This window comes from Protomyctophum bolini (assembly GCF_963924005.1).
Source record: "Protomyctophum bolini genome assembly, chromosome: 15".
Lineage (NCBI taxonomy): Eukaryota > Metazoa > Chordata > Actinopteri > Myctophiformes > Myctophidae > Protomyctophum > Protomyctophum bolini.
This window is the reverse complement of record NC_137876.1, coordinates 34921440-34989676: the sequence shown is the minus strand read 5'-3', so window position 1 is coordinate 34989676 and position 68237 is coordinate 34921440. Positions and strand designations below refer to the sequence as shown.

Here is a 68237-nt window from a genome sequence, read left to right as displayed (position 1 = left end):
ACACACACACACACACACACACACACACACACACACACACACACACACACACACACACACACACACACACACACACACACACACACACACACTCCCAAAGTGTGGCAGGATTTTAGCCTAGCTCCAGCCCTGAATCGCTATACCATTAAAGGAAAATGTAGCAATATTTAGCAAAAATACATTATGTTTGATATTATATGATATTATGCCAGAATTGTACCTCGCCCCTTCATCCTCATCCCCCCTTTCCTCCCCCCTCATCCTCACCACATCATCATAATCATCCCTTCATCCTCACCCTCCTCATCCCCATTCTCTCTTAACTCTCCCTCTTCCTCATCGTTTCTCTTCGCCCTCCTCTCCATCCATCCATTATTATTTCTGACAGGTTCATCTCCTTCTTTTCTAAATAAAAAAACGGTTTAAAGGAGTGGTCTGTACTGAATTGTTAATATGCAAGGTAGGCTCTCTGTGGCTGACAGCACAGCATGGTCTGAAGGGAGCGATCTTGTGGAAGTCAATCAATAGGCTTTGTTCTGAACAAAGTTATTATCAGGTTAAATCAACATTATGTCATGTCAGTTACACAGGTAAAGGTGAGAGCAAAATAAACCCAGCAAAGAAATAACATAACTGACAGCAACTGCAGATGGAGTCAATATAAAATTGGCAAAAATGCTCTACATCAGCTGGACAACACCCAAAGGAGGAAGGACGTGTTTTTGTGCATGTGGTGCATGAGGGGCTCGGGAGGGGGGTAATACGAGTCCTGGTTAGTGCAAAGGGTTGAGGCAATGTATGGGGTTGGGTCAGTGTTACCCTGAGCAATGTATCCTATACAATAAAGTAACATTGTGTTGTTTCTCCAGGGTGCTGCCATGGTCTGACAGCTGCAGATATACAGAATGCTGCAGCAAAGAACACAAGACAGGTGCTGAGCAGCTCCCAGTGTGTGTGTGTGTGTCTCATATGTTAACCCCCCCCTATTTGTGAGGCACGTATAATCGCTCCCAAATAATCGTCCCACACTGCAAATATCTCAATCCTGTTGATCTCCCATCTCATCAAACTGTGGCAATAACTTCTGGCCTATATGAACAGAGCATTACATTATTATTACTCACCAATTTCATCATTGTGTTCTAAATACAGGATCACTAGACACAACATTTCATAAAATGAATGAGCAAATACCATGTCTTGCGCCACAGAATAGACATTTCCCCCATATTGCTGTAACACTTCCTGGTTCTATTGGCAGCAGGTGTCAAACGTAACATAATATAACGTAACATAAGCAAACTTCACTCACTGTCACACAACTGATAACAGACACTAAAAGGGATGTCTTCTATATGTGATTCTCAGTCCATGGCCCATGAGGGCGTTCCAGGTGGTCTCCAGCTAAAAGATGTAGAGTTGCTAACCAAATGGAACCTTATAGATCTTTAACTCTTGAGAGCATATCAATTATTGTAAAACATCTGCATCAGATAATTTACAAGAAATCTACACATTTAGAGTCACAATGTTATACCCACCAGAACCACAAGATTGTTTATGGTGGCTTTGCATATAAGCAACAGAATTGGTGTTTTCCCCCTAATGGATAGAGAATTTTAGAGACATTTGGCAGCCTGCAGTGTATTGTGTTGTGTGTGTGTGTGTGTGTGTGTGTGTGTGTGTGTGTGTGTGTGTGTGTGTGTGTGTGTGTGTGTGTGTGTGTGTGTGTGTGTGTGTGTGTGTGTGTGTGTGTGTGTGTGTGTGTGTGTGTGTGTGTGTGTGTGTGTGTGTGTGGGGGGGGTACAAACATACAATTCTGTCTGTTTGTTTGTTTGTTCCGTGCTCAAACAGACATACACACAAAGCTGTGCCTTGGAGTGGCTAGCACCACCAATTGTGGCATTCAATGTCTTAATTCATAAGATAACAGTTTTATTTCTTTAATTTCATTAGTCTTTAATTTATCGCAGCAGCAGTCTCGGACAAACGTGTGTTTATGTCATTGTGTTTTGTGAAATGTTGCTGTGTTTTCAGATTTTCTAAAAAAAAATTGTTTGCACTTGTAATTTCCCTTTTGTGAGAATCTCATCATGAGAAGATGTTTGATACTGTGGTCAGAGTCAGTCTGTTTTCAGTGAGCAAACTATCTTATGTTCACTCAATGGCGCCATCTCCTGGTTGGAAATAACATACCTGTAATACTACTATGGAAAATACTGTATAGCTCCGTGGTGAAACCAACCAACTGCTTAATTCACTAAGGCCTAAGCTATTTTCACTTAAAACGACATGCCCAAATCAGTTCCTCAACTGTAAGGGCTTGTATGCATTATCTTATTTGTGGATACTAGATAACACCTGCATGGGAGAATGTAGATCAAGTGGACCTTTTGGCTTATAGCTATGACCAGGCCAATGTAACAACAGATAAACCGCAGCAGAAATAAAAGATGTTGCTCTGCCTAACACAATTTTTAATTTAGTAACTAGAAAGAATTTAGTCAACTAGAACTGCACTCTGTCGAGTGCATACTTGCTTGTTGCCATAAATGGCCTACTAGTGCGCAAGCAGAGCGAGCAAGTACTTTCGACCGCTACAAACTGTCAAATCTCAGTTTCTCTGTGAAGGAACATTTGAAATGTTGAATTATTAGGTTTAACTATTTGCTATATACCTATTTTATGCATGTTACGTAATGACTACTTGTGCCTGATATGGCAGTTGCGCCAGATGAGATTTCATACATAAGAGCATTACCTTTAATCCTCCCAACACTAAAACATATCGTCATTACGTCACCATCGAAAACCAATTACACTCTGGCATTGGGTCCTTTAATCCACATCTTTATTACGTCATCATTGAGAGCTAGTTATACATACTACTACTACTACATACTACTACTATGTATATGTAATTTGTAAGATGATTAGCGGTATATTTTATACACACACATACACACACAGACACACACACACACACACACACACACACACACACACACAGAGAAACAAAGGTGACACTCACTATATGCGCTGTTTGATGTTTGTGAAATAAAACATGGGACACAGAAGAGCTATAGGGGGAGGAGTGAGAGAACGGAGGGACTGAGAGACAAGGGGAGACCATGACGGACATGCTTGGCCTGGCCTTAATGTGCTATACTATGGAACGATGACTTTGTTATGCTGGTAACCTGATGTAACTATTGAAGATGCCTTGTTCTGATGTATAAGTTTGCTGATGACTAATCTTTAGTAGGTCTTATTACCAACGAGGTTGAATCCGACTACCGCAGAGCAGTAGAGGAGCTGGTGAGATGGTGTGAGAGTTACGACTTGATTCTAAACATCTCTAAAACCAAAGAGATGTTCATCGACTTTAGGAAAAAGAAATCGTGTCCCCTCCCCCCCTCTTCATCAAGGGGGAAGAGGTAGAAAGAGTTTCCTCCTTCCGGTTCCTTGGGACCACCATCCATGAATCCTTATCATGGGATCTTAACACCAGTCTCATAATAGGTAAATCACACCAGCGTCTCTATTTCCTGCAGCAGCTTAAGAGGTTTAAAGTCAGCCAAGCAGCCATGACTCACTTCTATAGGGCCACTATTGAAAGTGTTCTTACCTTCTCCATGCTTGTCTGGTTTGGTCACACAACCTCTCAAGACAAATCAAAGCTGGAAAGAGTAGTACGTTGCGCATCAAAAAACATTGGATGTCGCCTCCCTACACTTTCCTCACTCTATTCCACCAGAATAATTAGGAAGGCAAAAAAAATCATTGCAGACAACTCCCATCCTGCACATCACCTCTTCAATCTCCTCCCATCAGGCAGGAGATATAGAAGTATCAAGAGCTCCACATCTCGCTTCAGAGATAGCACTTACCCCGTAGCCATTAGACATCTGAACTTGTATCAATATGCATATAGCACTTTAAAAAACTGAATGTAATTGCCTATCCTGCTGGTTTTTGTATTGTCCTTCTTGTTTGTGTATCTACGTATGGTTGGACTTTGCCTGGAATCTCAACTCATTTCAACCAAGCTGCTACATTAGGAAAATAAGGAAATAATCCACGGACCCCTGTAAGAAAAGAGACATCACACGCTCCATATATGGCCAGTACAGAATTCATTCCATATGTTGCTCTGACCCCACATGCCCCAAGGCACCAGCACTCACCCAGCAGTCTGCCGTCACCCAGGCGGATGCGTGCACGTAAAAAGTGAGGTCGCTTCTCGCCCTCAGGGCGTCTTACTGGTAATAATAATAGTAATAATAATACAGTTATAACTTGTTCAATAAATATTACTGAATTAGACATTTTGCTTAATTGACTGTTTACCAAATCAGCTGACTGTCCCAAGCTAAAATGGAGGATTGGAGGCCACCTTGTGCCCATAGGGCCTATGTCAATAATAATTGATCAAAACAAACTAGAATATGCCAGTAAATAATTTTCTCAGACTAGTTAAATAGTATCGCATTAACTTGCAGCACTTGTCTATAATGTACAGATAGCTAACTGGGTTAGCTTGCAGTGGAGCAACTCTGAAACATTACTGTGGGTGTTAAAGCAAAAATATTGACATACTGTAGGTGTTTGGCAGGGAGATCTTGCAGGATGTGGTAAAGTACACATTTGCTGTATCCTTGACTAGTTTGCTCTTTAAGCAAAGCGTCGGCCTGTCACGGTCGCTGCCTGTGCCACTGCATGCCACTCCCATTTCCCCTCTGCACTTTCTTCTCCCATGGCGCCTTCGTGCTGAGTTGATTCACCTGTTAAACTCACTTGTGCCTGATCTGGTTTAAACATCCCCAGAGAATAGACTATATAAGTACCATGCTTACTAGCTGCATGACAGAATCATTTTCTGTTTGTTCAAGAGTTGTTTGCTGCAAAAGTCTACTTTAGTTTAATTGTTCCTGCATTTGGGTCTGACCAGCGACTGGGTTTGAGTCCTGACAGGCCAGTATCAGGCATTCAAAGCTTTACATAACCATTAATGTCAGAGCGGCTGGCCTGTATTCATAAGTCCAGTGTTCCAAGTATTTTGGGATGATATTGGCTACTTTAACCACAAGAACCCTATAGTGTCTCATTCTGGGGCAAACATGAGACATCTGGCAAAAATGGCAGCTCTACAAGCTCATAAGACGTTGCATTGCGAATCTTGCGATATGTTGCCGTGACGTTGCGATATGTTGCAGTGTTGTGTTAACATCCCTGTGAATTCCAGCACTATAGCTTATCTGTGCAGTGCCTCAGCCTCAGAGTGCTGGGTCAGTTGGGCTCAGCTTCCTTCCTAATGTTCTTATTCCTAATTAGCCCTGTTTGGAACCTCACCTCACATGTATTCATGTTTCACTTGAATGAGTGGGAACTGGTTGCTGATTTTAAAATTGACAGTAAAACTAGTTCAGCTGGTTATAGCCCCACCTTTGACCTAGACCAGATTTGACTGAGAGCCTGCCATCACTCAACCTTCAGCTTTTTTCCCTAAATGAGTTCACATACTAGAGCATGTCTGAAATAAGTGTCAGAGCTGAAATCGACATGTAAATATGAAATAAATGCTTAAACATGTAGCTAGGTGTAATGTTAGAGACCACATAAGTGAACCTTTCAAGCCTGTTTTCTATAAGCCATATCTCCGATTCAATTTGAAGCTATGATTCCCTGCTTTCATATGACATGAAAAAACTAAGAAAAATTATATATATATACACGTCTTGCTATCAAGGACTGGGGGGGGGGAATTAAAAGATTTCAGTGCACTGTGCCTACACATGTTGCGACCGCAGGTCGCAACATGTGTAGGCACAATGCAAGGAATAAATGCATTCGCCATGTATCCGAAGGAAGTCTGATCCAATCACTTTTAGATTTCTCCAGTTTAATCCTGAGTTTAAGTTTTTTAGTGTTCAAGATCAAATTTTAGGCATGTTTAAGCCTCGAGGAAAATCCGTGTTGAGGTTCTTAATCCACTGTTTTTCATTAAAACGTCTTTGTCCTACTGTCCAGTTAGGATTGTGTTGAAGTCCAGCGCATTTTAGAGCTCCAATGCCGTGCGCCATGAAATGTTGCACCAATCTTGTGGTTGTCTTTTTGGCATTGTTAATATTGTATCTGTGTCGTCCCAGCCTAGTACCTATTGTTTTACCTGTCTCTCCGACATATTGTAAACCACATTTTTCACATGTGATTAAATAAATGCAGTTGCTGGTTCTGGCTGTTATTTGTTGTTTAATCTCCAAGACGCGTTTTGTGGTTCTATTTTTTACTAATTGTTTGGGTTTGAAGTATTCTGGTCCCTGGCGTGCTGGTGTGTTGATTTCTTTTAGCTTGCTGTGTACTAGATAATCTTTAAGGTTTATATTTTTTCTGTAGGCCGATATAAATTTATAATCTTTTAGAAGATCGTCTGTTCGGTTCTCAAAATTCCTTTTTATTCTGTTGTTGGCTAGTGTGCTCTGTGTTGAATAACTGGTTATCAGGGCCAATTTGGGGCCTGTATCTCGCACTTTTATTTCTAAGAAGGTATTTTGGGCTTTCCGGAGGAAGGTCCTAGTGTATCCTCTTAGTCTGAGAGCATTAAATAGAGTTTTACAAGCTATTTTGAAATCACTTCTTTGCGTGCAAATCCTATGGAACCTTAGTAGTTGTGATTTGACTATTCCTGTGTAGGAGTGTGTCGGGTGGAATGACGTTTTGTGTAATAGGGCGTGAGTGTCTGTTTCTTTAAAGAATACTTTTAAGTCTAATTTCCCATTTGTGTTAAAGTTTGGGCCCTTGAAGATTGTTACATCAAGAAAGTCAATCCTTTCTGTGTGTGTCACATATTTTATCGTTATGGATCTATGATGGCTATTTAAAACATCAATAAATTCCTGGAATTCTTCTTGGCTATGTTCCCATATTCCAAATATATCATCTAGAAATCTATAGTAATGTGTCGGTTTAAGTCTGCATTTTTCTAGTGCGGTCTGTTCCCATATGCTCATGTAAATGTTTGCATAAGATGGTGCAAATCTCTTTCCCATGGCCGTGCCTTTGATTTGTAAATAGAATTTGTTGTTAAAGGAAAAATCATTCTGGGTTAGATTTAAGTCTAGTAATTGGAGTAATTCCTCCTCTGGTCGACTTGTGTCTGGGTATTTACTAAAGACTTCCCTGACTGTTTGTAGCCCTGATTCTGTTTCAATGTTTGTGTAGAGGCTGTCTATATCTATTGAAAACAGAAGGGCCTCCTTTCCTACTTTAATAGCTTTAATTTTGTCCACAAAATCGTAAGTGTCTTTTATAAAACTGGGGTGTTTTATCGACAGTGGGTTCAGGAAATATTCAATAAACTCTGCTGTCTGATACGTCTCGCTGCCACAGTCCGACACAATTGGTCTCCCGGGTGGAATTTCATATGGTATTACTATTGTCCATGAATCCGGGCTTTTGTGTATTTTTGGTAAAAGATAAAATATCCTAGCCCGTGGGCTATCCTGTCCTATTAAGTATTGATGTTGTTTGGCGTGGGGGGGGGGGGGAGGTTCCTCTTTCCCAACGTTTTATAGTCTCACGTAGCAACTATTCCACAATCTCCGAATGCTATATAGTCTGGAACTATAGCAAAAAGCTCAAAACCACTGATTTTAAAACGCTTCACATACACATGTATATATGCCTACAATACAGCTGTGGCAGCACTGCAGGGAGTAAAGATGGTGATGTTTCTGTACCTCAGAATAACAAATGTGAAGAAGAAAGAAATGCTGTTCATATTGGACAAAATATATTCCTGCACTTGAACTCCTGTTTTCCTCACTTAAATGGTCTCCCACATGAAAAGCCAAAATCTTAACCACTAGCGTAAGGCTACTGGTTAAGAGAGAACAGTGAAGTGCCTAAAGAAACTAGGATATCAGGTAACCAATGAATATTGTTGACGGGCAATGAATAAGTACTTTATTGTTACGTGTACATAAGAGTAAAACTTATTTTAGTTTGGCTTTCCTTTCCTATGCAGCAGCATAACATCAAACAACAAACAAAGGGATAGAATAAAGAGTGCAAAAAAGAGCAAACAAAGAGTAAAAGAATCACACCCGTGTGAACCGAGTGGTGCAACTCCCCTCTCCCCCCCCCCCCCCCCGCCCCCCCCCCTCCTCTCTCTCTCTCTCTCTCTCTCTCTCTCTCTCTCATATTAGCAGGCAACACTGTCTCTCTCTCTCTCTCTGTTACTGGCAAACAGCGCCCCTACTGGTACTCATTATGGTGCTCATTAACACATACATAGGTGTGTGTGTGTGTGTGTGTGTGTGTGTGTGTGTGTGTTTGCATGTTTGTGTTGGGGGAGGGGGGTTGGGTAGCGTTTTCCTTTGCCCTGTTTCGCTCTGGTTCTTATCAGTTCGTTCATGTACCTGATTGTTTGGGGAAAGAAGCTTTTTTGCTGTCTATTTCCAGTGGCTTTGAGACGGCAAAACTGTTTTCCATGCGACAGCATCACCAAACAGTCGGGGGTCTCTTCAATCCTTCCGTGAGCTTTGCTGACACAGAGTTCATCGTACAGGGCTTGGATGGGGGGCGAGCACATCTGCTGATGCGTTCGGCTGTCCGGCAGAGCAGACCTCTCATTCTGTGTACCTTAATGACCAAGTGAATAGATAAAACACAAATAAAAAGTGTGTCAGGTTAATCTCTATTCCTTGAGCTTTTGGGTCTGTGGCTCCCCGGCTATGGTCTTAAGATGCTATTGTGTGGTTCATCTTTCCCTCATCTCTATAACAGAAAAGCAAGTTGGGATGTTGTCCGACCAAGGAATGATAAGCATCCCTGCAGCAGGGGCAGAATGTCAATATTATATTGACTTGTTTATATTATAGTTTTTTATAGCCTCATGGCCTTGTAGGTGTTGATGAGGGATTGTACTTTTTTCAGTGCATTTCCAAACTGTTTTTATACCCAGCACCTAATCAAGTGAACTTGATTCAGCCGGAGGGACACTTCCTGACGAGGGAACTTAGTCCCGAGAGCACTTCAAGTCAAGAGACTAGTTTAAAAAAGGGGGCTTGAGTATATGTATGCACCCTTGAGCACAGAATGAAACCCCTCGAGTGAATCTGACTGAACTAACTCCGCAAGCTACGTATCATTTGTGAAAAAAGCACCTGCTGCAACGGTGATATTCATGTAATTGTAAAGTAAAAGTTATCCTATATGCATTAATACATGCACTAAATTAAATTTATTGAATTTCATAATACATTTGCTTAGAATCTGTATGTAAACATGGTATTAAATCTTTAAGTTATTTACAGTGGAAACCTTTGCTTAAAGGCCAGTCCACTCCAGGGAGGCAGGACCTTTAGGGGCAGCGGTGGCCGAACGGTTTGCGGAGCGGTCTTGATATCGGAAGGTCGCTAGTTCGTATCCCCGGACCGGCACGTTAAAATTACCACCGCTGAAGTGCCCTTGAGCAAGGCATTGAACCCCTACCATGAGCAGGGCCTGGCTGTAAACAAGTTATTGAGCTTAGTCCAGTTACCCTGGGTAAATATAATAACTTTGCTTTGCTTTGCTTACATGGGAAGTGAGGAAGAGAGAATTTCAGCAAAGGAAAAGGAAAAAACTACTTAACGGCGCTTAATGTCGCTTCGCACACGTTGCGGCGGTCTCCTAAAGCTGTTGTATGCATCTTTGAAACATCTCACAAACACTCAAGCGATCGAACAGGTCTCCGTGAACAGACAGTGGGTAAATCTGCGTCCTATGAAGGGTGGAATAAGCTACGAGAGACCCTAGGGTACCGCCGTCCAAATTTCAGAAAAGGTAACCTAGGGTTCCGAAAGGGGCTAGCATTTTCCAAGGAGAGAGGGTCAATAATAATAGAATGCATCATTTGGTTCTATCTATAATTTTGAAAAGTGTGTTTTAATATGGGGTTATGAGTGGAGTGATAACACACAGAAAGCTACCAGCGCTACAATGCTATCACATCTTTTCTAGCACTAGTAGGGGGTGTATACTATTAGGGTGTACAGGTATACCTTCCCAAAAATCACCATGACAATTAGTAGGCCTACCACAGACGAAAAACAGTCTAAGTCCAAATTTCATTCTGACCCCTCCACGAAAAGGCCTCGTTGTCCTGAACCCTTATCTATAATTTATACATTATGGATAAATAGTGTGGACTTAGACTGTTTTTCGTCTGTGGCATTTATTCACCCCAGATGGTACCCATAGCCCAAATTTAAAGTCCTGCATGGCTCACAGACAAGTTGAAATTTGTTGTACATCCTTGGTCAGAGAAAATAAATATTGCTACTAAATATCTTATATTTATTTAACAGGTGACAACAATATAATGAAAGAATGGAACCATAAAAAATAAGGGGCCCTCTTGAGGGTTAATCCAACCAAATATGTGCTGTGAAAATGGAAAAGCTGGGAGAGGCCTAAGTAGCCTATAGAAGTAGAACTATGGAAATACATTATAGAAAATAAACAGTGACCAAACTTCTGATTCACTGCACTAACAGAAAAACAAACCTCACAGTCACAGGGAAATTAACTCCTGCAGGGAGTTTATTTGCAGAGACTGAAAACTGCAGAGGCACTGAGGCAGTTATTTGTCAAACATATTTGAATGGGAACCCGGAGGTTGTTTGTTTGCTATGTAGATCTTCTTAGGTCTTATTCTGCACGAGCAAACGAGAATAGCTGTAATTCCACAACTATTTCTGATGGGGGGGATAACACAAAACAATGACATATGTAATATGAATATGATTTCATAAATATGTAACTATGAAGGACCGCGAATATTTGTAATAGTGTGATAGCCTAAAGTAAAGACTGACCTTAACACGTACCGTCATTCCTGTGGACAGATGATAATAGGCCAGCCGCCATGAACAAAACGGATTTAGGCGGTATAGCGCTTGCGGCTTTACCATATGGGTATTCCTGTCGTTCGACTAAAACAATTGCTAACTGTATCTGTGCTATTATCCCCCTAGAGAATGAATTGAAATAAAGTCACTATAGTAGCCTGCCCTATAGTCCTAAAATGACAAGCTGAAATAATGGCTTTATTGACTGACTGGCTGGTAGGCTAATTGATAATCCCCCCATGGGCAGCACACTCACAAGGTGATGATCATTGTGGATTAATTATAGGCACTAGCAAAGTGTCGAAGAAGCAAGCTGCTTGCTTTAACGTCAGATTGCATGATTCACCGGTAAGCAATATTACATGAGAGGGTATTGTCGTGTAATATTGTAATATTATATACATGCATTCAGAACACTGAATGCATGTAGCCTACGGGTGGTCAAATTACTGGCATTTAATCCTATCAATGGTGATGTCATGATCTCCCCTCCCCGAACTTCCCACAGGCTTTGTATGTCTAGCCTAAAGAATAACATGAATAAGTAGCTGGCTACGGGAGAGAACGGTATAGTCTAGTTAGTATAGCTATATTACTGAGAAGAACGTGCATCAGAAGACTGGAATGAGAACTAGACTCGACAGAGTTCAGGCTTGGGTGAGTGTGCGTCGACTCGTGTGGATAATATTTCCTACTAATAATTTAAATGATGATCAGGCAAAAAAAAAAAAAAACTAAATCTGTTATATAAAAAAGTTGATTTGAGTTCATTGTCTATAAAAGCTTAAAATCAATTGAAGTTGAAAAAAGCATGAATATGTTTGTGACTCATATTGCGAGATTTTAGATAAGTCTGATTTCAGGCTAGCCTATAACTTAGTAGGCTAAATACTGCGAAGACATGTTAGAACTTTGATATGTTTATTGACAATGCTTACAGACAGTAGCCTACAGAAAATACACAATACACAGTATAAAATTACCATCAAAATAATGCAAGCATTATTTCCATTGCAGTCCCTTGCAGTGTGTGTGTGTGTGTGTGTGTGTGTGGGTGTGTACACAAGAGACTTATACGTTAACATGATAGCCTACACACAGGATATGCAATAGGAAATACTGGATCCTGTTGTAAAGTGTGAGCGCCATGTTCACCTGAAAGGGGAAACACTCATGGATTAACCCTATAGCCAGTTTATTTTTTTAGTGACCCCCATCCCCATGATCTTTCTCCACTAGTGCCTGCAGTGTCACCCTTTGGCCAGATTGTCAGCATTGCACAGTGCACACAAGAGTTCTCACTTCTCATAGTTTGACAGATTGCAGGATGCATCTCACTGATTTTGCTAACTGTGCCTTTTCCTTTTACCCTCTCTCAATCTCTTTTTCCCTCTGACACGATCAATGCAGATGGCTTTCCACCCTATGAGCCTGGTTCTGGCTGAGCTTTCGTCAAGGTATGGGAGAGTTTTTCCTTGAAAAATAATTAAAAATACAAAAATCGCTACCAACTATAAACTTTAAGGTTCTTAATTAGGAAAACACTAACAAACTAATCACATAACTGCTGACCGGCTGTCAGCATTAAGCATTTTTTATAGGGGGTTATATGTATACCATACCTCTGTATTAAAAAATACAGTAGTAGTTTTCTACAACTTATATTAATGAAATGTAATCCATAGACCTAACGTATTAAATATAAAATTGTTGCAAAAATCTTAATGTTAATTTTGTTTTGATAAATGTGCACAATTACGTAACGAATGGCCTAGAAATGTTCAACATTACATGACTGAGTATTACGTTTTGGAAAGGTGGTTTTATGTAATTCAACATGCTAATAGAGGGTATGCACATGCATAAAGTGGCAAAGTGAGTTTAGCGTTGTTTAATTATCAGATAGGACGTTTCTGTTTGGATGGGCTGTCAAGGCCAGAAAGTACAGTTTCCACTCAGTACTAGTCAGTAAGCGGTCCCGCATAATTTCCAGGTATAATGATGATGCCACATGCATATCCTCTATCATAAAGACTAAACCTTTATCTAGTTAAACTTGTAGTCCAACTTGGCATGGCAGTTAGACATCAACTTCTACCTCATGATACAATTTGACATGGAGTTGCTTTGTTTTCTCATTGTTGCAGACAGTTGTTTTCTGTATATGTGGACTACGGATGGAAATTAGCATTCTTGCTCAATCCATTCCTCTGTCCAGTCCAAATAAACAAATAAATAATAGATTTCCATTTCCACTTTGGAAATGGGTTTTCCTTGAAGGCCTCTGATGTTGGTGGCAGAGAGCAGAGCTTTGGCATTTTATGTCTTTGTCTTTGCCATCTGGATTCCATGCCTTCATCCTAGCACCAGACAATGCGGACATTGAGGTACCATCATCAATGCTATAGCAAGTACAATTTAATTTTGTTGCTTGGGATACGACGGCTTCTATGTCTGCCGTTAGATCAACTATTAGTGTCATGGTCTGTCTCCCTACTATGTCTGCTTGCCAGCCACTCCCACACTCTCACATGCCTCAGTCCTAGTTACTCACCTGTCCCCACCCCCTCATCAGCACAGCAGTTCCTTGCCCATTTACAAACTGCGATCACTTCTCCAATCAACCTGCTCCCTTTAAAACTGGACTCATTCCACACACACACTGCCAGAACATTCTTTGTGTTTTCCCTGATCCTCTGATTCTTCGTCGTGCCTAGAGAGGTTTGCATCATAGACTTCCTGTTTTTTGCTGTTGTAAGCTTTACTTTTGTTTAATTTAATAAATAAGTTAATTTGAACTTTCCTGCTTGTGGCTCCTGCATTTGGGTTCTATCGTCTGCCCGTCGTGACAATTAGCTCATGCTGTGACTGTATTGGTGATGCATACGTTTGATCTACCATCAGGTTTGGGATCATTCTACGGCTGGATGAATAACAAATACCTAAAGTGGGGGTTTATCCTCCTCTTTGTAATTGTTAATGGCATCATCTTCATCATTGTGGCTGGCATGAGACCATCTGAGGTGGCTGGCATGAGACCATCTGAGGTGGCTGGCATGAGGAGATCACCTGAGGTGGCTGGCATGAGGAGACCCCCTGAGGTGGCTGGCATAAGACCCCCTGAGGTGGCTGGCATGAGACCCCCTGAGGTGGCTACCGTGGCTGGCATGAGATCCCCAAAGATGCACAGAGCCATCCTGGCCCCACAGCCGGCTCAAAACTTGTGCCCCTACCGGACCTCAACCCAAAACATCACCCCTCTCAACAACACCAAGCACCTGCTGGTTTCAGCCTATCTGGACAACAGGGTGAAAGATTGGGATTTGCGCATCATTGGAATATTCAGGAGAGATTCCATCCTGCCCCTTCATTGTTTTTTCTGCTGTAGGAGCTACTTCTCCATCCACAGCACTCTAGCTAGCATTGAACCGCACACAGACAATTTTGGTTTTCCCTTTGTGACTACGGACGTCATGTGTCAGATTCCTGTTGGCTGTGATGCAACCCACGTCACCCTGTCGATTCACCCAGACAGCATGGAGGCACACCAGCAGATGTTTCTCCCCATAGGCAACCAGGAAAGTAGCGGGACAGAGGAGAGAAGGCCCCAGTTTAACTTCACAGTCTGCATCTCAAACCTGTTCGGAGATTACAACAATGTGCTTCAGTTCACACAGGCCCTGGAGATGTATAGGTCAGTCCCTTTAAATTAATTATATATATATAATGGTGCATTTATGATTCTGTGTATGCCAAAACATAAGTCCTCTGAATGTTGACAGAATGGTGTCTTGTTTGTTTGGGTTGACTTAACACACAACGATGACCTCCAAATGTTAAACCCACCTTTACCCCAGACTGCTTGGCGTGGACCGGGTGGTGGTCTACAAGACTAGCTGTGGTCCAGATCTTGACCGCTTGCTACACAGTTACAGCCAGGAGGGCTTAGTAGAGATGGTTCCCTGGCCCATAGACAAGCACCTCCAGCCATCGCGAGGATGGAAATATACAGAGCATGGAGGGGACCTGCACTACTTTGGACAGCTGACCACACTCAACGAGTGTATATACAGATACATGGACCGCTCTCGCTATATCTTGTTGAATGACATAGATGAGATTATAGTACCATACAATCAACGCAGCCTAATGCCTCTGATGAACGAGCTACAACAGCAGCATCCAAAGGTAGGATTTTCTGTGGATTGGTGCATGTGTCCATGTGTCTTGTGAATACTGTATTTGTCTATAGAATGGAAAGAGAGATATGATGCATCTTACATATTTTGGTATTCATTTATATGCATTCTTAATGTTGTATTTCTGTACTTATCCAATACCCCATCCATCCTCTAGGCAGGGGTGTTCCTCATTGAGAATCACATCTTTCCAAAGCATCACTTTGAGCCCAGTGCGAAGTTCCACATGCCCCAGTGGGAAGGGGTGCCAGGAGTAAATATTCTGGAGCACATCTATAGAGAAGAGCCAAACCGAAACATTATCCACCCCTACAAGATGATAGTTCAGCCAAGGTGACACAGTTAGTTCTAAAGTTCTACAATAAGACTTTTCCAAGTCAATAAATTATGGTGACATACTAATCCACCTATCTGCAAATACATATAATGCCATGAAATTCTAAAAAGGATGTAATACCAATACGTATGAGAATAGAGTCAAATTAAAATCTGACATTAACCATTCAGTCTGTAGCCATTTTAACACTTAATTAGAATTGACAAGAAGAACACAGAGCCCTGTCAGAAATTAATTTAAACGCAGTCGTAACCCTTAGCAGAAAATGACTAGTAGTATCAGATGTGGTAACTGTCTGTGTGTGTGTGTGTGTGTGTGTGTGTGTGTGTGTGTGTGTGTGTGTGTGTGTGTGTGTGTGTGTGTGTGTGTGTGTGTGTGTGTGTGTGTGTGTGTGTGTCACGCGCATCACAGGATGGTGGAGCAGACGTCCGTGCACTCTGTGCTCAAGAACTTTGGGAATACATTTAAGGTCCCTCCTGATGTGTGTCGCATCGTTCATGTTCGGGTTGCTCTACAAAGCAGGTTGACCAAAGAGCAGCTGCACGTTGACTCACGGCTGTGGGACTTCCACGATAAGCTGATCCCTAATGTAGACAAGGCTCTCAGGGAAATAGGGATGCTGAGGATAAATGGGAGATGATGGACCATGGACACAGCTGTACAGACTGACACATACAGCAAGGGATGAACTTAAATAAATTCCAGTGGCAGGTTGCAGAGGAATTTATTTTACCAGTTATCTGAGTGAGTCCCCTCCCTCAGTGGTGCTGATCGAAGTATGATTAAGCAAGACGAGAGAAGAGAAGAAGAAATGCTTTCTGGTAAATCAAGTTTACCAAGGGTAACTGGACTAAGCATCAGATACTTGTTTACAGCCAGGCCCACATGGAACATTTCATGGTAGAGGTTCAATGCCTTGTCCAAGGGCACTTCAACGGTGGTAATTTTAACGTGTCGGATCGCTGATTCGAACTGGCGACCTTCCGGTATCTAGACCGCTCCGCAATCCACTCGGCCACCGCTGCCTCTACTCGGCCACCGCTGCCTCTTAACTTGAAGTTGCCTCTGTAAATACAGTCACATTCCTTCCACAACCTGTCTGTCAACATGTACTTGGTATGACAATACAAATGACATCTGAATGAGGTAAAAAGTACCGGTATGTGATAATAAGCTTGGGGCCAGGAACATACACACGTCAATTTCTGATCAAAATAGAATACAACATTATGGTTGATTATGCCACACAGGAGAGATGATATAGTGAAAGAACAAACCATGGACAGTTCATTGAAACGTATCTGGTCTCAGTTGACCCTTGTTCCTCCTTTTGAACTTGGGAGAGAATGATGGGCCCTTATTTATCTAATTAATATTTACTTTGAACCATACCAAACAACATGACCTCTAATAAGACTATTGTTAAATGGTTATTTATTTAGTTGTAAGTTTCACAAAGAGGTCACACAACGGAGGAAGTCAACAGAGGTGAATTTATGATTTGGGGACAAAGTGGATTGGACCTTTTCATGTTCATGCGTTTGCATCCCACTGCATGCTGTGCCATCACATCTCAATATACTGTGTAAAAGTACTGTGTTGACAACACAAATTAAATATTATGCTTTAGTTTAGTGCAGCGGTTCTCAAACTTCTTGGGCCATGCACCCCATGTTACCCCCCCCCCCCCCCCACGGAAATAAAAATTGCATAAGCTATATAGACATATATTTCCTATATATCCACATATATAAACCTGAATGACATATATGCAGCATAGGCTATATTCTTCATATGCATGCCATATATTGGCATATGTTAATATATTTAAATAAGGCACTCACGCACCACAAGGGAAAGGGGTGCACGCACCAGTTTGGGAACCACTGGTTTAGTGCAGGGATACTCAAATAGATTTACCTGTGGGCCACATTACAAAAATGGCAAGGGGCCAGGGGCCAGTAGATAAAATTACGACATTAATGATACTTGATAACTTCTCTCTTTCAATTGCTTTATTTTCGCAAAATGTATCAAAGTACAATGTGCATGCACACAATATGTAAATAAATAAATGTGTTACATTTTCTTGCATAAACACAAAGAGCTGTTTCCATAACTGCACAAATTATTGCACATAACATGAGTAGCTGTTATAATAACATAATAACATAACATGAGTAGCTCTTTGCCTGCCTGCCTGCCTGCCTGCCTGCCTGCCTGTCTGTCTGTCTGTCCATGACTCTGAGTAGTTATTTGTCTGTCTGTCAATGAGTAGCTGTCTTACTGTCTGCCTGTCTATGAGTATAGCTGTCTGCCTGCCTGTCTATGAGTAGCTGTCTGTCTGCCTGCCTGCCTGTCCAATTGTCCATGAGTAGCTGTCTGTCTGCCTGTCTGAGTAGCTGTCTGCCTGCCTGCCTAATTGTCCATGAGTAGCTGTCTGTCTGCCTGTCTATGAGTAGCTGTCTGCCTGCCTGCCTAATTGTCCATGAGTAGCTGTCTGCATGCCTGTCTATGAGTAGCTGTCTGCCTTCCTGCCTGTCCAATTGTCCATGAGTAGCTGTCTGTCTGTCTATGAGTAGCTGTCTGCCTGCCTGCCCAATTGTCTATGAGTAGCTGTCTGTCTGTCTATGAGTAGTTGTCTGCCTTCCTGCCTGTCCAATTGTCCATGAGTAGCTGTCTGTCTGTCTATGAGTAGCTGTCTGCCTTCCTGCCTGTCTGTCCAATTGTCCATGAGTAGCTGTCTGCCTGCCTGTCCAATTCTCCATGAGTAGCTGTCTGTCTGCCTGTCTATGAGTAGCTGTCTGACTGCCTGCCTGTCCAATTCTCCATGAGTAGCTGTCTGTCTGTCTGCCTGTCTATGAGTAGCTGTCTGCCTGCCTGCCAGCCAGCAAGTTGGTTAACAGAAAATAAATTGTTATGGCTGAGTAAAATAAAATACAATAAACACAATTTGCCTGAAAATAGATTACCCAGCTATGACCTTTTTCATGAAAAAAAATGAGTAGTGATATGGCTGACTGAGTAAAATAAAACAATCTACCTGAAAATAGATAGCTATAAGTGAAGAGCAATTTCCGCAATTTCCATTTCCGCATTTCCGCAATTTCATAATTAAAAATATTTAATTATGCATGTGTGAAAGTTCTCTCACATTTAGTACCATAGAAGTAAGCTTTTATAATAGGGGGATCAATGACATATCAGACAAGTATCACTCCGCACATAATCATTTCATGTTGTAGAACTTGCGATAGTGGGAATTAAACCAGTGCTGGACCACTGGTGTTGGTCAATCACTTACCTGATTGACCAACACCATGTTTAGTATATGGTTCTCTTGTTTTTCTAGCTTGTACCATGGCATTCAACCGTGTATAATTCTCCAAAGCAAAAAGTCAGAACAAATACCTATTCTGAAACTTCTCTGCAGCTGCTCTACTGGTATGGCTCCATTACTTCAAAAGAATCACACATGTTGGTCCTATAGTGAAGTTCAACTCATTTATTTATCAGAAAGTAATGTGCACCAGCCAAATACAGCGGCACAGACATTAAGCAAAGCTTTGCTAATCAGTGAAGCAGACGATGAAATTACTTATGGTATTTATTTCTTAAATAGAGTACAAAAAACAGTAGAATTCAGTATATTTCACCCCCAAAATAAAATATCTGGATTGGAGCTTTGGAAATTTAATTTATAAATGAAGTAATCATTCACTTCCTAGCTGCAGGAAACATGAGGTATGCCTCTAGCTTTATTTTCCTGTGGCAATGTTATGCCACACAATTCCATGTTTTTTTTTTGTTTCTTGTATGTCCTGTACAACTAAATTTCAGCTGACAGCAACAGGGAATATACTGACCCAGTTAGGAAACATCTGTCTGTAAGGAAGTCCCTACATTTTGTTTTTGTCAGCTCATAATGATGCAGTAGCCAAGGGCACACAGAAAATCAGCAGTTTCACATCCTGAAACTTGAACATTAAGGCAGGGCATATATATACACACACTATCTCTTATTGCCACCTTTTCACTAATTAATAAGAAATCAAGTTGGTATGGCTGGAAAACACTCAATATCCAAGTTGAACAAATTATTCAAAACAAATTAGTCCTACAGTTATCCAGTTTTCCCCTGAGACAAGTGTTACGGAATATTGCATTTCCAATTTGTTAAAAACCCATAGGCCTTTATTCTCATTTCTCTACAATCCATTTCTTTCACTCCCTTTTATACAGTACTGACACTCACACCCCATATCCATCCCACACATCGGACTCGGACACATTTAGAGAAAACATAATCATTTGGAAACTATTTATTGAACATTTGCAACCAGATATCAGTTAAATACAGGACTTTCATTTCTCTCTCCCCAAACAGCAGGGACTGACTCCATCTAGTTGCACGCTCTGAGAGGAGGGAATGTTTTAGCCAATTTATACTTTGCCACAAAAACTTTTTCAACGATTGTCACTCAACAGACAAATTCTCAACTGATAAAAAGAGTTGTTATCGAGCGACACTTGACAAAAATTGTCGTGTGAAAGTATAAATGAGCCTTTAGAGTAAGGCGCACTCTGTGCTGGAAGTCTTTTGGCTGTCTTCTGATAAAGAGAAAAGAAATCAGGGTGCCGCATCTCAAATGTCCTGATGTTGCTTCCTCTCCTCTTCCCTCCTTCACCTGCAATGCCATGGTTAACAACAGACAAAAGCTTATCTAAGGGAGCATTGTGTCTATTGCTTTTTCTTTCCTGCCCTGCATTACGACAGAAATATATTTTTAAAGCAGGTGAAGAGGAAGCCAACTTAAGTCTACCGAGATGCGTCCATGGTGAAAGCGGCAGTCTCAGATGTGAAACGATTGAAAAGTTAAAAGTAAAATGATCAACATGTATATATTAGAAAAATGGCAATTGTTTTATAATAAACACCTCGCCTCACCTACTCCAAAGAAGACCAGGGTTATAAATTAAAACGGTCCAAATAAAAATCAATCAGCGAGACTTTGGGCCAATTCACTTCCATTTCAAGACTGGAAAAATCCTCATCGAACAAAAAAACCCCAAAGCCCAAATGGCACTTTTCAGTCTCTTGAATTGGAATCTAGACTCTGAATTGAATGGGAATCGACCCCAACCCTAAAATCAACTCTCTCTAATTTACATATATGGGTCAGGCGCTCTTCAACCATTCACCATTCTAGAAGTTGCTCCCCAGATGGTGGAAATATGGAGTTATGATCTCCGAGGGCTAGGCCACAGTTTTGAAGGTCTGCAGTATGAGGTTGGTTTGATGGATGAGCCGGTTTGCACTGATGAAGACATTTATCGCCCTGGACAAACAAAGAAAATAATTACTTATCGTACCTCAGACAAACCTAGACTGTTGAAACATTTCCTTTAGAACCATTTAGCCCAGGGGTGTTCAAACTTTTTTCAAAGGGGGCCATATTAGAAAATATTTAAACACCAAGGGCCTCCTGACATAATGTACCATCGGACTATAACAAAGTCACATACGGTACATATGCATCACATTTAAACAATTCTATTTAACCATCATCATCAATATTTAATTTAGAGCTCCAGACATCTTGTTGAAATATATCTTGCTTGTTCTTTTTTATAATGACTTGTGCTGCCCAAACACTGTACTTGCTTTCTCTCTCTCTCTCTCTGTGAGAGAGCATGGTCGAGTGACTATCAGTTTCTATTGAGAGAGAGACTGAGATGCGCCGATTATAATGATTACTTAACCCCTTTAAAATATGTAGGCCTATTTCCACAAACGTATATTCTATTTAAACTTTCTGCATTTGGGACACTAGTGTTTTCATATAGGCCGCTACATTTATTGCCGAGTCCGACATGAGATCACCTCGACTCTATATTTAACGTGGAACTGCTTGCATGTATGGACATCTGACAGGAGGCCACTTTGCCTGTTAGTGCTGTGCTTAACACTGCATGGACTTTAATCTTAAGTTTAAATATAAAATCTTCTAAATTAAACAAACATGTTTATTTCACCAGCATCTATCAAACTTTAGCTATACTCAGCATATTTTAAATATGTTTTAAGGTGATTGTATCATCTGTGACATTACATTATGTATTGGGCTTTTCCCCAAATTGCTTGTAACGGCAGCTTCCAACGCGTAAGTGAGAGAGAGAAGGGGGGAGAGAGAGAGAGTGCATTTCTCTTCATCTCTTTAAATAGCTATATATACTGCGAAATTAAACAGATTTGGTGATTCATATGTTGCGCGTAATGTGGCACCCCTTTCCAAAATAATAGACATACACAGCACACGCTATTAACACACTGCACCATGGCTGTCGGGACTCAGCAAAATGCATCAGCAAAATGAAGACAACGCATAGTTAAATTAGCCGAATGGGCTATCACAGGATGATCAGATGATCTTAAGAAATATATATAAAAGAAATATGGCAAGTTGACTGAAGTTCTAGATGATGCTGCGTTCCCCGGGGTGGGGGGGGGGGGGGACATGTACGCATGCACTGCACTCCTGTTCAAGCTAAGTGCGACCCAACATTTCCAATGTCAATTGTCAGGTGTGTGCTGTGAACAAAAGGTGTAACTGAGCCTTTTTTTCAGCCATAAGCTGATATGTCACATTACCAAAATTTGTAAGCAGACAAGCATGGTAAAAACGAATGACTCTGGGAAATTCCGTGCAGTAGTTGCATGGGACGTTCATAATACAATTCAGGTATGAAGCTGCGAGCCGTATCATCCCAGGGCCGCCCGCATTTGGCCTGTGGACCGCGCTTTGGACACCCCTGAGCCACTCTCTCAAGGACACTTTGACACGATGAAAAATGTCAATAAATACATTGTTTCAAATAAATAAATAACCAACATAAATTACTTAAGTTTTTATTGCTGCTTGGTCATTTACTGTGTACATTGCTTGTTCTGTGTAGCTGCCACAGCAGGAAGCATCATACCAGAGTATAACACTTACAGCGCTAGCTTTTATTGACAAATTATATTATTCACACCAGCATTTTTCCCAGTTGAGCTCTTAAAAGCCACATTTCCAGACTTCCGAAACTGATCATAAACTAGGAAGTTGGACGATGCGTGTTTAGGTCCTGTGTATCAGACGGAGCTAACCCAGAGCAGTGGAGGGCTTCACATCGTCGGCTCTGTGCTGTCAAATAAACCTTGTTTTGACCAAAAATGCCATCTAGGACAAGGAATAGGAGATACAGGCGATTGAAAGGACTGAGGCCGATTCTAAAAAAAAAGCCCTCTACATCCTGACCTAAGCTTTCTGAAAAACTCAAATATTTATATAGCAGCGTCAAAGTTTTTTAATTTTTGAATACTGTACATACTGTACTGAACCCCAAGAGGGGTTCCCGTCCAGAAGGGTTAGAACACCAAAAGGGGTTCCCGCCCAGAATGGGCTAGAATGAATAAACAAACAGGGCGCTGCTGTAAATATCAACAAAAGCCACTGACAGACATTCAGACAAGAAGAATGATAACTGGCTTTACGGACTGAACCATTTCCCTGGCGGCATGGAGCATAGCTTATCAAAACAGAAGCAGAAAGATGTTTGTTTAGTAAATCATTTTCTGCATGATTGTGAATGATAAGGCACTGTAGAGGTGAAATGAAGATTAAACTCTGCCACAGAGAAAACGACAGGAATCTACTCACTTTCCGTCTTTGAAGTACGTTTTAAGGGTGTCACTGAAGCTTTTGGAGTATTTCACAAACTCCTTTTTCTGGTGTTCCAGGGCCTGTGTGTGCAGGCAACAAAATACTGGGTTAACATTTAGAGACAAACCATGCAATGGCGCTTGGCCATGTACATGCGGGGCGAGTGGATAGAAACTTAAAATTGTTTCCCTGTGACGTTAATATCTTTCATATATACATGATGATAATGATGAAAATTAAAATCAGTTCATTATGAGACTATGGCGGACCGCCACAGTCTAGGTAATTAATGGAAAACACTGTTACAGTATGTGTTTGTGTGTTACTCACTCTGCGATTCTGGTACTGATATTTCTTAAACACATTGTTGACTGTATCCAAGAGCTCCTTTATCGCACTGGCTATGTCTCTGCAGAAAAAGCACAACACCAATCAGAGACGGTACCACTGACTTCAAATAAAATATATAAATGGTCTGGTTATTAACAAACATTCACTCGTCCTCTCACACAGTTTGTACTGTAGGTATTACCCTACACCTCCTGGACATGACACTAGTATGTCGCAGGTCTTGTGTTCTTTTTGTCTTTTGTATGAAAAAATCTATCTATCCACCTATCCATCAATCATGTGAACACAAGAATGAGTGTGCTGTAGATCCCATAGCCTGGACAAACTGTCACACCGTGATATGATACATAGTTTAGCGGCAAACATTGTTGTGTAATGCTCTGGTTACCGATTAAACCCATTTTGGGCGGGAACCCCTTGTCAAAATGGGTTAAGAGTCTGCTTAGTTCTTACCCATTTTGGTATTTGAATGTTTCTATATTACTTGCAGTTCCCCAGTACAGATGATCATTGATCAGCTATGTTTAACCTTCATGATAAACACCCAAAACCCAAAATCCGTACATATTACACTACTACTGTTTTGGCAGCGACGGAGGTGTTTGGGTAGATCGGGTTGACATTATTTACGATTCTGTGCTATTGGGTTCCAACTCGGATGGAGCTGAGTCGGCTCAATCAAACATCGCAATGTTCACCACGGCAACTCGCTCGCATTTAGCTCTCTCGTGGTGACTCTCGTGGCTCAAGTTCACTTGAGACGGCACCCCTCCGTTGCGGTCTATGGGGAGGATTTCAGTGTAATATGTATGTATTTTGGGATGTTCTAGTAGTGTATGTACGGAATTTCCAATGATCTGTGTTATTTCACCGTGGTTGGATGAGACAGAGTTGTCATAGCACACGTATCAGTACAGATTAACCTTTGGAGATGAATTCGGTTTTTATTTTATGTCACCACTATCATCATTACCACTGCTAGTGTTCATACTCACTTGATGGTCTGTAGGAAGCGTACTCTGTCATTGATCTCGTCAGGGATCTTGCTGAGAATGTGTTTAAGAGCTCTGGCCTTCTCATTCAGGTCCTGGAACTCCTGCTCAGGCCGGTCGATCATGAACTCTGTGAGATTGCAGATGCAGACAACCCAAGTGTTTAGTCTGCATTTCCTGAACCCAGATCATTCAGATGGAATGCAGGTGTAGAGAAACTGTCAACCAACCAAGTTTGAGGGAAAATACTGTATATGTTGTTGCAGAGTTGCAGATAAAAGAAGATACAGAAGCAGGCACAATTACTGACGTGCAAACTCACACGTGCCTGGCCACATGCATGCACACACACACACACACACACACACACACCTTCCACGTCATCGGCTGCCATGCGGAGTAGTGATTCAGTGAAGTTGATTTGGACATTCTTCTTCTCCAGAATCTTAATGATGATGTCTTGAGTCAAACCAGGGTTCTCCCTCTCCGCCTGGCAAAGTCCACACACATGTTCACCATTTAACGATCCCATTTTCTAACTAAATAAATCTTTATGCATTTAGCTAATTTAATTATTATAGTTTCTACATTCGATTAACACTTTCCCTCCCATTAATGAGTTCATTGATGTAGAACAGCTTCCCTCCCATTAACGAGTTACACGAGTTATGTTTTCATTGTTAAATTTGTGCTTTTAATACGTTTTAAGACTTATAACGTATTATCCGATGGGTTTCCATCGGACAGAGTGTGATAGGTGACACGTTCGGATGACGTCACCGGAAAAACAATAGTCGCACTGACTTGCTAAGGCTTCTGGGAAATTGAGGCCCAATGCAATCCAATGGCAATGGCGGCACGCAATGGGTGGCTCTGTCCTACACTCTTTGTTATTGATCGGCAGTTTGGATTATTTTTCAACACGACGACAAAGGATCACACCATTTTAAGGCAGATTTTCGGAACGTTTCGGCGGAGTGGTTCTAAAAAGGTTAGTGAAAAACTAGGCAGTCAAATGGGGATTGTGATGTTTTTATCCCACAATCAAACTGTTAAGCTAGGCCATTAAATTAAGACAATGAAATTATTATCAAAATATTATCCAAACTCAAACATCTTGAAAATATAAAACTTTTAATTTTAAAATATGAAACAAATAAATATTTACCACTAAACCTCATTAGTAAAATTGTATTTGATTCCATTTACGTCAATCGACTATTCAGTCTCAGACACACATTTCAAACATTAAAACCTTAATCAAACAGTAAAACAGAAGCTGGAATACAGTGAACACAAATTGAGATTGAGACAATAAAAGTTAAAAACATTGAAGAAAAGTCATTCAATTGAACAAGAGTTAAGGGTTTAAGGGCTTCTCCGTAAAAGGCAAGATTAAATCTGATTTGACTTTGCTGAGATTCCACTGGGAGGCTGTTCCAGAGTCTGGGTCCATAAGAGCTGAAAACAACCTCTCCATATATGTTTTTTGTCTTGCTACAGCGGATATTGGATAACTTAACTTAAAATGGGAGTCAGCAGATCTGAGGTCTCTACCCGAAATATTTCTTCTCAGAATGTTACCGATTTATTCTGGAGCGAGGATGTCAAAAATAAAATAATCTATACGACAATTCTAAAAAAAGACTTGCAACTTGCAAGCCAGTGTGAGGCCTTTAAAAAAACAGACCGATTTGCAAGCCAGCTAAAGGCCGTTAAAAAAACAGGGGTGATGTGAGCTTCCTTCCTGGTTCTAGTCAAAGCGCTTGCTGTAGCATTCTGTAAAAGTTATTCTACACCTACAGCATTACACATTTAGGAAAGCCAGAGGGCAGTGTGGGCCCTAATAGATTTTTCCTTCCTTACTTTTCATGAAAAATAGCTCATCTACAAAACACGTTTGGAGCCTGTAGATTGGCTATTTTTGCTACCTTTGTGCGAAAACATTTGGGCGGTGCCTAACCGCTCCATTATGTAGCAATGTATGTATGTCTGTCCCTGTGCCTGCCTGTCTCTGTGTCTGTATGTCCGAGCACGGAAAGCTGCAACGCCGGAAGCCCCCCTGGCCGCGTTCCTGGGGGTTTGGATGTTCCGGCGACCCCCACACAGTAACTGTCATTTCTCAACGGTTTCGGACGCAGGGCGGCTCGCCAGAACCGGGCTGCCCCCCTGGGCACGTTCCTGGGGGTCTGGATGTTGCGGTGACCCCCGTAGACCCCCACTTTACACAGGTGTGATTTTCTCCATTTTTTTGTTAAAAGATTAAAGCACTATATTGTGATAGTAATCATTGTCAGAGTGTTTGTTCAGTAACAGGTCTCTCAGCTCGTTAATAAATGTTCAGGTATGTGACAAACTTTCAGCCAATCAGGAGAGAGTACCCTTTTATCAGCTTCATTTTTTTGTGTTCCAGTTCCAATTTTGTCTGCTCATTTATTTGTCATCACTTCCAATTTCACTCGTTTAATCTGTCTGTATCCTGATTGAGTTCTCTATCTTGATTGGATAGAATTGGAATCCCAACCTGAAAATGCATGCTTTAATAAAGAGCTGGATAGACATGGGAGACTCCTGTTACTGAACAAACACTCTATAACTATGAATACTATCAGAATATTGAGCTATGTAACACTTATTTTAACCTAAGAAAAGCACTTCACATACCTTTAATTTACGAACAAACGTGAAGTTAAAATATGGAGATAAGAGTTTTCTGCCCAACAGCAATGATATAAAAAGGTTATGATGTGGCATTACAATTCTGCAGTGTAGAGATATTTTAAAGGGGAATTTTGTCCAAATTCGACTTGGACCTAATTAGTAATTTTCCTGTCTTTTTCAAACACAGCAATTGTATCAGACAAAATCTAGTGAAATGCAGTTTAGAGTGCCAACCATCTTGCAAAACAAGGCAGTGTCTACAATGCATCGGTAAACCATATCTGCACATCTGGCACCAAAATTAACAATACCTCAAGCAACACATCGGCTGTGATAGTTTCACTATTTCAAATGTCTGTCAAGCAACAGACAAGAGGAAAAATGAGGTTGATGCAACCGGTCTGATTCAAGCCAAAGTTAGAAATGTCTGAATGTGTGCAGTCGAAAATGTCAAACACATTACACGTGTGGTCGGATTACTAAAAGTCTAGGATGTCAGGCAGAAGTCCTACCTTAATGAATGCTGCTCTAAGCGTCTGAGCTGCTGACAAGTTGATCCTTTCCAGCTGAAAAACAAACAGGACACACACACACACACACACACACAGAGTAAAGACTGAGCAACCTGTCCATACATACTGCGTACACAAAAGCAAACCACACTCAAGCATTTAAGTCTTGTCACAATCTACATTAATACCGGAGGTCCTGCAACTGCTTCTAATGAATATGAACCACATAAATTAAGTAGTCGCAATAAACGCAATCACAGACAATTTTAGAAGTGTCCTGGACGGAGTATCCAGACGTAAAAACAAATCTCTACCTCATTGAATACTGGGTACATCACAGCGTAGAGCGTCATGGATACCATGGAGCTTGTCTCCGCTTCATTCTTCATCTCCTCCATTGTCATCCTCCAGGGAGGAGCGGCTTGGCAGTGAAAAAGTGCAGGGGAGGCAGACAGCAACTCTCACACACACTCACACATGCACTCGCCCACACACACTCACACACTCTGTAAACTCCAGAGTGATGATGGCTGGGGAAATGATGAGAGACCAGAACGGGATAGTCAGCTGTCTTTCTCAGATTTCACTCACTTCACCTACAGTAAGCTAAGACATGGCGTTTCTCGTCATCCCTGCTTTGAATAAGCTATTTATCTAGTCATATGATTGAACCATTCTGCTGTGAACTTCGTGACCACGGTTGCTGAGACATTGGAAAGCGCAGGCAAAACTGACTCGAATGCAGTCAGTGGAAGTCAACAGTTTGCATACGTTGCCTACTTCTTGCCTCCCTGCTAGCAAAGTAGCTGGTGAAATGCCAAATGCATTGTTTATGACAACATGGCACAACAATGTTATAACGTCAACATGATTAGGTTGGGTAACATTTATATCGACATAACCCAAATCACGTAAAGGTCCAATAGAGGCCTATGGCTGCTACCAGTTGTTAGCATAGCTTACATGCTAACTAACGTTGAAGGTACTAGGTTTATATTTACTGTTCACGTAAAACATAATCAGCAAACGGTTTTGTGCCGATTCTGTCACTCTAGCAACACGTGACAAATATCCAGCTACATCTACCTTTGGTGTGACTTGTTAAATTGCAGGGTTACGCCGTCGATCGTCTTTTAGCTGCTGTGTTTTCTTTACAATTGAAGGCGGAAGTTTTTCAGCACTAGCCTAGGCGACAGCTTCCGTTCATGACGCAACGATTCTCCGTCCAATCAACGGGTTAGCAAAGAGGAAGGCCTTTACGTAATCTCTCAAAACCAGATGAAGGGCAAGGCGACCACTGGGGACATGTAACTTTCCTTTCCTCTTCTACCCCTGCACAAGTGCTGACATTTCTAATAGAGCCTTGCCTGCTTGCTCATGAGGATAAATTCTATCTTGAGCATCAGGTAATTTTTTTTTGTCAAATCCTGTCTTGAGAGGTGCAAATATGTATAGTCTTCAAGAAACAAGAAGGTGGCCGCACACACTGGTAGCCAAAGTGCCAATATTTTTTTTATTTTAGGGTGCAGGGTAAAGGTAGGTGGTGAGACATTTGACAAAATCTCAATAGAAGAGCAGGGAGACAAAATACTACAAGCATCCACCCCAATGGTATAAAAGTTAAATTGTATTACTCATACAGATTAGTCAAAATTACATTTAATTCACTCAAACAAGTTGCTACTTTAACAAACAAAACAGGCTTCACTGTCAAATAGCCTACAATCAAATTATTATTATCCTTCCCAGAGTTTATTTCCGTGAACTGATCGATTAGTTTGCTCAAATAGCCTATACATGCGAACCTATAGGCAAGTTCTGGGCAGTACATTTTTGCAACCATTTGTTTCACGATGACAAAATCTTAATATGTTGTGGTCTGACCATTTCCAAAACACTGGGCATTTGGCCTCTTCCTAACCCCCCACCGGACCCCCCATATCACCTCACACCCCCATACCCCATCAAGCAGTAAATATCTGAAGGCCCCCAGCACAAACAAACAGGCTCGACTCCATCCATATACTTTACCATGGGGTCAAGTGCCTTTCTGTCTCTGTTCAGAGGTATGTAGAATGTATAGGCTACTCAGTTTGGGCTGTCTGTTAAGTCTGTTTACTGATGAGTCAGAAGATTAGAGACTCTGGTTGATGAAATCCTCAGGCACATTTCTATTGGTGTTGTGGAATCTGCATCTGCAAGCATTAATTTAAATTAAATTTAAAATGATTAAAAAAAGGATTCCTCTTCATTTAAATCTTAATATCAATTGTATGCAGAGTTTGGCCGAATTCATAATGTTACCGTTGTTATAGCCTACAAGTGTCCTCCACAGACCCCAGGTCTGTGGAGGACACTGAACAGAAAATGTTATGGAGCCTTAAACTGCCTAATGCAAGTCAAGTCAGGTTTACAGAACTAAAACAATTTGAAGTTCTTTGACATGTTTTCCTTTGGTAGAAAGTTGAAACATATCATCTGTCTCCAATTAATTAATTTGTCCCCAAAGTAGGCTATTTTCACCAACTTTGATGTGCAATCCCAATTTGTCATATTTGGCAATGTGAGCTCTTTAAATATATGACATCACTTGGAGTTGAAGCACTATGGCTTAATTGGTTAGAGCCATTAGGCCTATTAACTTTGAAATGAAAACCCAATTAATGTTCTTCAAACTACTGGTAGGCTAGGCTTGTAGAAAAACAGAAAGTCTTTCTAGCCTATAGACGTTTTAACGTTTTAGCATAGACTCGTTGTTGGAACGCGCCGATCACTTTTGTGCAATGTAAAATATTTTGTTCCATAAATTTTGACTCCAGTCCGTTTTGGTTAAACAAACTAATTTGTCATACATGCATTGTTCTTGTTGGTTCATTCGTGGTTTGTTTTTAACGTGTTTATTTCGATGACTGCGTGCCTCTAAACGGTTAAGACACTCCTCTCTCAGCCGCGGGCCAGGACGGAGTAGGAGGGTCAGCAGAAACATATTTTCTTTCTATTCCGATGCTGACGCCCAGCCCAGGGGACGAACAATTGTACACTTTATGCCAGGTTGACCTGCGGATATTATCAACTTTATTTAGATAACTTGTGTATCTTGCTGCATTGGAAGAAAGCAAGGGTAAGAAAAAATATTCTGGATTTGCAATTGTTTCTTGTGTAAACTTTTTGTTTTAACTGCATGGCTACTATTACCTCCCGGCGTAATTCTCGGCCTAGGATATATAACAGTGCAGTACACTGTAGTAGGCTATTCGCTAACCATCCTAATGCATTGCAAAGTTTTCCATTTTTATCATGAAATTGAAATGTGTTAGCAGAGTGCATAGCCTATATCCTACTTAGTAGGCTACTTAGCCTGCTACGCTGTGACTATTAACGCGTGGAAGCTGGCTTTTTTCTTTTTTTACGAGATTGGGGAAATTAAATCAAATAATTGTTATAGCAGGTTTTTCTGCAGTGCATGCGGTGGGTTGACCTGTTTTTAAATCTTCTTTGATCTCTTTGCAGACTGCGGCCATGTCAGAGAACATTCACATCAACAGTTCTAATGTCAGGTACACAGATACACTCATTGAAGCTCAGTACTCCTACCATACTACAGCGGTACACAGAGATGGGAACAAAATCACAGTAAGTCACATTTTCTGTCAGTGTGGGCATGCATCACATAGGCTTGTATAGGGTTTGCGAACCTGAAATGCTAATAAGGGACACCCTTATCCAAGAAAAACAAGGGAAACACAGAAAATGATAAAATTGTATATTATTTTTACCACTTGAAGCCCAGCATCCATATTAACATTAGCCAAAAATTGCAGATCTGTTGCTTTGCGATTGATATAGGTCTATGTCTACACCAAGACTCCTCCTTGCCAAAAATAACGATCTACTGTAGAAGTTGTGTGCTATAGATTGGCTACTTTGGACAAGACAAGATATTTGGTGAAGAGTAGCCTATAGAAAAAAGCTGTCCAAGGTTCTCAAACATATATGGCTCCCGGTAAATAACCTTTTCATCCACCTGTCTCTAAATTGTTCCAAACCTTGAACTTGAGAGAATATCAGTTTCCATTAGGACAGATTCAAAATAACTTTATACTTGACATTTAACCACTTGAACTTCTGGGAGGAAAGTTCACAGCTTGTTGATCGGCTATTTTTGGCAAGGAGACTTAGTTGGTGTACTACATGTACATCAAAGAATAAACAAAGTATATCACGTTTACTAAGTATATAGGGTTTAAGAGGTCACGGCACGTACTTTGAGAAACCCTGGTAGGCTAATGTATATGAGCTGTTTGAACATGTGTGTCATATACACAACACGTTTATGAAAACACACTCTCATATGCTGGAATATGCTGGCACATGATGGAAGCAATGTAGCTCTCTCCAGCAATGTAGCTCTCTCCATCGCACGACCCAGGTCCAACGATGAGATCCCATCCTAATAATAAAACTAGGGGTGCACCGAAAGGGAAATTATGCATCACTAGTTAAAATAGTATGTTTATACAGAGTAAGTACAGAATAAATAATCTCTCAATCACTTGGTATTAATGTGACACAGTCCTGTATCTGAAAGGTCAGAAATGCAGTCCTTGCAACCACAATGTTTCCAGCCATACAGGTCTAGTCCAGAATGCCACTTAAGCACTATATACTTTGTTGTACAACAAATAGCAAAAATTGTTGACCTACAAGCTTGTAGATGTTTGGAAAATTTGAAAGATTTAGAAAGCTTTTGCCTATAATGCCATGTTGAAAGTGGTTATCACTTAACATACCATTATACCTATATATATATTATAACATACCTAACATACCTACCCGCACAGTATAATTGGTATGAAGTGTAACTGAATATCGCTGTTTTAGTATCCTCACTTAACCCATTAACCTGAGTTTGATTCTACAAATGTTATGTTAACTTAAATAATAATCACTATTATGGATCCATAAAACATTTATTCAGCTCTTTTGAATGCATTAATTGCATACACTATTCGGTGATATATTTTCTGCCTATTTGGGCCGATACCGAATAGGCCGAAAATGCATTTTTAGCCATTTTCTGCCGAATATACACACACACACACACACACACACACACACACACACACACACACACACACACACACGAGGCCCATGCAGGCTTGAATCTCGGGTAGAACATAATGAAAAATTCCATAAATTAAGTACTGAAAATACAAGCTCACAATGCATCGCAATGCAACACATTATGACCTTGCATTGTGCACTAGTTTGGGTCCCAGAGAGATATCAAATTTCTACTTTGGGTCTTTATCTAACGTGTTTGGAAACCACTGCTCTATGAGTTCATATTTCCCAACCCAAGCACTGTAGCTCTCTCCATCGCACGACCCAGGTCCAACGATGAGATGTCCCATCCTAATAATAAAGTGTGCACACACACACACACACAGAAACACACACACACACACACACACACACACACACACACGCACGCACGCACGCACGCACGCACGCACGCACGCACGCACGCACGCACACACACACACACACACACACACACACACACACACACACACACACACACACACACACACACACACACAGATTCACATTTGAATCTTCTTGTTTCAGATAACCCCGACCACCAGCGAGATGACATTCCACACAGAGCGCCATGTTCCCCGACTGGGTGTCATGCTGGTGGGCTGGGGGGGAAACAATGGTACGACTGTCACTGCTGCTGTACTGGCCAACAGACTGGGCCTCACCTGGAGGACCAAGACTGGAGAAAAGGTGTGAGGAGAGAAACACCCACACATGCAAGCAGTGTTGGACAGTAACTAAGTACATTTGATTTTTGGAGTACTGGAACTAGTTAAAGTATTGAAATATAGTATTTGTTAAGCTCATGACTTTCTCTCTGTTATTTCAAATAGAAATGCTGTAGGTCTCCACTACATTTCTCAGAAGGGACTCATATAGGATCCAAACCAAACACAAATATATGATGAATTAACAACTTAAGGCGAGACACCCCAGGTGAATAGGGAAAAAAAGTTAAATAATAGCTATCACAATGAAACTTCTCCAGTTGATTACTTATATTAAAACTAAGATTTTTTGTATTACAAGTTTTCTGAAATTATATGTTTAAATATGCAAATTAGGCATTATATGCGCTAATTTGCATACATTTCGGGACGATAAATCTGAAGATCGGATAAAGCCAGGTTCAATTTCATTTTGTTGACACATTAGAGACAAAGAAAATTACACATGGGATTTTTGATATCTCTAATTATCACTCCACAAATCAGAAAATAGTGTCAACAGGCATAAAAAACCCAATTTTCGGCATTTTTTTGGTATAAAATGTGATGTAAATCAGGCTGTGAATGATATATCAACAAATCCATGTGTAAATGTCTGCGGAATATAGTTAGGAATAAGACTGGAAAGTTTGGTGTATGTGAGTTCAACTGAAGTGGAGATTCTTTGTCCCAAGTATGAGGAAAACTCATTTTGAGAAAACGGCCTTTAAAGATTTGTATTGTAAAATTCCAAAAAGTTTTATTTGAAGCCACTATTTTGAGACAAAATATCTCATCCAAACCTTGGCAACAACATATAATGGCATATATCATTGGAAAGGTCTGGACCTCAAGCTGACTGTGGTCTGATCCAAATATGGTCACTTCCTTTGTACCAACAACCAATCATGAAAATAGAGATGGTGGCTTTTCACCCCGAAAAACGAGCTGTCATTGGCTAAAATAAACTATCCAACTAAACATCTAAATCTGTATTTTTAATGTGTATTTTGCTTTAGTTTGAAAGAAAACATGTTTAGGAAGCAAAATAGCAAAAAAAAAAAAAAATGAAAAATCATGATTTCACCTGGGGTGTCTCACCTTAAGCCCCATTTCAAATATAGCTGATCTACAAGCTCACAGTGCGTCAATGTGTAAATTATACTATACTGTGGCGCAAAAGTAGCGAAAATAGCAGATTTACAAGATAGATCACAATGTGGCAAATTGCGATGCATTGTCTGACCTTCCACTATTGTCAAACATTTTTGAAAATTACATTACGTCTGTCTGTGGGGTTTATAATTATTTAACCAATTATATTATCTTGTGCTTGTGACTAACTGATATAGATCTATTTGAACACAGGTCATTGTTTACATATTTAACATATTTGACAGTTTCCATGTATTGTCAGCAACAATATTATCTTTTGCTTTTTGGGCTTTTCTGCCTTTATTTAGATAGCACAGTGTAGTGTGACAGGAAATTGGGAGAGAGACAGACAGTGATACACAGCAATGGTTGTCATCGGGCATTAGAGGCTATAGTGACCATATGGTATGCGCCTTAACCACTAGGCCATTGGTGCCCCAAAACGATTGATCTTATTGACGAAATAGTTTAATTTGCCATTTGCTTCTTCTGCTGCGGCTGTGTGCTTAATTTTTGTTGTTGAAATCAATTAACTTTTTAGTTGTTTAATATGGTATGATAATTTAACAGGCTACTGTTTGGGAATTTTACTCTGCAGCGGCAGAGAGGAGAAATCTCATTAATATCTTTGACATGCTGACAGGTCCAGTAGACCGCTTGGAGCCTAATTGACTAGGTCTTTACATCATTACCTTAAATGGACATTGTTAAACCTCTTTCTCTGTTACTACCACTGTGTCTCACATGGTAAACTATGCAGCGTTCACTTCAATCTGAGTGTTAAATGTGTTAAAGATGTTTTTTCTCGCAGGTATCTTCAACTTCATTGTCTCCTTGATATAAAATATGAATACATTTGTGATGATAAAAACATATGATGCATGATGATGATTCAACTGAGAGTAGAATGGTTTGTATTGTAACCTTTTCCCTTCTCTTTCCATTCTTCAACATTCTTTAGAGAGCAAACTATTTTGGGTCACTTCTGCAGGCGTCTACTGTTTGTCTGGGGTCGGGGCCGGAGGGAGAGGTCAACGTGCCCTTCCGTGACCTCCTACCTATGGTGCACCCTGATGATATCACCTTTGACGGTATGGGTGATTCTACACAGACAGCATGACAGCTGACCTTTCACCCTAAATGATAAGTGGCAACGTGGGTGAGGTGATATGTGTACTAGAGAGAGAGAGAGAGAGCCAGAGAGGTCAGAGTTGTCTTTTACATAACTTTGGTCATTCCTTAGGAGAAGGGTTGGGAAATATTAACTCATAGAGCAGTGGTTTCCAAACGCGTTAGATAAAGACCCAAAATAGAAATGTCTATTCTGTCTTTCTGGGACCCAAACTAGTGAACAATGCAAGGTCATAATGAGTTGCATTCCGATGCATTATGAGCTTGTATTTTCAGTACTAAATTTATGGAATTTCATAGAGTTTGTTTTTGGGGGCGAGAAATGTTGCATAATGTATTCTTAAAGCTACAATCGGCAAGTTTAATTATGTTCTACCCGAGATTCAAGCCTGGGCCTCCCGCACACGCACGCATACGCGTTTGTGTGTGTGTGTGTGTGTGTGTGTGTGTGTGTGTGTGTGTGTGTGTGTGTTTTATTATTAGGATGGGACATCTCATCGTTGGACCTGGGTCGTGCGATGGAGAGAGCTGCAGTGCTTGACTGGTCAGTGCAGGAGCAGCTCCGTCCTCTCATGTGCTGCCTGAGACCCAGGGCATCCATCTATATCCCAGAATTCATTGCTGCTAACCAAGAGAGCCGGGCTGACAATGTGCTCACAGGGACCATGGCTGAGCAGGTTAGTCTCAAGTCTGTGTCTTGTTTTAACGGTGGAACTTTGCATGGTCTAACCTTGCGCCTTGATTATGCCAATTTTGATATCTACAGGGACTGAGATTAGCTAACCTGACTCTCTCTCTGCTGCCCCATCTGGCGGAGTCAGGTTAGAGATTAGCTGCAGATGGACAGACAGACAGACTCGGCCGAGGGCGGGGATCTGAGATAAAATAATTTGTTTTCTTTGCAGTTATAAATTATAATTCAGGATGCACAAATTACCCAAACCCTCGAACCTACACATAGCTTCCTTGTGTCGCTACATGGATTCAGATGCATGTACACATCCCAGGGTAATTTATAATATCCCAAATATAATCGAATATCTGGCACTCTAATGCGATTGTTTGTATTTGTTAGAAGTGAGAGATGAGAGACTGCCAATGTATATTCAAGTTTTCACAACACATCCATGGGCAGAATCTTTTCCAAATTCCCGCAACCAAGATGTATTTGAGGGTTTTTTACAGAAGATGACAATTTGAGTAATTAAGGAGGCAAAATAAATTATGTTCCTTTGTGTGGTGTTAATTCTAACTCTAACTTCTCATCTCTAGATGGAACAGATCAGAGATGACATTAGAGACTTCCGGCGGTCAAATGGTGTGGACAAAGTCATCGTCTTGTGGACCGCCAACACCGAACGCTTCTGTAGCATCATCCCTGGGGTCAATGACACAGCTCAGAACCTGTTGGCTGCCATCAAGGTAACCACTTAGTATACGTACTGCTGCTACTGCAGCACAGTACGTAACTACCACATCTCCTCTGATACACATGGAGTCGCTAGTCACTTATTTTTCACCTGGCAGTGAGGGCTTTCACCCTGGGAGGCATAATGCCTCCCAGTTTTGCTCCCTGCTGAGCAAGCCTACTGACCAACCTGTAGAAATTGCTAGCCTGGGAAGCACTTCCCTGTAGACTTCCCACAGACTTGGAACGCCTGGCCAAGCCACAGAGTGTTACATGTTACTTTCTCTCTACTTTTTCTCTCCACTGTACTGGAAAATAGATCAGAATGACAATGAAGAGGGGTATACAAAAGTTATACAAGCAAAGGTTTCTTCCTGTCACATCCTACTATAAAATTCAAGGGCTACAGGTGTAATCTGTATGGGAAACGACTAAATGATGTCAATGCCTAGCGTTATGAGCTACTTTAATCTCAAACTAATTCTAGGAACCAGTAATCTAGGAACCAGTAATCCTAATCACATTGTGTGATTAATAAAGCTTAAAGCTTAAAGGATAAAAAGATTACTCTTCCTAACACTTTACTGTGGGCACGCACGCATGCATGCACGCAGCACGCACGCGCACACACACACACACACACACACACACACACACACACACACACACACACACACACACATACACACAGTCGTCTGTTTCTAATCTCTGATGGTGGAGAATGAAATTATGATTTGCTCTTGCACTAGTGGTTATTTTATCTCCAGTCTGCAGTACACATGTACAGTACGCCATTGATCATGTCTTTCAGGTGTATTACCTTCGGCAAATCCCATAACTTCCAATAATAATCACCACAGACTATGCTACAGTTATGCTATAGAGAGAGATAAAGACCATCCTGGGAGAAACATATTAGGAATAAACGTTGTTTCCTTATATCTTCAGTCTGGTGCGGCAGAGGTTTCTCCTTCCACTATCTTTGCGGTGGCCAGTATACTGGAGGGCTGCGCATACATCAATGGGGCCCCGCAAAACACATTTGTCCCTGGGGCTGTGGAGCTGGCAGTGCAGAGAGGGGTGTTCATTGGTGGGGATGACTTCAAGTCCGGTCAAACAAAGATCAAGTCAGTGCTGGTGGACTTCCTGGTCAGCGCAGGTATCAAGGTGAGAGGAGATCTAATTATTTTGAACATAAACCTAACCTAACATTGTATTCATGTCATTCTAAGTTACATGACACTATGACTATGGCAGAGCTGAACATTTGTGCAGGAAGCATTCCCTACATGGCACCATATCTGTGGTGAAAATGAATGATAGAATAAATCTTACTGCAGTTTTGCCATTTGGTTTATTGACTGCCAGTCAAATCAAGTGGGAGGTCATCTATCTATGTGAATCTTACATACTGTACATCTATAAATGCACAGTATCTTTCTTTCTGAGTCCCTTTTATGCTCATATGGAGATCTCTGTATCTGTCTGTCTGTCTGTCTGTACTGTACTGTACTGTACTGTACTGTACTGTACTGTACTGTACTGTACTGTACTGTACTGTACTGTACTGTACTGTACTGTACTGTACTGTACTGTACTGTACTGTGATATCATAGTACTGACATCATAGACTGGCCTCCAACAGCTGACAACGGATACAATGGCTATCGCAGGATGTCCATGCATGCCCAACGGGCATTGTTCGCAACGGGCCATCGGCCTAGTATCGGATAATTACGCTTCCTAGTATCAGATAATTACTCTGCTTCTAAATGATGTGATTAAACGAAAGCATCTCCTCTGGAATGCTTATTTGACAGCTCCTCGTAGCTTTATCAGGTTTTATTTTTTATATTTATTTTCTGAATGCAATGCGGTGCGGGGGTGTGGACTAGATTGTTTCCCTCCACTCCCTCCTATACAGCTATATCTATATCTGGAGCTCTGCAGTGTCGCCCAGAGGCGGCACAGAAGTTAAGGGTACAGAGTTACAGGTAAAGAGTAAGGACAATAAAAAGTACTGTTGTATACAGCAATACAAGGCAAAAAGAAAATACAAGAAGCATCAACAATACAGCGCAACGGTATACAGAGTAAAGACAAATAAATTGTCATTACAGTCTGTGCTTCATGTCTCACCGTATCTCGTTTTTGTCTCAAAACAATTAATAATCCTATCAGTGCAATGCCACAGCAATGCAATCCTTTCCACATCGATGGTGTGACCCCTTTCTCTGCTAGCTGTATAGCTGTACTGGGTTGGCTCCCACAGTGTCATTGGGCTCAGCCAGCCACATCCTTCTCTCCCTGACCTTACCCATGACCCATGAAAGGCCTGTGTAGAGGTCCACATTTCTGATGTGGTCCTCCCATGTGACATCAAGTGCCATTCATAGGATTCTTGTGTAGACACACCATCCAGGATGTTTTCCTGCTGTACTGTCTTGGCCCCGTACAGCAGTATTGATCCTACTGTAGCCAGGAACTATAGCCTGGGGTCCACCTATGCATTCTATGGCATAGGCAGCTCCCGGCAGGATCCGTAGGGAGAATCTAGACGCAGCTGCGCGACATGAGACTAATTTATTAGAGCGACAGAGAGAGAGAGGAGTGTGTGTAGTGTACTGTGTACATGTGTGCGTCAATTTAACAAAGGTGCAGACGATCAGAAATCACTCAGCAGAGAGTGATCGACATTTACTACGCTATGCCGAATTGAAGTGGACTCGGTCCCAGACTGTTCTTTTCTCCCTGGAAATAAAAACGTCTGGGTTTCCGAGGCTAGCAAGGAACAGCCACCTCTTGATATCTCACATGTCAGATTTCCACACTCTCCTCATCCCGTACAAAGCTTTCCAGGCAAGTGCCATCGAGCCAGTCCAGGCACTGAGCTATTTGAAGTCCTCGATTATTTCGAGCACCAGCCCTGCTGGCAGTAGCAATTATGGTTCTGTCTTCCGCATTGAATGTCATTAGTTTTCTTGGCAGTGAACTTGAGGGCGATCTTTTTGCACTCCATTACTACTTCCAGGCAGTAGTAGGTTCCCTTTATTTCTCTGCAGTTTCCTAGACTAGAGACTCTTCCTTCCATGATTTGAGTTACCATGTCTCCACAACAGCCTACCTCCATTGTGAGTTACAATCACCTTGGCAACAATGACGGGAAGAACCTTTCGGCTCCGCTGCAGTTCCGCTCCAAGGAGATCTCCAAGAGTAATGTGGTGGATGACATGGTTCAGTCCAACCCCATCTTGTACCAGCCTGGAGAGAAACCTGACCACTGTGTGAGTTTCTGCGTATGTGTGTGTTTGTGTGTGAGTGTGAGTGTGTGTGTGTGTGTGTGTGTGTGTGTGTGCGTGCGTGCGTGCGTGCGTGCGTGCGTGCGTGCGTGCGTGCGTGCGTGCGTGCGTGTGTGTGCGTGCGGCGCAGGTATAGGTACTGTAGTACCTACTGTTCTAACTAACAGATAATAGAAAGGTGTTCCTGATTCAATATTGGTTATCTTGCATGTTTACAGGTGGTGATTAAGTATGTCCCCTATGTCGGAGACAGCAAGCGTGCCATGGATGAGTACACCTCTGAAATCATGATGGGAGGGACCAACACCATTGTACTGCACAACACTTGTGAGGTTAGTGGTCACTAAATGTTCACATGTCTATGAAGCATCTGTACTGTGTGTATCCGGTGAAATGTGCGCAAAACTGTGCGTACATGAATTTCAACTTGCCATCCCGCTGAAATATTCAGTTTCCAATCTTTGATGCTACTGCACACTGTGTGGAACTTTATATGGGTAGTTGGGCACCCTATAATTGATTGAAATTGAACACTTGATTATTAAACTAATTTGTGTATTGGGTGAACCCCACTATACTTATGACAACATACAACTGACGTGTTGTATCATGTGGGTTTGGAATAGGCACTATGGGTATTAAAGCCCTATTCACACAGGACTAGTATCGCCTGGGGCCTGGGGACCTCATCATTTTGTGCAGTGCATTCGCACGAGATAAGCGAAGACTGCATGTGTCAAGTTTACAAGTTAATTGCCACCGTGTGGCCATAGAGGGTAGCTCACAATGTTTATCTTTCGCCAGAAACGTTAATATTTCAATCGCGATGCGATGAAAAATCACAAATCAGATGCAAACCTCAGATAGATGATCATCACCACGGACAGCATTGTATAGTTTCAGAGGAAAAAGCGAGAAAGTGCTTAGGGTACGCAAGGCGTTGCGTAGCAACCGGGCCAGTGTAAAAAGTAGATTAAGTACATTAATTGACATAGAATGGCAGACAATGGTTGGATTTTAATACTCCATCAAAGGCAGCTAAATTGATTACTGGTCCATTCACAGATAACCTCTTCAATTACCGGTAGTACAAATTACCGTTGGTCAGTCACCACAAGTAATTATAGTAGTAATACATGGGGTTATATGAAACAGAAGTCTGTTGTTGTTTGAAACGTCACTCTAAATTAGAATATATATAAAATAAATCGCTGTTTGGCGTGTGGATTATTATGTTCATTTCATTAGTTATTTCTTTATCCAGCACCCATCAGATTTGGTATTGCGATACATGTGCCTGTCTTTTCTTATCGATTATCCGTGAACCACATTTTCAGCAATAATTTGAGGAGATTATTCATAACCATATGGGGAAACAATAAATTATGGTGCACTGACATTTTTGCATTCACTTCACTACGACATCCATTTAAAATGCTGGAAGATGGAAACCGCACATTGAAACCCAAATTCCAGATAACATTACTGAGCATTTGATTATCATCAGGGGACCTACTGTCTGTGCAGTGTGCACTGAATTATATTAGGCAATTGCCATTGGAATTTTTACTTGACAAGTTTCACTCTGGACAAAAATTATAAACAACATACTTTAGGCTACTGGGGACGTCCAGTAGCCTAATGTATGTTGTTTATATTTTTTGTTAACAGTTATCGTTAGTCCTGTAGCTTAATTTCAGTACCAAACCTATTGTATTTTACTTGCTTTTTAATGCGATATTAAACGTAATCTTACTGCCTTATGTACTGCATTCTCAAATGATCTGCCACAAGGACTCACTGTTAGCCAGTCCAATCATTCTGGACCTGGTGATTCTGACGGAGCTGTGTCAGCGGATCACCATCCGTCCCCAGGGAGAGGAGGATTTCCAGTCCTTCCACAGTGTCCTGGCCCTGCTCTCCTACCTCTGCAAGGCTCCCCTGGTCCCCCCCGGGGCCCCACTGGTCAACGCTTTCTTCCGTCAGAGAGCCTGCATAGAGAACATATTGAGGTTTGAGACAGCACTACTGTGGGGTAGGCCTACTGGGTTTACTGTAGATGTATATACTGTAGGCTACATGCTTTCCCATGAGGCTTACAGTATATATAGACCACCAGTGAACCAAACAAATCTAAATATCTACCTCCCAAGCTGATGTGTGGGAGGGGGTGATTACTGTGGGTCCATAGCAATACATAGGAAACTCTGTGGTAGAGATGATACAGATGATTTCAGGAACCATGACTAACACACGTTTGAATTTATCATCATATAATGTGGATTGCCTCCTTATTGTTGGTTCCAGAGCATGCCTTGGACTCCCCCCTCAGAGCAACATGCATCTTGAGCACAAGCTGCAAAGAGGCTTCCTGCCTCATCACAGGAACCTGATCCACGGTGCCAAGACAGAAAAGGCCCTCATCAACGGTTACCATTTACCTCAGGAGAATGGAGTTGGTGTACATGTCATTGAGGCAACAAAAGTATAATCACTGCAGATGACCTTAGTTACCCTTAAAAAGTACAATTTCAGCATTATTGTGGTACTGCATGAATGAACAACTGAGTCTGTCTGTCTGTCTGTCTGTCAGTCAAAACAATCCCTGGGAGCTCTGGAAGCTACTAAACAACCAACTAGGCTGCGGTCAGAAACTAAAAACCATGGTTTACAAACATAAACATCAAATCGAACGACACCCTCATCACTGACAAACTTGACGTAGACAACTACTTAAACATCTTCTTTACAAACATTCCACAACGCTGGTTAACAAACTGCCCCCAAGATTCACTACACCACCAAGATACCCATGTACCTGTCTAAATACTTCCTTAATGTCAATGAAGTCCACACCCACAACACCAGAGGGAGTTCATCAAACCATGTGCAACCCAGATTCGGCACTAACAAGGGACTAAATTAATTTCGCTCCTATGCCACAAAAATGTAGAACGCCCTACCAACAGTCATTAAGACATGTGAATCCCTTGACTCCTTCAAAAGCGCTCTCAAAGGGCACCTACGGACGGCTGCAATTCGAAACTGGCCCCCGTGAAATCTGAATCCCCCCCACCCCTTTTTCCCATAACTGTAGGCCTATGTTTGTTTGTTTTTTTCCTTTTTACCTCCTCTTTGATGATTTCCTGTTTTTGGCTATATAGAAGTGTATAGCCTAATTTGTATGTCTCTAAATGTTCTGATGAATTTATTGAAAATGGTGGATACTATTGTAAACAAGTGTACTACTTTAGTGTCGTCCCACAGTTAACAGTTTTTGTATACTTGAAATGTAGGCCTACTGTAATTCTGCAAACTGTTAATAAATACTTCAACCAATCAATGAAAAACAAATAAGCACTACTTGAATAGATCTGTGAAACCAGCAGTGGCATTTATAGTTGATAATAAACTGTATTTGCTAAATTACTTTTTGTTATAAATTGTACTTCACATACGCACGCACACAACGATCGCGCACATTCGTCAGATGGCGCGTCCTTAGCAACCAACGAGTAGACAACATTCACAATAACAAGCAGTGTCAGTGTGTTCAATCAAGTTATCCTTGTTTCTAAATCAGATATGTATCATTATATACGCGAGTCATACGATTTCTTCGACACTTGTGTTGTGTCTGTGTGGGATGAGTAAACTGCGTGGACCAACGTGACTAGGCTACATTTCCCGAACGGAGCCCCGGTTCAGCAGGGACCGCGTAACCTCGCCTCACCAGGCTTTCCACCGCCTCGGAGGAAAGCCTGGTCTCTGTTTCAAAAGTCCGTATGATCCCGCCTGGGGCCGGATGATGTGGTTACGTCATGTTGTAGTATTGTTTTGTAGTCGGAATAGGCGGCGACAACTTCCTTTTCCCTCTCAATAAAAGCTCTCGCTTACGAGAGCTTTTATTGCTTTTAGTTGTAGGCAAACCATTGCCTACAACATGACGTAAGCATATCATCCGGCTCCAGCCCGGATCATATACCGAAATGAAATGGTGCCCAGGCTAGGGACCGCGTAGCCTATATGAATCACTTCCGTTGCAGTTTCTTCCCAGCATCAGCATCTTAGCAAACAATAGCAATGGCGGAGAAGCGCAGGTCCGGTGTTACTTCGGGGATGATGTCTGAAGTCAAAACGACCAAATCAGAAACCGAGAGGGACGTTCTCTCGCATATGGGTGTGGGGGAGCTACTTCGGGGAGCTCTGTTGAAGCTGGTCGAGTCCAGATCGGACGACCCAATTGGGTTTTTAGCCGACCACTTTTGCAACCTCGCCTCTGTGACAGAGAACGGGGCAGTTGGGTGTAGTGATGGAGATCAGCCGAACGTCGGCGCACAAGAGCAGCAGTATCTCAACAGAGCACTGTGGCACCTGCGGCTGGCGCATCACTCGCAAAGGTCTGTTCAAATGTAGAATAGATGTACCGTTAGCGTTAGCTCAGTTTGGAACCCAGTGCAGGAACGTAACATTTTAAGTCAGGGGTGAAACAACCGCTTACAAAGCGCCGCGGTTGTTTGTTGTTACCGCGTGATTTGCCTAAACCTAACCTAACCTCAGTCAAATAAAAACTATACCTGTCCTAAACTATAAGAAACTGTTGGATAATTAAAACAAAACAAAGAAACACTTAAAAACAATTAAAATAATAAGTAATAAAAGTGGCTGCAGACAAATATTTTGAAAGAAAGTAAAGGCTATAATGTCTGTTGCAGGCAGCCTAAACTGTCTGTTGCAGCCTACACTGCAAAATTGTGACCAATTTAATTCTGAGAATGTAGAAATGGACCCATAATCAGGCTTGTCCGGGACAAGTATTAAATCTTCCCGGACAAGTGCATTCAAATTGTACTTGTCCGTTGGACAAGTGACTCTTGGTTTCGCTTTTTCAGTGACGCTCATACCATGCAGCCAACAATATTGTCTGGCATTAGTATGGCTTTCCTAATCATCAGTCATCACCTTCCCAATATTGTTAATAGCCCTAGAATGTCTGTTCTTACATACATTTCATGTATTCCAAATACCAAATACACAACCAGTCCTATCAGAGCAGTTAGCAGACTGACCACGTCAGCATGTAAACTTGTAGCACTGCACTGCGTGCTCATTACTCACCCAGTAATGCATTCCTAAGACTTTGAGTCAGATGTTGTCCTCTAGTTTCATATCCATGTGAAAGGTCTGGCAGAAAACATATGTTATGTAAAATATTGCCACTTTTACATGAAAAGCTAGACTGAAAACTTCCTTTGGGAAGCTCAAACATTATGGCACACAATTGACAGGTGTGTTGTAATTGGTGTTGGGTAATTGATCAAACAACCTATTTTGTGTGCCCCATACATTTGTGTATTATACTATTATTATACTATATTTGTATATATACATTTGTATCTAAAGTTCATATGTTCAGTCCTGCACTCATTCTGGGCCCCTCGCCAGAGAGAATGTCGTCCGTGTGCAGCTCGTACTAAATACACATTTTCTGCCAAAATGACTCCAATTAATTATTGGGTGGGTGCACAGGCAGTGCTATAAGTTTAAATGCCGATGAGGTCAGTCTGGTAACCGTGTGTGGATAGGACCGATCTATGGCTGTGTATTTGGAATACATGAAATATATGTAAGCTCATAGACATTCTAATCTAGGGCTATTAACTTGCAAACTTAGAATATTCACCTAATAGTCAAACATGTATTTACCAAGTAAAACCAACTTTATTATAGTTGATTTAAAATGTAGGCCTATTTGTGTGCTCGTGTGCCGGACAAGTGACTTTTGTGCCCAGAAAAGTAAATGGGAAATATAAGTGCCTCAAAAAGCTAATGATTTTTAGTAGGCCTATAGATTTAGCTGAGTGCACTGCACATAGTTCATTGTAACATGTTGATCGATTAGGGGTAATGTTATCAGGGAAAGGAGGAAAGGCTGTTTCTTACACCTCTATCATTTATTGTACTTTTCTCTTTCTCTTTATTGTACTCATTTATTATCTCAAGATCTGCCTTCAGCAATAATGTGCGTGTGGCCTATGACATCCTGGCTCAGACTGGTCCCCAGAGATGGCTAAGCGTGGCTCCTGAGGGCCCTGATGGCCCCGAGGTCTCCAGTACTAACAGCCCCACAGGCGGTGGGGTGAGAGGTGGCCTCTATTCCCAGACACTCCAGTGCTTGTGCAGTGAAGGCGGGGTCCCTGCATCTACCTCTGCTCCTCTCCTCCGACGCCTCCACTGCCAAGACCATGAAGCCGTCCCCTACGATGTCTTCCGTCACGGTGTGCTCACGTGTGCCGTTTTCTCAGACTATATACGCCAGGCACAGAGACTTTATGCTGAGGTATGTTGCCCTGACGAGGGGCCTGCGGGTCGGGCACTTTGCATGGCTGTACTGGGGACCCTCCAAGAAGCTCTGGAGACCTCCCAGGGCTGTGATACGAACCGCAGTGCTAATGCTAACACTAAAGCCAATCCCTGTCTGGAGACTAACCTGAAGGCGAACCGCTATCTGGAGGCCAGTGCTAAAATATCTCCCTGCAAGCTGGCCCAGGCAATGGCTGGGGCCCAGACAGGGGGACCAGGTGGAAATATGGATGCAAAAGAATTTGAGAATGCTGCGGCAGAGCTCTTTATCACCAGAGTTAGAGTTGTGTCCTAGTCTTAATTTGACTATAATGTATTCTCATCACTTAGTTTAACTAGTAAAAATCTTTTGGCCCCATCGTAAGATACAGCAAGCAATAATGTAAATGTGACACTAGAGTGGAACTTAAATTATATAATATGTTTATTATTTTTGAATATGTTTATTATAAAAAATATTAAACATATCATTATTATAAAGCTATATAATGTGTTTGTAATGTAATAACATAAAAGCACATAAAAGACAAACATTGTATGAGTTTGCAGTATAATTTGTTTTTAATGCTGTCTCTAACTTTTTTTTGGGGGGGGGGGTAGTTCACTATATATTGTCCAGGGTCATTAGAAACTATTATGTAAATGTGTAGACTGAGTGGCATTGCCACATTGACCTTAAATTGGCTAAGTTGAAAATTAATTGAACCTAACCCCAATTTAAACAAAGCAGCTGGATGCCAGAAAATAATAAGACAAGTGGTGGTTGGGGGGATAATAAATGAATAAATACAATTAAAGGCCTTCTATCCTTTTTAATGGGCTGTAAAGCTGTCGGAGATGAGACTGGAGAGGGTTTTTTGCATAAGAAATCAAGGCCCAACATAAGCACAAGGCCTACAAGCGTTTAATTCCAACTATCACTGTAAAAGAATATCACTAACCCACCAGTATTTCCTGACTATTTTTGTTAGACAGTTAGAGTGATGTGATGTGGACAGTGGAGAAGAGCCATACAGTCAGAGGTGAGCTGCCATTTTAATTTGATGAGCCTAATTTTAAAGTTGCAATGACGTCCTATACAGGCACATATCTCCAGGTCAAGCAAGGATTGGTTTCCTTCAAATCCTAGATACCTGGGATGTGCCTGTGCTTCCTGTGTGCTTCCCCCTCCACCATGGTCTAAAATCCCATTAGAGCTAGTAGAGCGAGAGCAATGGAAGAGTAGAGAGACCATCTTCAACCACTTCAGAAGTACTATTTAACATACAGATTGTTTAACATAAAATCATACAAATAACATAACAGTCCAGGTATCAGCATTAAATATAATGTATATTGATATGCTAACGCTACCTAGTATAATATTATAGTTATAGAGCATAAACATTAAGATCTTGTAATACTTTTATGTCTATGATGTGATTCCAGCCGCTAGGTGGCAGCACCACACTTTGGGATTGTGGGTGAGTCCAACAGACAAACGAGAACAGCGGAAATCAACTTAACATGTCAACAAAGCGCTTGCTATTAATCACCGTTGGGCCATAAATAAATGTTTATATTGCTGCCAATTGGTAGACGAAATGGAAACAGAAGACAGGCTTCGGTCTCTAATGTTCCTAACTACTTATCTGCTCCTGAAACGTAGAAGAGATGTAAACAATGCTAACATTCAGAGACGCAATGAGATAGAACGTCGCATCCGTCATAGACAGTACTTTTTCCAGAGACAGAGGAGGATGCTCATGGTGAGTGAGATAAAATCTCTCTCTCTCTCTCTCTCTCTCTCTCTCTCTGACTCTCTCTGTAGTGTTTTTCTCCCCCCCCCCCCTTCCAGACAGTGATGGGTAGAAGAGTCACATTCATTCACGTTCACTGAATTATTCTGTCTTCCTGACTTTCCATGTTTCTGTGACTATAGGAGGCTGTTGAGTTACTGTTTTTACAGGAGAGGTCATCATATGGATCTCTCTCTATCTTTTATTAAAGGTGCAATATGTGATATTTATTTGTTAAAATTCATGTTAAATAGGGTTATAAGTTATAACCATTGCTAAAGAGGGGTCTCCCTGTGTCTCTTCAGCTCTTTAGTAAACTGAAAAAGGATTTACAGGTTACAATAGGATACCACTTTCATCCAATCAGGAGAAAAAAACTCATACAGGAAATAAACAATGGAACAAATAAGTGAAATTGTACATGATGACACAAAGAAATGAGAAAACATACCTGTAGATTGGATGAAATTGGCAACCCAACTAAAACACATTTGAGAGACAGTGTTACTGAACAAAGAATAAACACGTTATACTATAGCAATGATTCATATCAGAATGTATAGCTTTAACCTTTAAACAAAACATTTTAACCCAAAAATACCGGTATCACTTATTCTACCTCTATTTATTTTTTTACCCATGGATCAATCATTTACCCATTAATTAGCATTTCTTCATCTAGGAGCCTAACAACATTGCCTTCTAAACAACTGTAAGGAACTAATACTTTACTGTATAAGTTGATAGATCACAACTTTGTGTTTTTTCTGTCCCAAGGTGATGATAGCCGGAGGGCTTCACTCCAATGCCCGCATCCGCACCCGGCCATGGACCACCACTCAAAGCACTGATTGGTGGGAGCGGGTGGTGATGACAGAATTCCAGCCTTCCGATTGGCTGGATAAGTTCCGCATGAGCAAGGAGACTTTCTTCTATCTGTGTGAAAAACTCAGGCCCCGTCTCGCTCGACAGGACACCAGCTTCCGTCTGGCATTACCCGTGGAGAAACGTGTTGCCGTCGCTCTGTGGCGACTGGCGTCTAACATTGAGTACCGCACAATTAGCAGCCTGTTTGGTGTGGGTAAATCCACTGTGTGTAGGTGTGTGAGAGACTTATGTCATGCCATCGTGGCACTCCTCAGCCCAGTGTACTTACGGCCCCCCAATGATCAGGAGCTTGAGGATTCAGCCCAGCTCTTCCTCTCCCACTGGGGTTTCCCTCACTGTGTGGCTACTGTGGCCACACTGCACACAGCCATCATCACGCCATCAGCCAACGTGTCTGACTATGCCAACCCTGCTGGCTGGCTCTCAGTGCTGTCTCAGGTGAGACACCCCCCTAATGACCATATTCACATGGTACCAAAGTGAACCTCAACACATATCTTGACATAGTCTTTGTTTGTTTGCCATTACACATTACCTTTAATGCATTTAGCAGACCATTATCCAGTCATGCAATTTTGACAGATCATTGCTTTCTGTCCCTCTGATGGTTCAGGTGTCTGTCAATGGACTAGGGCAGATATGGGATGTGTGTGCCAGTTTCCCTGGTGGTACGGAGCCTGTAGACATCCTGCAAAACTCAACACTGTGGGCGACAGCATCAGAGGGTGGACTGAGTCCTGACCCTCCCCGTCTCTTCAATGGCAAACCACTCAGGTAAGCGTTTTTAAATTGCCCAGGTGGGAATTATTTTAGAACCCTGTGTAATACCAAAGTTGTGCTTCGTCTGTGTCACACTAAGATTGTGTAACTGCATTTAGACAGTACAATGGACATCACTGAATATTTAGGGGTCCACGCACTACAGGTGACCACAGGTGTCAATGTGTGCCAGAGATAATATGTACCGATGCCGATTTGTTTGAGTTTTGGACAGAGTCAGAATCTGTAGGAGTTGTAGCAAAAAGTGTGTTTTGAAGAAAACAGTCTCTGGCCTGGCGGAGACAAAGATTCAGATAGACACGTCACCTTTGGCCAGGAGGACAAATCTATCTGTCTATGTAGCCCATGCCCATTTCTGCCTTTTAGATTTTCTATTTGGAATAAAAAAAAGAAAACTCATGCTAATGCTAACTAGATCATACGTTAAACTTAAATTATCAATCAAATCAAATGTTTACAGAGCCTTCTAAAAAATAGTGACAGAAACCGTTTTGTTGCCACCTGCCAGGTTAAATAATTTGTGCCCAAGACGTCTCCAGACGTCTTTATATATATTTCTTTTTTTCATTTTCTTTTTTTTTTGGCGAAATCGGATGAGCACTCCACGTCGCTATTTTGAAAGAATACAAGGGCACACAATGTAATTTTAGGTCATGGCCCTTATTGGATATGGCTATATTATGTTACTATGTTATTATTACATATTAACAATAGTGTCAAAGTCAAACCTTCATATAGTACAAAAATGTAAAGCCAAGTCATAGCTCCATGAATCCAGGGCTACAGATCCATCCATATTAGCCTATGCTTGCATGTTGATCTGCGAAGAACCGCTCACTTGGCATGAGTTATCATTACACAAAAATGTTAAATTAAACCTTACTGTTCATAATTTTTGTGCTGTATCCACTAAGCGCACTGATGATTGTCTGGCCTGTTCAGGTACGTCCTTCTGGGGGAGACTTGCTATCCCCTTCAAACATGGCTGATGACAGCCTATGCCGAGGGGGGGAAGGTCGGCAAAGAAGTCCTTACAGATCCACAGCGGAAATTTAACCAGCGGGTCACCAGAGCACTAAACTTGGCAGAGGGGGCATTGCTGAGACTGAGGGCACGCTGGCAGTGCCTGAGCAAGAGGAACGACTGTGGACTGGACGTGGTGCCCACAATGGTCCTGGCCTGCTGCATTCTGCACAATGTGTGCGAGTCCCATGGGGACGCCTTCCATGCAGAATGGCAAGAAGAGGTAGCTCAGGCAGAGAACCCACAGCCCACGCACAAGCAGGACCTCTCCCCCGATCAGACCCAGGCAGAAGAAGTCAGACAGCTCTATTGTGCATATTTTCAGCAGGAAGACTGAATTCGATAGACACCAGACTGTAATTCAGATTTATATTACATGAAAAGATTAGATTTCGGCACACTCCCCTCATTCATGAAACTCTTCTTAAATGTCTAAAGAACAGATCTGTTCGTGGTAAATGATTCCCTTGCTGAGTTTTTGTCAGAGTGACTCTAATGTGTAAATGAGAAGAAAATAAATGTCCAAAGTTTTATTGTTGATCCCTGTGAGGAAATGTGTGCTCTGCATTTCACCAATTTGAACTATTACGAGCATTGGGGATGGGTACTGAGTGGCATCAACTCCAGCTCTAAAAAACACTGCCTTGCTCAATGGTTGTCACAGGAGTTTGCCTCTAATCTGTCTTTTGTTTTTGAGGGGCACTAGCCCCTCCTACATCCCGCATTTGGTGTCTGTCCACAAACTTTGTCCTACACAAACATTAAATTCCCATTGGCAATGAATAGAGAATTTTACGTCAGTGTCTGAGCAAATAGACATAGGGCTCTATTTTCTTCCATGCTAAATCCCTTATTCCTAAACTACTTTGCCTTATTTTACTATTTTAAAATAGCCAATCTACAAGCTCACGTGTCTATGTAAATGGCGTTTGACGTTTTTGTACACTTTGATATAATGTATGTGTTATTGTGCCTTTTGCTATCAATACAACTTTGTCTTTAATTTATAAAAAAAAGTTTGCGGTCGCTGGTTTTCTGATCCTTTCAGGTGTTGATGTGGGTGCCCTGCAAGGCTGCAAACTGAGTTCCTACTACTAGAAGCTATTTTCACGGGGGCCTTGAATTCTTGGCAAAACACAAATTGCATTGCGTGCAATCACGCATAGTCTACACCATGATTACTCATCTGCTCCAACGAACTTCTTGAATGAAAGTTCTACGCTTTTGATGAAGTTGACGCGACAGCGGAATTGACATGCAATTACAGCACAAGACCAGGAGATGTCAGTAGAATTAGGAGTAGCCTATATACGCCTACCTCGCAAATACTGTCCACTGGACAGTATCCAGAGTAAATTTTTAATGATATGTGTCATGTCTTGTGTAAAGGTAGACTTGTGCTTTCTTTATTGTACTGGATCGGATTAACTCACTTAGTGAAATGATATCTGATAAATATTCTGATATCTGATTATAAGAACTGATTCATGATTATACACAATAGAACTCGCCAATTAGGCAGCCTAACACAATAATTAAAAGACATCTCAAATGTGTAACGCTATAGATAGCTCGCATTGAAAAGATGGAAGGACATTGCACAATCAGCATCGGATTTAAAACAATTATCTACATTCTTCAACTCGGGACAGGGTATACGTGCTAGGAGGATGCCAAATTACAGAACATCGGCGCCGTCCATCCATACAATTTATGTACAGTTATCTGTTCCATGGCCTGGGAGCCCACCCCGAGGACATAACTCGAATACTCTATCGTTCATTCAATAACTTTGTCAGATTTCATTTCATACAAACCCCTGCCAGTCAGTCGCTAGCCTCGCACTGGGCACGCACAACGTGCCGGTGTCACAGACTAGTCACCGACGAATCATTTGAAAATAAATAAATAAAATCACTACTTTGTATATACAATTTTACGGACGCTAATCATTTCTGGGCTAAACCATTTATAGCGTCAACATTGTACAGAATTGGTTTTCTGCTTCAATCACTGCGGGCTGAGCTGCATCAGATGAAACCATAGGATGAACCACATTGGCCCACAGGAAGAGCGGAAGTGGGTCAATATTGTTTTCGCAATTAAAACGTATGAGCGTGCGTTTCGGAGAGAGAGCGATACACTCATATACAACCTTGCGCCCCGATTATGCACTTTATTTTGAAGGCTCCAACCGGAAGTTGTACATCTCCAGTGGCTAACTTGCCATAATGTGATTGCGGGCTGTAACACTTTTTGCGAAGGCGTTGTTGAGAGCTAACAGGCTGCTTTCATTCCTCCTACAGTAACTTAATCAACATAACGTTAATGTAGTTAACCAAGCGGACAGAGACCAAGGCGCGTGTATCTTGTCGCGGTGCAAAAACGCCTCAACGCTGAATTCGCATGTACAATTTAGTTTTTTTTATATATATATATAGAACTACAAGCTTCGTAAACTAGGACTTGTGTTGTTTTTGGCTAGCTAACGTTGAAGACCCCGCACAGAAATCGAACTGGTTCTCCTGCTTTGGATGTCGCGGCACTGCTGTTTGAACCGCTTTTCTTTTCTGGCTGATCACAGGATCGGACTGAAGGAACAGACCGGAGGAGAACAGAGCAGCTACCGCAGCGGTGGCTCCTCCGTGGTATTTGCAATAATTCAACATTAGCTCCATTAAGAAAACGGGCGGACAGAGCGTCTTGGGAGAGGCCCGTCCCTCCCTCCTGTCTGAATCTCCCGTGATTTGCCGAGAACAGACGGCTTGAAGTCGCAGTTGTTCTCGGCTGGGGGACACAACTTCACAGCGAGGCCCCAGGCAGGAGGCTCCCCTCCCCCCAGTCCCACAATCCATCCATCCAGCTCCGTAACGACACCACCTCCTCCTCCACCGCCCTGAATCCGAAGCGAGGGCTCGGGATCTCGGGATAGATCTCTCTCGGTGGACAGACAGTGTGTCGGGTCCCGTCCACAGCAGAGACAGGGATGACTCTGGAGTCCATGATGGCTTGCTGCCTGAGCGAAGAGGCGAAGGAGTCCAAACGAATCAATGCAGAAATTGATAAGCAGCTCCGCCGAGACAAACGAGACTCGAGGAGAGAGCTAAAATTACTTCTACTCGGTGAGTAACTCAGACGATATATAGAATTATGTCATGCATGCCTTTTTCCGTCTTGACGTCGTCATTACTGAAAACCAACCATTATCAGGCCTTCTTGGCCAAGCTAGCAAATATGCTACTAGTTAAGGTTAGCTAACTGGTAAGCTTAGTTTGTGAATGGCATGGTGATTGAGGTGTTCATGTCATGTCTTATACGTAAAGCCAATTTAGCTCCACGAATCCAGGTCTACAGATCCGTATTAAGGTTAGCCTATGCTTTGCATGTTGATGTGCGGAGAACCGCTCACTTGGCATAAGTTACCACTGCCATCGTTTGCCAGCTACAGCATGCTAACCAGCTAACACATCTGGCTAGTTTGACAATATTGGCCAGCTAACCAGTTGCCCAACTCTCAATATACCCTGGTGGTTCATTGTCTAACCTGGTGGATGTTGGTGATAATAGAAAACGGCAACGTTAATAGAGAAGAGACAAGAAGAGCACGGGAAGGTTTGGTTAGTTGCTTTCTCCAGGTTGCATAACATTTGCAGAACTGGATGAAGCTTTCTACACTTAATGCTCTGCTCTTGTGTGTACACTAACCAGGCAATGACATCTGTAGCCAGTCTAAAAATTGATCCAGAATACTAGGACACACGCACCACCCCCCCCCCCCCCCCCAATGCAGCCTTATAAGTAATTGATTCATATTTCATCAACCACAACGGGATACAATTAATTTACATTAACACAAATGTATTTGCATTCCTTTCCTTAGACAATTCTTATGTAGGCATGTAGCTTGCTGGCGGCTAACTTTTAATTGGATGCACATGATGTGACCCATCTTCCTTTTTAATCATGATGTGGCCCCACTGTCTTTTTGAACCTGTAGCTAAGTGTAATTGTAATCGGGAAGGTAGTTATCTCTTTTGAGGACAATTAGAATTATCTAGGTTGCCTCCTTGGTTTCAAAACGTTTGCTCCAATTTCTTGCCCACCAAAAACAGCCCAGGTTATTTGACATGTGTGGCTTCTACTCCTTTCATTTCCCTGCTGACTACCTCGGTTCAGAGAAGTAGGCCACACCAGTGCTATACTATAGATGTACGATTTGCTTGCTACAGTTTGTTAATCTGATCTTTTAAATAATGTTAAATTAATTGTTTTCCACCCAACTACTTATTCAAATATGTCTTTCCCTTTCAAACATGAATGACGGATATTGGTGAATGTCCGGTATTGATATTTTGTGATTTCAGGTAGTGAATCATGATACTTAGCAAGACAGTACTATGGGAACAAGTGCTGATTAGCGTGGCATGATTTGGGCCCCCAGGCTGACCGGAGCTCTCAAGATGTTGTGGTTTAGACTTAAGCCTATTGATTTTACATTGTCATATACTGTCATTCGGGTCAAAGAATGACAGTATAGGGAACTTGACAGACTTATTTGATATTGACACAATTGATCGTAATTGATCAGTAGAGAAGTCTATATAAAATTCCAATTTGTGTGTTGAGTGTGAGAGAGACAAAGCTGCGATCAGTCATGCTGTAAATGGGCTATCCTAAGTGAGTTAAGGCTGTCAGTGGAAGCCTGGATAAGGACGTGTAAGGCAGGATTAGTCCAGGTCTTAATAGGCTTGGTTAAACACAGCAGCTGCTCAGACATTCAGATATCACTGACTCCTATTATCCCACAGTGTTACTCTTAAAGCCCCCCTCCCCCTAACAGTCTCTCATGTCACTGGTGGAAGAGTACAATCCCTTCTTTCAATCATTTTATTTTTTTCTCCATTTTTGCACAAACAAATACATGACTCACATATACCTACACAGACCAACCGACATACATTATACATACATACGTCCATACATCATCTTCTTCTTACTCCTTATATACTTGTTCATGTAGTCTTAGAAATCTTAAAGCCTTTGTTCTTAACATGAATATTTCCTTAATTTGCCAAACCTCTTACAATCCCTTCTGTGACTCGTTATGTACATCAACCACTGTCCTTCAAGTGTATTATACAGGTAACGGAAATTACATGAATGGACCATACCTGTTTCACTACAAGTTATTGTCTACTTACAACTTCACTCACAAACTCACAAACATAACTTGTCTTGCTTTTTTAGATTTTTAGTTTTATATTTATATTTGTCCTTACTCATCCCCAAGTTTCTGCTGTTCATGTTAAAAGTGTGTGGGAAAACATTGAGACTTGAAACTTCGTAGTAAGCATAGATGATGTGGCTTTGTGATAAAAAGTGCTGTTTAATTGATTGACTTGACTAAGATTGATTCAAGATTCAATTCAAAAGGTTGTAATCTAATTATTGGCTTAAGAATGCAACAAACAAACAAAAAAAAATCTCCATGAATCCAAGGCTTCATGGAGTGTCCAATTGATAGGAAATAAGTATTTTTGGGGGCAAACTACTCTTAAGGAAATAAATACCTCTGGAATGAATGGGAGTTGATCGGTTGCTAGCTAGCTGCCTGAAAGCTCTCTGCCATTAGAGACAGACCGTCATTAGTTGACCTTTTTTATGACATCTGTATCAGCAATTGTTCAGCCTATGTGTTTTTTTACATGCTCACAACACATTGTGAGCATAAAGATTGGCTATTTTTAGAGGTTAAATAGGAAGTTATTTGTGTTTTATTTTTTATTTGGAGGACTGTCCACACTTAGGTAATTATTCTGGGAGTTGTTAAGTCCACCCGTCAGGTCCTGCATGTACAACATTGTGTAAATAAAGGAGAGGAAAGATGTACTTGCCTTCCACGCTATCATTTCTCCCACCATTATTCTGCAGGGTTATTGAAGAGGAAGATCATTTGAGTTCTGTTGCTATCGACACCTCAGCCAAACCAAAGTGCATGTAGAGGGAAGGGGTGGAAGGTTGGGAAATGAACGCCAGCCATCAGCCAAATGGAAGCAAATCTGCAAGTGTTATGGCAAATGTCTCCTCTGCCAGCCACTTTGGCAGGTTTGGAAATACTTTACTGTTGTACAAATCCAGTCATCTAATTCAAAAGTCAGAATGTCTGGAGAATTTGTGAAACCCAAAGCTACTGTTGGGGGTGGACAAAAACAACTTTTGTTTCCGACCCTGGACTAGTTGCAAGCTTCGGCTATGCTTGGTGAAGTACAGTAGCTGCTCCTGGAGACCTCATTGATAGACTATGGTCCGACTTCCAGCAGCTCCATCTTTATTTTGGTTGTGAATAAACCTTTATTACTCACACTGAAAGCTTAAGGCTAATTTTGAATTTGCTGCATGGCCGTGTCATTCTGCAAAAATGACAATCTCTTACAATGTTGTTTGTTTGTATATACAGTACAAATTATCAGAGTTCGGTTGTCAATGCCTCCGGACCTCCTAGTCACTAGTAGGTCCTGGCCTGTACAGTTATGGTTGTCAAAACTCACAAATGCCTGTCACTCTTTTTTCACTTTTTTTCAAATCAATCATAACCTACTCATCTGATGCTGTGACCCACTGCATTATGCTAGACTGCATTAGGGATTTGTTATGGATTGCAACTACTACTAATAACTAAGCAGTAATACTGGAATACAAACGGCCCACTATAACATTATGTAGCTCAGGAGTCGGCTTGGTGACCAAAATATTTCTTTTACCGCCACTAGTACATAAATGTCCTACTGTGTGGGTACTCAGGGGGTTTTCACTTTCAGGCCATGCTTCAACAAAAATGGGAGCTTGCAGAAATTATTTAGGCTCGTTACATATGCTCCATATCTGTTTAACCAGGAAAGCATCAGTGCAATTAAAAGTGCAATTAAAAAAATATATAATTGGCTTTTGGCTATTTAAAAATAGCAGATCTACAAGCTCACATCTAACTTCATGCCACGCTACGAGCTTGTGCATCTGCTATTTTTTGAACAATTTTTTTAAATCTTGAAAGTGTTAGAACCACTGATTTAGAAATAATTTGTAGAATCGGTCATGGCAGAGGCAAGAGTATCCAGTGAATTTAAGTTACTAGTCCTTACCCGTTCTGAATATATGAACAGCAAATATATATATAGTAAATCTATATATATATATATATATAGAATATTAGTGGTCCATGACATGAAAATGTTTGAGAACCACTGCTCTGAAAGAACATTGGACAATGATGTTTGACAGTCAGACTTATGGCGCCATCGCTGCCTCTTTCTTTAGTAGAAGTGTTGACAGTTTAGCGTGCCTCTCACACGCGCGCGCACATTTAGTACATAAATCGTCTGGAAACGTCATAAGGATTGGAACCGAGAGGTGCCTTCGACGTCTGTGGACGTCCTAGCGACGTCCAAACGACACGGGGCAAGATAAGAATATTCAGAATTATTCTTTTTTTTTTTTTTTTGGCATTTCGCTTTTCGCTTGCCGTATGCTAACGCTCTGTGCAACTATTAGCTTGTCATTGACTCCCATGTTAGCGCGGCGGAAAGAATGACTCGTATCTCCTCATCCAGGGCGCTCTCCGTGGTGATAAATGGATCGATATGCTGGCGCTTCATTTCTGCTCCTCATCCGTCTCTCCCGCAAAATATGAACGCTTTTTGGAGCGTATATAAATATATTAAGATGATCGGAGATGCGCGCGCACACACACACACACACACACACACACACACACACACCGCCTCCTGGCCTGAGGGGGTTGGAGTGATGTAAAAACTATATTTGAACAGTGAAATACAGCGGTAAAATCGGTGAAAAGTAGGCTAGGTTCATTCTGGGAGCGTGCAGATTTAGTTTTGCATGGAGAAATGTGCGCCAATAGTGTGGCTCGGTGGGAGATAGACGACAACGGCTGTGCTGTTTTATGTATTAGGAGACACACACACACGCGGCGCCAAATTGTATAGGGCACATTTTGTTGTGTTGCAGCGGTAGCTAGAGGAAGCATGCCAGTGGGGTAACGGTGAGAACGGTGGCCTGTGATGCAGGTGTCGCTAAGGGACGCAGGTGTGTGAGGGTGCGAGGTTAATGCACAAATAAATTCATTATTAAGCATTAATGTGTGAAATGGGAAAAAGGGCTCCGTTAAGACCTCCATATGATTATGGTCCATGCCTGTGTGAAAAGTGGGAGTGATTGGGCCAGCCAATGTTGAGATAAAGCTCTGTCAGTGACATTAGGAGATTCGCTGAATTATTATAAGGATGGTAATTACAGTTTTATATTGTGATTTTTACAGCAAAAACCTTTACTGTTACAAGTTTGACAGAAGCTTTTCACGTGTAGCCAGAAACGATTAGGACAACCCTGCCAGGGCTGCAGCGGTGCCCATGGTCTGGCTGCCGGCTGATTCTGAGGGCCATATCAGGCCATACAGACAGCCTCCTGCACCATGACCGGTGGTTTGCCTCTACTTGGTCAAAACATGGAAGGCCCGGGAGCTGTGGCCTTTGCTGCATTGGGTAAATTAACTGCTGGAGCGAACGGATGGTCAGTAAAGTGAGAGGCAAGGGCAGACACTCTAGTCTAGGGTTTCCCAAAATGCAGACTGAGGAGTACTCAATTTGATGTACCAAGTTCATACAACTATTGTCTTGACCAGCAGTGGAGTGTCACTATTAAAACATATTTTCAAGACGTAGAATGGCATTGCTCTGTCATTTGTGGAATTAGTGGATGCAGTGTATTTCAGAGTATTAGAGAAACGGGGCAAAAAAGATATCCAAGTATCCAGTAGCTTAAATAAGTTGTTATTGGCTGCTTGCTTGGTAGCACATCTTTCTTCAGGCAGCGGTGGGCCGTGAATTATCTCTGTAATTCTTGTCGCAAAACATGCTGTGTTTTAATGCATAAGAATTTTGCTGTCAATATCCAAATCATAACTGATTGGAGTGATTGCTGATCATCTTTTGTAAATGGATGGAGCAGCAGATGTTTGAGCAGTGCCAACTCTTGTTACCTGGTTCATAAAGAAACCTTTTGGTCAGGTGGAATTATGTCCACCAACCAGGAAGACTCTCCGGGTTAAACTGAGGTGCTTATTGCTGACCTTGCCTCTTCTGCCAAGTCTTCTTCTTTTGATCATATAAGGCAATGTGGACCTCTTAGCTGCTGCTTAGTGGTTTCTTCTGTGGTGCGCACGTTTCTGTGTGTACATGTGCATATTGTAGATCTGAGGCCGATTCTAAAAACGCCTGCTAAATCCTGACGTAAGTTTTCTGAAAAACCTCAAATATTCATTCAAAAATGGAGAAAAAAAGTATGTATGTTGCAATACTGTCGGACGACAACACAACGACCCCAAGAGGCATTTGCGTATCAAAAGGTATAGTTGCGTATAGGGGTTACCGGTAAATTGGTGTCAGTTAATGTCAGTGTCGGAGAGATGCTTTAATTGATTGAAGTAATTATTAACAGTATGCAGAATGGGTACATTTCAAACAAAAGCACAACCTGATACAAAAACTGTTACTGTGGGCGACACCATGATAAAGCATTACACTTGTTTACAACAGGGTCCACCATTTTCAATTCATCAGAACATTTAGAGACATACAAATATACACTTCTATATATAAAAAAAATCAGGAAATCATCATTGAGGTAAAAAGGGAAAAAACACATGCTGCGTTCAGACTTGGATGGTTAGAGCAGTGCGATTACATACAAAGTAAATGCAAAGACGAGAATTTGCGCGAACGGGCGCGGCGCCACCTGGGCCCTGGCGCAGCACAAACGGGACGAACCGAGGCGAATATTTAAATTCTAGTCTACTCAGTCTGAACGCACCTTTAGGGGTAAATGGGTGGGGGCTGTTTCGGATTGTAGGTGCCCTTTGAAAGCGCTTTTGAAGGAGTCAAGGGATTCACATGTCTTAATGGCTGTTGGTAGGGTGATTTTGGTGCTCCTTGTCATTACCAAAATCATTTTGTAATTGTCAGGCTGGTAAATGAGCGAGCGTGTGCACAAAAGACAGTCGGAACACTTTGTTTGTATATGGGGGCGGTCAGGTTTGTGGTCTTTTGGGCATTTAAAATTATGTCGAAACCCCCACAAACAATAGTAAGTTGATGAGATCTGGTTGACTTGCCTCTGTCATGTCATATGAACTCTTGCTCATAATCATACCCCATCCCCAGTATACTTGCTGTCATGAGGTAATGACATTATTCTGAAATACACAAACAAATTTGATGCCATCCCGTCAGTTACTATTGTCAGTAGCCTGAGAACATAGTTCAATGGAACAATTGATTCTTTCTGTCCGAAATCTAGAACACGGGCAAAATAGTTATTACATCTCCATCTACAGCACCCCTGTTAAAGTCAGTTACTATTTTCAGCCTACATGACTAGATTAAAGAGTCTAGTATGGCAGCATAGTATGAGCATACCATGCACTGCATGCAACCATAGGTTAGTTATTGGTCTGTGAGGCTAGCGTGTAAGCATGTTTATAAAGTAGGGTTTCAAAATCTGAGTCCATTTCTTTAGATAATCATTCATTCTAATTTAGTTTTGTGGAAGTGCTGGTTTTCAACTTTTCATGTCATTAATCATGAAACATAAGTTAACTGAGCACAAAGACACACGCACACTTACCCTTACCTGCATACACAAACGCGCACAGTCGCATGCACACACAGTTTTAGAGCATAGGATTTATCTATCAAGCCTCACTTTTGGAGCTGAAGTAGCGGCTCATAGCCTATGTCTCCTCCATGTTGCAGTGAATTCAATTCACACACAATATATGCACGTGTCTTTTACACAGTTTCGTCATATTACACACATGTCTGCATATGAACAAGAACAACACGCACACACTCTTTCTCACATCCCTAAATGGGGTCATTTGTGTCTCTCTGGAGAAATGGGGGTGAATGAGGCTACATGGTAACTGTCCCACATACTGTCGCTACCCTGGTCCCCAGACAGGACTCGGGACATAGACGCTTTCTATTATGCTATGTTACAGCCATAGACTTTCTGTTTCACAAACATTATACTCAGCCTTCTCTTCTCTCTCTAATTTGTGCAAGCTCTGGGCTTGTAGATATGCTATTTTCATTTAATCTTTGGCTATTTTTGCAGAATGTCCACCTATTATGATATCCTTGCCCAGAATAGTGATGTCCAACCCCCTCTGTTCTTGTTTATAATTGTTAGGTGTGGTCACTGGTCATGCTTGTTTTTTATTTGTCTTTTTTTATTGTCCAAAGAAGCATTAAATGCGATGGGCAGATGGACAAAAATTATTGCTGCACACTTGCACAGACACATTGTTCGACAGAAACATTGTGAGCATATCTTCAGGTCCACATATGGAAGTAGCGGGCTCGCATTGTGATCTAAATTCTACATATTCTGGACGCAGTCCAGCCACAATGTGCATATGAGCCATGTAAAGAGATTAAAAAGAGCAGGGAATGGGGGATATGGATGGAAGTAAATAAACATAGTCACCAGAGATTAATCAGGATGGTATTTTTCATGCCAAATGTGTATGAAAATAAAATGTGATGCAGATGAGCAAATCCACAAAACATTGCATTAAAAGGAAAAATGCAACCACAAGCAAACAAGACCATACTGTCCTTCAAGCTGTTGTTGCTTAGTTGGTGGTATCATAGCATAGACTAAAGAATAAAGATACTGCGCTGCTGGCTCCAGCCCTGTTGTGAAGCGAGTATTTGATTTGCTGCTCACCCACACCCACTCAAACAGAGCAGCACTCAGCGCAGTGACGAACAGACAAAGCCATGCTAAGGTGGTCAAATGTGTGTGTGTGTGTGTGTGTGTGTGTGTGTGTGTGTATGTGTGTGTGGGTGCACATGCCATGCATACAGTATAGAGTGTATATGTAATTTCCAGCTCTCTCACACCCACGCACATTGAGCAGTGCTCTCAACGGATGCAGAGAGACATCCAGCGCATAGCAGCGCGGTTTGCCCAGATACAGACTGCAAGCAACACTCGCTTGACGAGCCGAAATAGAACTGAGAGAGAGTCTCTCCTGTGTGTTTATGTGCACGTGTCTGTATGCGTGTGTCTGAAGTCTCCTCTTACTCCTAACTCACTCTGTGGGAGGGAGGGAGGAAGTGGGCCATTGCTGTGGAGGTAACATCCATGCCTAGAGGTAGACCATAGGATCTTTGTGTGTCCACACTCCACAGTTGGGTAGACAGCTGGTGTGTACATGCGTTGTGTAATGTGTAGCTCTAGGCCGCCTTGGCTCAAACTCGTTACTTTGTGTATCTGTAACCCCCTACGTTTTGGTAAAGGCCTGAACTGTATGTTGGACTTGGACCAGCCACGTCGAGTCTGTGGGGGCTATGGGGCTATAGCCCCCATGAAGAATTAAATAGCCCCTTTTAGCCCCCATGAGGATTTTCGTGGACATTTTATATTAACATTACAGATTTTCTGGGAATTATTGACACTCTGTGACTCTGTCAATTCCGCCGGCTGTTCAGAGGTGTTAAAAGTACTCAAATGCTAATCGGGTTTCTTTTGTTTTCACCTAGCCAGGTATTATATGCCTACAGTACAGTGCCCATAGGCGGCGGGTGTGTAAGGCAGCAACACTGACACATTCAGCGGAGTGACTGCTGTCTCTGTGCCGTCTGTGAAGAGCTGTGTATAGGCTAATTCATTGGTAAAAGTATGCTAAATAACTCAATTTTAGACCATTTGGGAAATAAATAAATCCGCGGCGGTAGTCCCCCCCAACGCAATTCTGTAGCCTACCCAAAGTACCAGTGAAAACATCAACTTATTTTTTTCCACCGGGGGGGGGGGGGCTGCGGGGAGGCGGGGCTGCGGGGCTGCGGGTAGCCCCCATGAGGATCATCAGAACTATTCGGTTCTGACTTGGACCCATTACTATCTGATCCGAGATGAGTACTCTGATAGAGGCTTAACTTAAGACCAAGTTACTAGTGCTATTCAATATTCATATACATTTTGGTCACTGGGCTGAGATTTGATTTGCCTTATGTTGTCTGAACTGTTCCAATAAGCCTGAGCGGTGAAAGGGCCGGTCATAAACCCAGCGATAAGCCGGCACAGTTTATCCCAATTGGACCGTTTGTATTTGCATGCCGTTTAACAATGATGCAAATACCCACCTCAGGATTTCCATGCCTCCACAAAAGCAGCCATGCACAGGGAGACTAGGGTAACAGAGATGAAACTAGTGTTCCCTGCCTAGGACTAGTTGTAAGCTCCAGCTACACTTGGAGGAGTACAGTCAGTAGCTGCTCCTGGAGAGCTCAGTGATAGTCCCAGGAGCTTCAATGGACCCTTACGGCGGGGCTCCACCGGGCGCGTTGCGTCTCCGTTGCGTGCGTCAAACGAACCGGGGCCATTTTAATGCAGTCACGCAACGCAACGCGGGCAGTGGAGCACCCTTCATTGATTAAAAAGAGAACATTCCCTGACGGTGACGGAGACGCGACGCTGACCAGCCCGGTGGAGCCCCGGTGTTACCATTTGTACATTGTCGGATAGGGCTGGGCAATTATTAACCAAAAATATCAAAACTGGTATTTAGAACAATAATCGAGAAGCAAGTTTATTTTCTCTTATATCAATGAATCAACCAAAATTTGAATAGATTTTCTATTGACTAAATTAAATTGATTAGTCTGATTATTAACCTCTTAGACCCTGTATTTTACTTGGTTGTACACAAATTGCTTACAAGCTCACAACGCAGCGCATCACGTGTTACGTGAGCTTTTGATCTACAATTTTCACTATTTTTGTCTCATTCATTTTAATCAAGGAAATAGTTTTAAATAATAATAATAAATCATATTTATATGAAGTCGTCATATGAGCACAGGTATCCACATTGTAGTGCTGTAAGAGATATAGATATGGATTCAGAACCATAATTTGCTATGTAACAATGCCAGAGGACAGAGCTAGGCCTGTGTGCACAGCATAGTAGTTTCCCCTGGAAGTACTGGCCGTTGGACCCTGAGCCCTGATGTGGTACAATATGGCATAATACTGTAACAAATAACAATCTGGCCAGCTGAGTCTGATGTATGCTTGTATCTCATGCATAAAAATAGGTGAATCATTTTTTTTATTGCAATGCTCTTTGTATTGACTTTTGAGATTGCTTGTTCACTGCATGCACGCATATCATACTACATAGTATAAATTGGACTTTACTCTTTAGTGGTAAAGTTGTAAACGCATCAGTGCACTGTGTATACAGTTTATATGACAGTGAATAAATGCTACTGTTAGAACTTAGATGTTTCTGATCTGATGAAAGTGGAATGTTCGTCTCACTCCGCATTCCGCAAGCAGTGCTTGGACAAACCACAGCTCATGTTTTGTTTGTTTTTGGGATGGTGCTTCCGGTTTCATTTCGAACTGACTGGTGGAAATGGCCGTTAAACCAAATCGCTTTAATGCCCATGATAACTACAGAAATGATCATTACATACATGAACCTGACCTGAAAATAACAGGTCATCTACATGCTCACTCTTTTTAATGTGCAACATCGTCGTAAAAAGTATTTATCATTGTTCTGGACTCTCATTTTGTAAAGAATCATATTGTGAATTAGCCCCTCTCAGTATTAACGTTTTTGTCCCGACTCCCGGCCCATATTTGAATGCTGGACCCTGGTTGGTTGGCCTTGGCTCGTCACCACTTTGGCCGTGAAGTCCTCCCACAATTGAGAGGAGCCAGACTTAATCTGCCTGGTGCAATATGCATTACAAAGGCAGATGAAGGCTGGCTATGCGAGGCTAATTGTGAATAGCATCAAGTTGTGGGTTGAATGAATCGTTACCTACAGTAGTAAGTTAGTAACCCGTTTCTTTCCACTGTGCCAAATTTATTGTGAGCTTTTAGATCGGCTAGTTCAGTATAAAATAGTGTAGTTTGGATTTGTCTGCATTTAAGCACAATTTAGGGTGAGAAACGAAAAGCAGACTGCAGGGATTCAAGAGCCTGTACTACTTTAGGGGATGGATATATAGATAATGGTATCTGCATAAAAATGGAATGCAACATTTGAGTTATCACAAAGATTATATGGAGAACAACTGATCCTGAGTCCTTGCAGACTGGACGGTGACGCGTTATTTGGAAAAACGGTAGAAAAACACAGCTAAAAATCAGAAAAATGCAGCAGCATGCAGGGACCTTTTAGAATGAATTGAATAAACATACTTTTACAAATATATATATATATATATATATATATATATATATATATATTTTACATGATTACACTGTGGCTTTTGGAAACCTTCAGCCCATTCTGTTGGTTTTTCTTGTTTTGGGTCGATATAGTACCCAATGTTAGCATGTGGGCGGTGTTACCCAGAAGTGTTTCTTTGAAAGCATCTGAGCCCACTGTCTATTCTTTATCTCTGTCTTCTCTCTGTCATCGCTGTGCCGGGCTGGCACTCCTCTCCGTCATCTCTGACTCTCTGTCTTTATGTCTCAGTTGTTTTCTCTCTCTCTACCTCTCCATTCTTTTCCTCTTCATTTCTTTCTCTTGCTGTTAGCTGGAGAGGAAAGCGTTATCAGGGCCCAAATAGTGTGTAAGCTATTAAAAGATTGCCCTCCTTTTTGTAGGTCATCACTAGAAAAAGACTGGATATTCTAGTTATGAATATCCAAAATTCCTGACAGATAGGTGGACAAGAATAGTGTTGCGGGGGTTCGAGGGGCTGTTAGGGATGGAGGAGAGGGTTCTGTGACTACTCTACTAGTGATGGGGTTTGTGAACCGAAATCGTTAGGGAATTAGATTCATGAACTCTCAAGAGTCAACGTTGAGTTCATCAATTCCTTTTTATGACAGTTGCTCATTGAAAAAAAAAAGTGTCTACACTGCTGAAAAAAAAGATGAGACTGTCATTTATTTTGAGATGTTCTCAAATGTTATTAGACATGCATGCGGTTTTTTCCTACTGTTTTTTACACTGTATTCACTATTCAGGCTCAGAGTAAAAATAGTTGAAAACCTGTGTAAGCCAACTCTTTCTCTGCTGAAAATATATCAAGGGAATCGATAAAGAATCTGAGCAGAATCGCTATTGGCATTGGTATCATTGGTTTTAGTGATTGTGAATCAGAATGGGGGGGGGGGGGGTAGTGGTTGTGGGGAGGGGGTAGATGGAAGGCAGGAGGAGGAAAGCAAGACAGAGGCTGTTAGTGTGCTGTATTGTGGGGGTGGGGGGCGACAGTAGGGGAGAGGGAGAAAGAGTGGATCTTGTGACAGGGTCACGAGAAATAAATCAGACATTTTAGTTGGGAGCGAGCGGTCCATCTCCCTCGCCGAGGCAGCCTGCAGTCTCTGTTAGGCCGCTGCGGCCGACAGATACCACAAATAACACTCTGCTCCTCCACTTCACTATTGCCAATATTTTATTTATTCATTTTCCTATGCACAGCTTTGTGTGTACGTGTGTCTGTATGAGCATGGAATGTAATGTATGATGATAAAAGCGCCGCTCACTTCATAGAAATGTAATTTTTATAAAGCATACTATGTGGACTTCGGTCGGTTTCAGTGCTCACTGCGGTGATTTCCAGTGCCTGCACTACCAGCCTTCACAAAAAAGAAAACATGGCACGTGTGGGGTTTAAAGATCAGACTAATTCAGTGTGTATCTTGGTTCAGTTGTCCAAATATGATAAGAAATGTTGTAACGGCCTAGCAGGCCTATGTAGTCTACAACACTTTTTTGCCAGGGAATTTTTCAGAATAAAGGCGATAGTGCCAAGCAGATGAGGCAGATTTTACTCTGAAAAGCCCCGACTTCCATTTCAACACAAAACCGGGAGGTGAAACCTTCCATTACTACCTCG

At 41.7% G+C, this 68237-nt stretch overlaps 6 protein-coding genes across 7 annotated transcripts in view; 5 read left to right on the top strand and 1 right to left on the bottom strand.

Moving 5' to 3' along the window:
• The first annotated feature begins 13861 nt into the window (after positions 1–13861).
• LOC308328946 (uncharacterized protein) lies at positions 13862–16218 on the top strand. 2 transcript variants are annotated; one of them, XM_080783079.1, is made up of 4 exons: positions 13862–14589; positions 14753–15083; positions 15252–15427; positions 15843–16218. In XM_080783079.1, exons 1-4 carry the CDS (start codon positions 13904–13906, stop codon positions 16069–16071), a joined length of 1422 nt encoding a protein of 473 aa, XP_080639205.1. In that variant the 5' UTR covers positions 13862–13903; the 3' UTR covers positions 16072–16218. The 2 variants fall into 2 exon arrangements, with proteins under 2 accessions (XP_080639205.1, XP_080639206.1); XM_080783080.1 differs by having other exon boundaries at positions 15856–16075.
• A 3504-nt stretch (positions 16219–19722) lies between these two features.
• Positions 19723–28861, bottom strand: LOC308329103 (programmed cell death protein 10). Its single transcript, XM_080783308.1, has 8 exons — positions 28740–28861; positions 27968–28183; positions 27654–27707; positions 24853–24970; positions 24484–24610; positions 23468–23546; positions 23135–23217; positions 19723–20770 (listed from the first exon to the last, which is right to left on the bottom strand). The coding sequence occupies exons 2-8, from the start codon at positions 28055–28057 to the stop codon at positions 20689–20691; spliced, it is 633 nt and encodes a 210-aa protein (XP_080639434.1). The 5' UTR covers positions 28058–28183; positions 28740–28861; the 3' UTR covers positions 19723–20688.
• Positions 28862–30630: 1769 nt separating this feature from the next.
• LOC308329647 (inositol-3-phosphate synthase 1-A-like) lies at positions 30631–43795 on the top strand. The gene is made up of 11 exons (XM_080784101.1): positions 30631–30774; positions 31164–31286; positions 33285–33446; positions 35580–35709; positions 36233–36426; positions 37022–37171; positions 38106–38324; positions 40277–40441; positions 40675–40788; positions 42251–42468; positions 42764–43795. Exons 2-11 carry the CDS (start codon positions 31173–31175, stop codon positions 42945–42947), a joined length of 1650 nt encoding a protein of 549 aa, XP_080640227.1. The 5' UTR covers positions 30631–30774; positions 31164–31172; the 3' UTR covers positions 42948–43795.
• Positions 43796–44539: 744 nt separating this feature from the next.
• tpgs1 (tubulin polyglutamylase complex subunit 1) lies at positions 44540–47213 on the top strand (the record flags this gene model as incomplete). The annotated part of the gene is made up of 2 exons (XM_080783643.1): positions 44540–44856; positions 46460–47213. The coding sequence occupies 2 exons, from the start codon at positions 44540–44542 to the stop codon at positions 47112–47114; spliced, it is 972 nt and encodes a 323-aa protein (XP_080639769.1). The 3' UTR covers positions 47115–47213.
• Positions 47214–48332: 1119 nt separating this feature from the next.
• LOC308328996 (uncharacterized protein) lies at positions 48333–52314 on the top strand. Its single transcript, XM_080783142.1, has 4 exons — positions 48333–48567; positions 49375–49923; positions 50099–50259; positions 51208–52314. Exons 1-4 carry the CDS (start codon positions 48403–48405, stop codon positions 51623–51625), a joined length of 1293 nt encoding a protein of 430 aa, XP_080639268.1. The 5' UTR covers positions 48333–48402; the 3' UTR covers positions 51626–52314.
• Positions 52315–53527: 1213 nt separating this feature from the next.
• gna11b (guanine nucleotide binding protein (G protein), alpha 11b (Gq class)) overlaps positions 53528–68237 on the top strand; it is a 32687-nt gene continuing 17977 nt past the window's right edge. The window contains exon 1 of the mRNA XM_080784487.1: positions 53528–54410. Within this exon, the coding sequence (XP_080640613.1) occupies positions 54275–54410 (136 nt within the window). The 5' untranslated portion in view covers positions 53528–54274. The remainder of the gene's footprint in view (positions 54411–68237) is intronic.

What these genes read in the sequence shown, in the direction of transcription:
- LOC308329103 (XM_080783308.1), bottom strand. Translation starts at nt 28,057, where the DNA reads ATGACAATGGAGGAGATGAAGAATGAAGCGGAGACAAGCTCCATGGTA. An exon ending in TTAGAGCAGCATTCATTAAG is followed by an intron (nt 24,971 to 27,653) that starts GTAGGACTTCTG and finishes GGACTTTGCCAG; the next exon opens with GCGGAGAGGGAGAACCCTGG. An exon ending in GGCAGCCGATGACGTGGAAG is followed by an intron (nt 24,611 to 24,852) that starts GTGTGTGTGTGT and finishes GCAATCTCACAG; the next exon opens with AGTTCATGATCGACCGGCCT.
- LOC308328996 (XM_080783142.1), top strand. Translation starts at nt 48,403, where the DNA reads ATGGAAACAGAAGACAGGCTTCGGTCTCTAATGTTCCTAACTACTTAT. An exon ending in GACAGAGGAGGATGCTCATG is followed by an intron (nt 48,568 to 49,374) that starts GTGAGTGAGATA and finishes TTCTGTCCCAAG; the next exon opens with GTGATGATAGCCGGAGGGCT. An exon ending in TTCAATGGCAAACCACTCAG is followed by an intron (nt 50,260 to 51,207) that starts GTAAGCGTTTTT and finishes TGGCCTGTTCAG; the next exon opens with GTACGTCCTTCTGGGGGAGA.
- LOC308329647 (XM_080784101.1), top strand. Translation starts at nt 31,173, where the DNA reads ATGTCAGAGAACATTCACATCAACAGTTCTAATGTCAGGTACACAGAT. An exon ending in GAGATGGGAACAAAATCACA is followed by an intron (nt 31,287 to 33,284) that starts GTAAGTCACATT and finishes TTCTTGTTTCAG; the next exon opens with ATAACCCCGACCACCAGCGA. An exon ending in TGCATAGAGAACATATTGAG is followed by an intron (nt 42,469 to 42,763) that starts GTTTGAGACAGC and finishes TGTTGGTTCCAG; the next exon opens with AGCATGCCTTGGACTCCCCC.
- LOC308328946 (XM_080783079.1), top strand. Translation starts at nt 13,904, where the DNA reads ATGAGACCATCTGAGGTGGCTGGCATGAGACCATCTGAGGTGGCTGGC. An exon ending in CAGGCCCTGGAGATGTATAG is followed by an intron (nt 14,590 to 14,752) that starts GTCAGTCCCTTT and finishes CCTTTACCCCAG; the next exon opens with ACTGCTTGGCGTGGACCGGG. An exon ending in AAGATGATAGTTCAGCCAAG is followed by an intron (nt 15,428 to 15,842) that starts GTGACACAGTTA and finishes CGCGCATCACAG; the next exon opens with GATGGTGGAGCAGACGTCCG.